Genomic DNA, 70,082 nt, shown 5'->3' with positions numbered 1-70,082 from the left:
GTTTTTAATATTCATAAAATGTACTAGTTAATTAATTATATACATATTTATATAAAAGCATACATGTTATTTTAAAATTATAAAAAGTGATAAAAACTATATTTTAAAATAACATGAAAAAACAAAACGAAATATTTTAAAGTATTTGCAATTTAATTTACATTGTGAATGATCAAAATTGAATGTCAATGATTAGACATAACGTTTTTTAACTACTTTCAAGCTTCTTAGTTGCCTGTTTTTTTACTTCCATATTTAAAAAGAAATTTTCATTGTAAAAAAAGTATTGGGTGTGCCTAATTAACATAATTATTTTAGCACTCCAAGGTGTTCAAAATTCTACATTTGATATACCAAATTTTTTTGCACTTCGATAAATTAATCCGTAATGAAAAACTCATTATCCCAACATAAAAACTTAACTTCAATCCCAAGAACTCTTACCGATGATATTGACAACAACTTAAAGAGAATAAAATATAACTTAATAGACAGGTTTGTAAAATAAGTTTGAAAAGATGGTTTCGATGTAATGGGAAATGGTCATCATCATTTGAAAAGATAAACGATTGGACCATCTTTTCGACGTGGTGGTTCCCCAATTCATTACGGAGGTCTTCACAGAGTTTATTGGGGTCTCCGAGGAGTCGCTCCATTGTCTAATACACAAGAAAAATAACAAAATTTATGTAATTCCTAAAAAAATGCATGTAAATAGGTGTTAAAAGAAAGATATGACTATACGTGATGGTTCACCAACTCATTATGAAAGTCCCCATAAATTTTTCTTAACAAAGGCCTATAAATACGAAAATAAGCGTTAAATTGGTGTGAGTATATGTGATGACTCTCCAACCTATTGTGGAGGTGTTCATAAAGATTTTTTAAAAAAATTGATGTGTTATATATATATATATATATATATATATATATATATATATATGCATTAAAAAATAAAAAAAATAGAAATTTGTTATTTCTTTAAATTAATTTTAAAAGTTACTAGCATAAAGAAATAAAAATTAGAGGGGTTTGGTTATAGTTCAGCATCTCACATTTTTTTTCTGGCCAAATTTTTTCTCCAATCTCACAGCATAATCCTTAGATGTCCGTGGAATCAAACGTGTTTAAGCTTGAAAACATTGATAAAAGTGGTAAGAGAAACTATTGATTAAACGGTAAAATCGCCTTCTCGATTTGAGGGTTTCTCAATCCTTTAAAGAAGAAGAATTTTGTAGAGGTTGGAAAAGGGAATTTTTTTTCTAAGAAAAAAGTCTAATGTGGCAGTTTTCTAATCTTTCACGCACTAAAAAAAAGTATAATCACTGGAAACTAAAAATTGAAGGAAAACTTTTTTTCTAAAAAAAAGTCTAATGTGACAATTTTCTAATCTTTCACGAATTAAAAATAAGTATCACTTGCTATGTCATATAGCATAAGAGGAGTGCATTTAAGCTTAGTTCATCAAGCGCAGTAAATTTAAGAACGAAATAAATAATACACATCAAATATAAAGATGCTTTAAATACGTTTCTCTTCTAAAAACTGATCATATTTATATAATAATATAACCAATTTATTTGTTTGTCAAGTTAATGTTACTATAAAAATATATATTAATAAGTACTATTGGATTCACTTTTGACTTTAGATGATAACAATTTAAAAAATAGAAGAAGTCTATAAATGATAACTTAGGATGTGAAACTTTAAAAAAAAATTCATTTTATATTTTTTTAAAAGATAAAAAACAGAGCCTTAGTCCCTTTTAGCCATTTGTGTGTGATTTCTAGGAGAATCAAGAAACCTCTCCCATCAAAAAATTTAAAAAAAAATAAAAATCATTTGACTGCACATATAAAATTAGACATATTTCTTCCCCAGAAAATTATTGGTCTGAGTTCACTCAAAAGGTACGCTATCTAATTCTCATTTCTATTTCAATTTTGAATAGGACTCATGATTCATTTGACGTAAGATATAAGGTATAATAATCTCAAAATAAACTGTAGGATTTTTTTGTTTCATGTTTGGTCGATAATATTAGATAGTCCTTGAACTATTTATCCATTTATCCCGATCATTTTTGGCGTAGCGATCGCTGCAAAAAAAAAAACTTTACTGATCTTACTGGGAATATATATATAATTTTGATTGTTGAATCTGATTGATCTCCTCTGCTGTTTGGTCGTTTCTTAGGCTACACATTTCCGATTTCCTCAGAATTTTAGCAATGGTATGTTGTACTGTTATCTTCTTTTATTATTGGTGCAATGTTTTCTCTGATATGCTTGCCAATCCATTCTTCCTTTTAATGAAATGACCCTCTAAGCTATATAAAAATTTTAAAGTATTTGTCTCCAGTATGCAATTGTCAAGTATGCTTCTATTACTTAGCTACGTTGTACTGGCAACCATATTTGATGGCTAAGTAAAAATAGTTTAACGACGAATCATGTGACCTCCCCTCTGCGTCCTAGACAAAGTATTGTTGAGGATTCATATTAATTGGCTAGTTTTACATTGGCTATTGCATCCCTTCTCTTTTACCCAAGCTCCCCCAGGCAGAGTAACACCCCCGTAAACAACGTAAAATCATAACATTTGAAACTCTTTCACCAACACGAATCTTATCATAGAAAAAGTGGATATTTCAGGCTATAGCCCACATTATGTCAATAATGTGTTCTTCAAGTACATGTGCCATGTGCTTATGTGAAATGGTATCTTATTTTGGCAACTATACATCATGTTGTTCTTGAGACAGGCTGCAAAAATTCTTGCTAATTTAATTGTAAAGTCTTTCGCTTGTCAAATTTACTTTATCGTGATAAATTGATATGATTTGATAAAAATAATATCACTAGCATATTTGAGATCCCAACGACTCAATATTTACATCATCCCTGTACTTAAATTTCCCCCTCATTTACTTTGCCTTTTTCTTTTTTCCACAAACTAAGTATATTATTCCATTTTTTCCCCTCTATGTATAAGTTTTTATAAGGCGGGACTTTTGCCTTCTTGTTTTGACATGTTTGCAAAAAAAGAAGTAAAAATTCTGAGTTTCATTTAGCATGATTCTCAAGGTCTCACGGGAATGAATGAGAGAAATAAGAGGATTCACACATTGTCGTGTTTAACAGGATTTTTTTTTCATTTTCGGGTCTTGAACTCGAGACCTCTTATTAAAGACGGAGGGATTTCAACTATCTCACCACAACCAATACTGTTTAAATACATCCTAATAATATTTGATACTGATATGAGATTATTAAGCAATTTAAATTCCTTTTTTCATCCCAACTTGTCAAACTACCTCAAATTGGGAACCTTTATAAAAAAAATATAATCGTGCAATGATCTGTAAGAATATAATTATGCCTGAGATTTCAAAGAATTGTTGTTATGAACTATTTTATTTCACTTTCTTTTGAGCACAATAAGTATTCCACTTGCGCAGTACCATCAAGAAAGAACTTATTGGGATTATCTTCTATCGAAAAATTATAGAACGTGAGATGATTACAATTCCTAGAAATTAATATAGGAATACAGCAAAAAGAAAACACTTATAACTTTACATGATGGACACCGACGAAAAATTTTGTTAGTCTCATATTTCACATTGGTCTTCTGACTTTTACAAAAATCACAGAGCAGTCACCCAGTGCCACCACAAGGCTCACATAAGATTCCTGCCTTAATCTTTCAATTGAAAACAGATGGATAATGATTTGAAAGCAGCACACCGTCTCAGTAATCAAAAAACGCAAATTTTATAACATTATACTAATAAAACTATTTAAAGTGTAATATTAAAACATAAATCAAGTAAAGTTCTACACAAATTGAATTCTAGTTCAACTAGTCTATTTTATCCTAATTTGACTAGGAAATGCAGGTTGGAGATTCGAAACTCCTTAACAAACATTTATGTTTTATCACAGGCAAAAGTTGTTGTTCATCTTGTATTTCAAATATACTTAGAACAAAATTTTGAACATATTTGAAAGACAACAAAGTTTAAGAACATTTTCACAACTAGAAAATCAAAACTAGTAGCGAAACTAGAATCAGAAACAAATTTGAAAAAAATATACAAAATATTTTTCTTAAAGAAGAATTGTTGTTAATATGTGTCTAAAAAAATCTTACTGATTCCAACAAACTTTGCAGAAACACAAAGTTACCAAGTTTAATAAACCAGTGAAGAACAAAAGAATAGAAGAACTGAAATTAATTCACAAATCTAAAATTTGTAAAACACGTACCAGAATCTGGAAAAATTTTAATAGGAAAAAGATCAAGTCCACTGAACTCACAGTGTCCCCTTAAGGAAATTATTCCCCTCTAGTATCTGAGGTTTGATCAGGAATATGAACTCCCAAGGGAAAATGATCTCAATCACCAGAGTATAGATACAAAAAACTCCGGTGTCAGTGAACCACTCAACGGCAATAAAGACTTAGAATACTAGATTTAGTAGTTGAAGAAAAAGTCCATGAATTCTATATTAAAATGAGAGAAAATCCCTCAATTATAGAAAACAAAGGGTAGTGTGAAAAGGTTCTTATTGTGCGTTACCGGAAAGGTCACAAACCTTTAGAAAAGTCACAATATTTCAGAAAGGTCGTCATCTTTCATAAAAGTCACAACTTTCCATAAAAGTCATAACTTTCCATAAAAATCACAACTTTTCATAAAAGTCACAACTTTTTATAAAAGTCGCAACATTTCATAAAAGTCACAACTCTTCATAAAAGTCGCAACTCTATCACACCTTTTTGAAATCCAACAATCCCCCGCATGAATGGGGAATGACTCGAAGACAGAGAAATGGACAAGTATGTGTACTTTACAAGCAAGAATTAATTGCATCTGGATAAGTAGGTTTTCTCTTGGACTTTTCGTAGTAAACATGTGTCGGATATACTCGATCAATTGGTAAATGCGATATCTTTGAACCATCGAACTTTGGTGTATACCTAGACAACCATATGTCACACAATTAACCCTTTACCGTTCATGGTTCTTACGGTTGTGTTCGTTTTAGCCATGAACACCTCCTGGTTTCATGAGTATATAGAAAGATGAGCTTTTGACAATCATCCCTCTTTGAAGCGGCTTACACTTCACACTCACATAGGTGATTCCTAAACATGTTATCGTGTAGATACACTATTTGATAAACTCTGTCAAACTTAGCAAATCATTAAAACCATTAAGCTTTATTAACTCATAAACAAGTCTTAATGTTGTATCCTTGTCCCTGAGCATTGTCTTCATCATGAGAATGGATTGAGTTTGTTGACAATGTTGAACCGTCATTCACAATTTTATTTTTCTCCTTGAATCTAGCTCTTGGAATCTCCAGTCTGCTAGATAGAGTTACTGCCATGATGACTTGTCCTAAGCCGTAAATTCATTCCCTTAGATGATCTTTTAACTTCCTCTCTAGTTAGGCCTTTTTGTAAGTGGATCCGACGCATTATCCTTTGACTTTACATAGTCAATTCTAATAATTCCACTAGAGAGTAGTTTTCTAACGGTATCATGTCTATGTTGTATATGACGAGACTTTCTGTTATACGTCATGCTCCATGCCCTACCGATTGCATCTTGACTGTAAAAGTGTATGCATTCTAATGCCAATGGTTTGGGCCAAAATAGAATATATCTATCAAGAAATTTTGGAGTCTTACAACTTATTCACTGACCTTATCTAGAGCACCTAACTCAAAGATCATTGTAGAGCTAGCGATACATGTCTCTTTTAAAATATTTCTATGAGACTGCTCCTCTACCAATAATAAATACATATCCACTCGTGAATTTTACTTAATTCGTCCGATGATTCAATTCGCATCACTATATTTTTCAATATTGTTGGATATTGTTATAATGCAAGACATAGTTTTAAGTATTATTTTAAATACTCCAAAACTCTATTTATTGTCATCTAATGAATTTATTTGTGATCACTTGTGAACCGATACAGTCTAAAATAACAAATGATATATCTGATCGCACACACTATATGATATACATCATGCTTCCCAAAACTTTAGCACAATCCAGTTGTGAGTCACTTTTGTTTTCACTCTTTTGAAATGCAAAGCTCATATTTATTGGAGACTTGACAATATTGACATCCAAATATTTGAACTAGTGAAGTACCTTTTCAATGCAATGAGACCGTGAAAATGCTAAACATTATGGAGTTCTACGAATTCTTATATCTAAGATCGCATTAGCAACTCCAATAATTTTCATTCCACTTGTTTTATAGCATACGTTTAGTAGAATTAGTAGCATACGTTTAGTAGAATTTATGTCAATACTGTCTCTATTGATGATCAACATATCACCAATATACAAACAAATAATGACCTTATGATTTTAATGTGAACACATTTATCACTTCCATCATTCTTCAATCCATTTGCTGACATGGTTTGATCAAATTATGTCATTATTTGGGTGCTTACATAATGTGACTTAACAAGTTCTCACACATTCTTTTACTTACCAAGAACCACAAAACCCTCGGATTGTTCCATGTAAATTTTTCCCTCCAATTCTATATTTAAGAAAGTTCTTTTCACATTCTTTTGATGGATTTGGAGGTTATATACCACACTAATAGTTTTTGCATCCGAATGGATGTAATTCTAATTACTAACGAGTATATATATATATATTGACAAGATCAAAACCTTGGTTTTTTTTGTCTAAAGCCTTTGACACAAATTCTTGCTTTATATTTTTCAATAGTTCCATCAATTGTTATTTCCTTTTAAAGATTCACTTTGAACCCAAAGATTTATTTTCTTGAAGAAGATCAATTAACTTCCAATATTGTTTATTGACACCATCTTTTCAAAGAATGAGTCTATAGAAGACACATGAAATATTACAAAATCATATTCGAAGGAAGTAAATGTCCTTTAACATTTACTAAGTCTCTGAATCTCTTTATTAAGTACATTATCATTTTCATTTTCTAGGCCTTTAGACCCTTCTCTATACTACTCAAGTCTAATTTTACAGTCCACAGTCATAGGTCCTATTTTAATTCTTTTAGGAATAAGAACCTGGACTTTGACTAGATACCCCACACTTTGAAATATTTCAAGTTGGATTTCCTTCCTTTCCATTTCTCATATGGAAAAGATTGTATTCTGATCAAACCAAATGCTTTCTTTTCTAAAAAGACAAAACTTTTTGTTATTCCCTTTTACAGTAAGGATAGTTCCTCCACACAAGTTTTGTGTAAACTCGAACTTATAAATAATGCATTCATCATTTCTTTCAATGTTCGGTTTTTCATTAGATTGAGGTGAATATGGCAGTAGTTTGATGGATATTCCACTTTCCAAACATATTTTTGCACAATGAGATTTATACTCTCCATTCTTATCACTTCTTATATTTTTTTCACGCTGATTTTCAACTTCGATATTACGTTGTCTGGACATTTCTATTGCTTCATCCTTACCATTCAGCAAATAGGCATAGTCATTTCCCACCATGAGATGGTGTTAACTTCATATCACAAATGTCAGTGTAATCAATTCTAAGGGATTAGAATTTCTTTCAACAGATCAACTTGACATTTTTATTTATTGCACTCAAAGTTAGGCAAAACTTCTAAGTTGATCAGTTTTCCTTACAAGGTTTTGTAATTGACATGCCCCAAGTGTTCATGTCACAAACATTGACTCAAGCAAGTAATAACAAATAAGAACATTGAGTTTGAAAAGCTCTTCGCAAGGTAGCTTTTTCCTCACTAATATTTTGTTCCTATTTCTTACAATTTGGTGTGACACAAACATTGTTTAGATTGTCAAATGTCCTTTTCAGAAGGACATTTCCATAATTTTCAATATGATTGTTATAGAACTATCCATTAACAAAGTTTCATCGGGTTCAATAAAGACAATATAGTCCAAATGTTATTTTTTGCAAAAACATAACAAAATGACTATTCACTAATATTCATATGTCTATGCAAATACTTTTATTATAATAGACATATCTTTTCATGAAAATTCACAATATTTTAAGTGATATTTTTTTCCATAAAAGAACACAATCATTTTGAACAAGTATATATATAATTTGGATGTTTCATACTAGTCACACTATATACTAATAATAGAGAAACTCAACAACCACAATACCAAATATACTCCAAGAATTTTGTGGGTATAACATAATACAAAAGTATCATTGAATTTCATATCTTTTGCTCCAAAGTTAAATTAGACACCAAGTCTAATCATAAGCAAATAACCCCCACATTTTCAAGTATTTGAAAATAGTTTTTCCACATATTTTAATGTTGGAAACATTATTCTACAAAAGAATTGTGGTGCTGCAATTCTCTTTGACAGTGTTTACACAATGTCAAAGTTCATTCCATAGAGACACAAAATGACAAATTCTAAGTTACTGGTAGTTTTTCTCTATCATAAATAGACATACCACTTAGTATTTTAAATACTAACAATAAGGGGAAAAAATTGTACAATTTATTTCTATATTACATTGAAGTTTATAGAAAATCAAAAGTACAACACTAACTTATTATGTGAAGTTTTCATATTCTTCAAACCAATTGCATAGTCCAATTTATCCAAAGTATAAAATCACAAAAGTTTTTATTCTACAAAAATCAGACACACTAACATTTCAATGGAGTACAAAACTATAAAGTCTTTTTTTCTCCAAACAATATAACACATAATCTTTATCATATAGAAATGTTTTTTTTTAACAAATAGTCTTCCAACTATAACATTTTGACATACTATTTTATCAAATATAAATATGCATCTCTCATTTTTGGAAACTAAAGAATTTTAAAAGCAACAATATTTGCAAAGTAAAATTCATTCCACAACATATGGTTTGCAGATCTTTTTCCAAAGATGTAACATAATAAAAAGAAAATTCTTTGATAACTTAGAAACTATTTTTTTCCTTAGATAATTTAATAAGAAGGTTACCTGATAATCTTTAAACGGAATACCATAAAAAATTTTTGTTACATTCTCACTTCGACCTTACTAAACAAAGCAACGAATTATGGAGAAGTAATTCATTTATCTTCTACTTCCATGATCAGATTCTCTCAATCAGTAGAATACAAAAAATACTAACAGTAAGTTTAAGAATATTTTCACAACTACAAAATTAAAACTAGTAGCGAAACTAGAATCAGAAATAGATTTGAAAAAAATATACGAAATATTTTTTTTAAAGAAGAATTGTTGTTAATATGTGTCTAAAGAATCTTACTGATTCCAACAAACTTTACAGAAACACGAAGTTACCAAGTTTAATGAACCAGTGAAGAACAAAAGAATAGAAGAATTGAAATTAATTCACAAATTTAAAATTTGTAAAACACGTACCAGAATCTGGAAAACTTTTAATAGGAAAAAGATCAAGTTCACTGAACTCACAGTGTCCCCTTAAGGAAATTATTTCCTTCTAGTATCCGAGGTTTGATTTGGAATATGACCTCCCAGGGTAAAATGATCTCAATCACCAGAGTATAGATATCAAAAACTCCGGTGTCAGTGAACCACTCAACAGCAATAAAGTACACTTAGAATACTATATTTAGTAGTTGAAGAAGATGTCCATGAAATTTAAAAATAAAATGAGAGGAAATCCTTCAATTTATATAAAACAAAGGATGGTGCGAAAAGGTTCTTATTGTGCCTTACCGGAAAGGTCACAGAACTTTGGAAAAGTCACAATCTTTCAGAAAGGTCGTTACCTTTCATAAAAGTCGCAACTTTTCATAAAAGTCACAACTTTTCATAAAAATCGCAACATTTCATAAAAGTCACAACTCTTCAAAAAAATCGCAACTCTTCATTTTCTATTTACACCTTTTTAAAACCCAACAATATATACCGTTTAGAGATGATGATGATGATCAACTAGTTGTTCCCTTTTAACGCACTGCAATTTGTAGTTTCTGTTTTTTTTAGCTAAGTTTGTGGGTTAATTGCAACTAGCCAACTACTTGGTTGAATTAGTTGAGTGTGTCAACTAAACTGTGAGGGTATACGAAAATCTCAACTTGGACAATTACGTGTATTTTATAACAGACAGGCCAAATCAAAGCATCTAAGCACCCCTTAATTTGGCAAAAGTCTATAACTGCTAGCTATTTGAAGTTTGGTTGACTGCTTAATCCATAATTCCATATACAATTGATTAACTTTGAGACTTCAATTCATTGACCAGGTCAACAAATCCTTTCATTTTGTTATAATAGAAAATCTACCCATATGGATTGGGTATTATTTTTCGGGTACATACATCCAAAAGTATAATATTTCTTTTGTTTAAAAGAAAATGCTTTTTTTTTGTTTAAAAAAGAATGATCTATTTTTTTTTAGTATAATTTTAAGTTTAACTTTGTACGGACATATTTAAGACATTTTGATAAATTTGATATAACTTTAATTTAAAATCACAAGATAAAAATATTTACTTTTTTAAGAAAACTTTGTTTCAAGTTAAATTAGATCATGTTTTTTAAAACGAAAAAATAGTAAAAAGACTATGAATGGAGAATTAGCGAGTGGCTTGTTGCAAAATGGGGTAATAAATACAGAAGATATGTATACGCGTATGCTTAAACCACGGGAAGCAAGACACGTTTCATCATTGTACGACTAATTTCCTATTGTGAATAACTTCTCTTCATATTTGATACACAAGATACTTCATACTTATCTAAAATTTATAAAATTTTCCAACCTCAAAATATGTGTGAGTAATATAAATTGCTTATTCTGGTGCGAATAAGAATGACTGATTCCATGAATTATTATTTGAGAATTATAAAAAAAATTATCATTTACCCTTAATAGCAATAAAAAGAAGATATGTAAAAAAATTCACTCCACACATTCAAGGGAATACTTTAATACGAAGTATTCTAAATTATATTCGAATTATATAAGATAATTTAATAAAAAACATTCACGTAAAATGTGATGCAAGTTTTTAAGTAAGATAATGGAATTAGGCAGCTTCCCATTTAATCCGGAGGGAAAAAATATCATGTCGTTCCAAAAATAGAAGACTCTCGAGTCTCGATATGTTCATAAGATAGTGGGTGAATAGCAAAAAATAATTACTTCATAAAATTGTAATTTATTTAATTTAAATTAATTATTGATTCATTTATTTATTAACTCAAGCTAAAAGCATGATTTGATCTACGAACAATCTGATAAAATTATTTTCTAAAAAGAATTTTTTATTTGATACACTTAAGTTTTGATGTATTTTACATCTTCTCATAAAGATATGTTAAGACATAAATTGGACATAATTTTTTTCATTTTTATCCTTATCAATTATTATCAAAAATTAATAAACATTAATTTTAGTACTAACTTAAAGAGTAAAATTGAAAAAAATATTTTAAAAATAGTCTTAAAAATTAAAAGTTTAAATTAATTCAAAAATGAAAAAGAGCTCAGAGACTAAATTATTATAAATTATTATAAAATGGAGAGATTAATAAAGGAAAATATTATTTTAATTTTATTTGATACTAAAATACTAATAAAAGAAGAAACAAAACAATCTAAAAATCTAGTAAAAATTAAATAACTTAAACTTAGACTACCTTTTACTTTGTTTCAGCTCAACCTATATCAAAGCAAGTAACTTTAAACAAATTTTTACTCCTATTTTATGATGATTTTTAATTCTATGCTCAATTATAATTTTTCATAAACACTTTATGATAAAAAAAAAACAAACCGTTTTTATAGGTTATATAAAAGGACTGATTCCACCAATTAAAATACTTGGAGATTGAAATAACGGCAACTTGCTTTCTCCTCTTTCCCCTTTCTGTTTCCCAATTTTACTTCGGCAACACGGATTCCAAATTTTAATTTTAACATTCCTTAATTATAAATACATCTACTTCTTTTCTTCATACTCAAGTTTTAACATCAACTAAGCAATTTTGTCCGCAATTACAAAGAAGAAGACGCATGAAGATGATTATGTCAATTTTCAGTTCCTTTGATGCTCTCTCCGCTGAGATCTTTGGCCTAAAGGTGACCCCTTCTTGGGCACCGGCCACTTCTGACAACAAACAACAACAAGGTCTGCTATCCCATCGCAAGACCGCCGCTTCTCCGACGTCTAATTCCTCAACCGCTGAACTCAACAAGGCTGGAGAGGCGGCACCGGCGCAGCAAAGGAGGAGGCCGAGGTTTGCTCCGGAATTGGATGGGCTCCACTGTTTCGAAACAATTCTTCCCTATTGATTTCTACATTAAGTCTAAAAGATTGAAATTCTTTGTACTTGTCTGATTGTAATTAACTGGCCATGGCCATGTAACCGTAAATCACGGAGATTGATGCAATATAGTGTAGTATTAAATCTGATGATTCATTTCTCAACTTCAATTCATATTTTTCTCTGTTTTTTAATCAGTTCTCCAATCAATTATTGATATTTCCCAAGAGTAGAAACAAAGAAAACAACAGAGGTTGAACCAAAAGGGGAATATGCTGTATATTTCGTCTACTGCACGTTTATGTAATTCCAGTTGAACGTACGATCGATGTGATAAGTAATGTTTTACTTTTCTCGTCTGTCAAGGCAATTAATTAATATCCCTTAGCTTTGTACTTGTATTCTTTTTGGCTCTTCAGTATCCAATAGCAATTAATTCTGAATTAAATCTAATCAAGGATAAGGTAAAACAATCCCAAATAAAAGAGGATTTCTTATCCAAGACAACAGTAGTGACAACAAAAGCCAGGTAGTAAGTTCTCTTACGATATGACTCGCATGAACAGTAGTCCTATGGTAACAACTTCTTGTTGAACAGTCTGGTGATTAAGAATCAAAGGCAACAGATGAAAAAATCTGTGCCGTGCTTGGATCGATCAATTAATACTTAGCTTGTGTTACATGCAAAAGTCATTGCTTTTATAGATCCCAACGCTGCGCTGGTGTCGATCAATAATTCTCAGCTTGTGTTACATGCAAAAGACTTGCTTTTATCGATCACTAACCCTACGCTAAAGGGGGGAAAGGAGGTTATGTACAACAAAACCATCGTACCAGTGAAATTATCCGTCATGGCCTTGGACTAGCTTTTTTCCCTATATTTCCAAACCTTTTCGCTACATTAAACAAAAATGTCTTGGGTATGATTCCTTGGTCAAGAGTACAAGCAACAACCAAAGCTCCACCAATGATGAGTAGCTTTGGTATGTTTATATTGCCCTCGCATTTTGCAGGTAAAACCTCTATCTCAGTCCCTGATGATTCCTCATTCCCATCCATTGACTTCAAGTATTCTGGATCAATTTTTGTATTTACTTGGGCCATCAAAGCACAGTGAGAGATCTTCGCGTTAGATGCTCTTGATCTCTGGTAGGAACGAAGTCCACGTTCAATCTTTCGTACAGCCCCCCACATACCTTGCCTCACCCCAAATTTTGCGATTTCCCATGGGATGCCCATATCTTCGTGATGGAAGAGAAGAACCTCACATGCAGTCAGCTGGCCATTTCCTTCCCTTGATTCAACTGTTTCATATCGTACAGATGGAATTCAGAGTCAGATGATCATAACTTTTAATTCAAGATTTTGTGAGCGACACATGCAGATAAGTTGATAAGGAATTGCAGGAAATACATGCCCAGTAGGTCAATGTGCATTGTTAAATAATAGAAACAAGATGATGCCAGTCAAGCTAAATACACATGTCTATCCTAATTCATAGATGTGTGCTAGCTTTTTCAGAAAGCAAAGCATGATAGTTAATTTCACAACCTGGGAAACAGAAGGAATTGGAAGAAGGAAGTAAGGTCATACCAGCTTGAATGAACCAACTTGAATAGTACAGGTCAACACGTCTTGGTTTGTCCTTCCTAGAAATATTAGGACATGGCACTCCCTGATTGACAAATCACAAGGAAAATTATAATTAGAAGGAACCTCCAAATATAGGAAAATCAGCTAGCATCATTGGAAGAGGATTAATAAACAAATGTGTAGCAATTCATTGATTTCTTTCCAATAATTTGTGGGTTTGGGTGGGGTGAAGGGGATGGTTAAATGTTTCGGGTAGTAATGTGGCATAGATGATGTTTCAGGCCTCTCAAGCTCTGCCCATCCTTCATTTCTCTGATGGAAGTCCACAGAAGGATTTTGTTGAAGTTAGAGAATCCCAAGCAAGTAAACTGATGTCAACTACACTCTTCACAGAACTATTTTTTTAATATTATGTTTCAAAAAATGTCATTGTCTTGTGGTTCCTTGTTACTGTATTTCTTGGACCAGCTTAAGTATCGGTGCCACAATGGGTATGATCTCACAACTAGATAACCTGGCGATTGTGCTGTCTAGAGAAATAGAAATTTCCACAAGAGGTGCCACCCACTAAGCAACTCCAAGGTCTTTGAATGACTCAAAGTTGCATCATGGACTCTGCACCTAATGATATCGCGCAACACTTCTGTTAACATATTCATCCATTTCACAGGTCCTAGACCGATTCATAACAACACATCATCAATCAGACAAATAGGCACAGTGTAAGCATAACATGAGAACCAACTTAAACATAGTAATTTGCCACCTTATCGGCTAAATACTTGAAGAAATGAAGAGTCAGAACAACAAAAACATCTAAATTAAAAGAAAAATGGATCGGCTATATGAAAACATGTTTCTCCGTTTAAGCTCATCTAAATACAATATTATACTTAATAAGAACAAAAGAGACGAAACTACTCAAAGTTCTGTACCTTTGTTACACAATAATATGACCTTCCTGCCTCCCATATTCGACGAGCAAATATATATTCTCTGTCGCTGCAGAAAAAGGGGAACTGCATAAAAAGTATCCAAATGAATTAACTACTTATTAGCTAAACAAAACACCGAGTTTGCAAAAGAGCACATTGCATGTTCTCACTTTTCGAACCCAGTGCACTACCATTGTTCCTGTTGTGGGGCACTCTTCTACCGTTTCAGCATGTACAAGCATGTCATCCCACTTCACTCGAAACTCATCATCCCCAAAAAAGTCCCTCAATAACTCAGGTGTTGCATCCTCATACACAGTTCGGCTGCAATATTGAGGGGGACCAGTCTAGAAGAACAACGAAAAATCAATAAACAAGCCAGACAAAGGGGAAAAGCTATAGCAATACATTAACTATAGCCTTTACTACCTCCAGGTGACGCTGCCACGCTTGATAGCTCATATTAGAGGTGGAATGATCCATCATTTGTTTCCACGTAGGGCCTCCATCTTTCCTCTCAACAAGATGCCACAAATGATCCAAATCTTCATCTGATATTGGTAAAGTATTCAACCTTGATGGACTAACAAAAAAAAAAGGAAAACAGAGTTAGTAGTGACCCCATCCAATCAAGATGAAACCAAAATTATTGAAAAAATCTTGCACTTGAACAAATAGAATGAGTATTGTATTATTGGTTTGTATACAATGTTTGTTTCGATTGTTACTTAAATTATGGTATTGTATCACATTGTTAAATCCATGTTACATAACAACGAAAAGTGTGTTATTTTTTTTTATGACAAGAAAAACCTACGGCCGCTACCCTTCGGGTGCACACTGATTTGGTATGATATCCCCTATCTACCTCATCCTTTTCTTCTCATTTTATCTTTGCTTATTAGCTAATAATCCTACTTTATTGTAGAATTATGGCTCATAACAAGAAACAATACAATCTATCCAGACATTGTAATCATCAGGACAATACAATACAATAAGCAACAATATGTAACAACTACCCAAACAAAGTATAACAAAGCATAAACTTTTATATATGAAATAAACAATAAAGCTTACCCACTGTCAAATTGTTCAATCTCTGAGCCAGCATCCACATAAGAAGCAAAACTAGGGGTAGGAGCCTCGTCGGAGTGAAAACCCTGGGGTTTGGAGGTAGAAGGAACCGAAGCAGAGGGGGATGAAGGTAGTGAAAAATCAAATTTACAATTCTTCCATGCAGCCCATTTAGGTTTCCAAATCCATCCGACGGTAATACCCAAAAGAAATGCAATCCAAACAGGACCAAGAAACACCATAATCTCTACAAATACTGCACCTATGGTGGGTCTTTCAAGAATCTCGAAAAATTCCTCAACTAACACCATATCAAATCAACCAACAATATAAACAAACCAATACAAGGGATAAATCGATTGATGAATATTATTTTTGTTGATTGATAGAATGGGATAATAAATCTATGGTGGAATTTATTGTTGTGTGAATATAGAATGCGATAAACGAGGAAGGATGATTTGGTTGTTTGGATAAGAAGAAGATAGGATAAAGGTCATCGTGGACTGTTGGTGCGTTAAGAATGGAAATCTCGAGGGGAAATCGGATGGGGACAAAACGACGGAGCATCCTATGTCGGTGTTTTCTGTTGTAGAAGAAAACGCCGCACTCTGAGCCCAATTCATATTCTACACCTGTCTCATATATCCTTACATTTCTACTCCCCATATTTTTCAATTCGTTTTTGGTACTTGCTCCTGTTACCTTTTCATTTTCAATAAAATAGGCTAGGTGTTTTGACTTGTAACCATGATTTTGATCTTTCATTTTGGGAAAAACAAATATATCTATGAAAAACTATTATAAATGACATATTTTAAGAATATTGATGCTTCTATCGTTTAAAAATTAGAGTGTATATATTTTTGACTCAAATAAAAGACTAAATAGAGATATGTGATGCAATTTTATCCGTCGATAAATATTGAATCAGTGAATAAAATTATGATACGTGTATATCCGTTAATATAAAGAGTATATATGTTCTAGTTTTTGAACGACAGGACACTAATATCTCAAAAATATGGCGTAGAATAATTACATAAAAGTATATTTTTTTCTCTTTTATTTTAAATAAACTTTTTATTAATGAAGTTCGTATAAAAGAATTTATTCAAAGATTTTTTTAAAATTTGATTTATAAATTCATAGTAATTTTATTAGAAGGAAGCTAGTGACTACTACGGTTGAATATTGAATTTTGTAAAATCACGTGCATTTAATAGTTTGTAAAATCACAACTTTGATGTTTGTGCACTTCTTCTTTTGTTTAATTAAAAATAATGGTGCATGACCGTTCAAATTGAAAAATAATTTCACGTTAATCTAAGTAAATTAATATTAGAATACAGATTAAAAATTTATTATTTATTGTAGGGTAATTTATTTCAACCATATCAACCATCATTTACTTTCCATATTTTTAATTATTTTGTTATTTTTATTACGATATCGATATCTCGATTTAAAATGTTAATATTTAAAAATTTTAATAAGTAAATTATAAATATATTTAAAAAAATTCAAACCAATGTTTCGGTAAAAAAAATTATAATATATATCAAGTGGACGAAGATTTTATGAATAAACACACCTACAACATTTTTACACAAATATTTGCTCTAGTCAATGTCTAGTTGTGTTTTACTTACTTATTGTATGATAGTTCAAATAAGAAACTCATACTCAATAGCTCAAGAACGAAGATATCATGATTTCATATTTCGATATGAAATCACATGTCAAAACGCTTAATTATAAAAGAACACAAGCATATACAATTTATTAATAACTATTAGGATATTTCGATATCATTTATGAACTATAATTTACTTATTTGATAAAATTATATATATAAGAGTTGATATCTAAGAGCTAAGTATATTATTTATTACTATTTCTCAAATTATAAAATTTCTTAAAATTTATAAATTTTAGAAATATTACTCGGACTTTCAGATACATTATTGGACATTTGAAAATATTCGAGAAGATGTATCCAAGGGGGAAAAGATGTACCAGAGAGAAGAGAATTGTATTCGAAAGGGAATAAAATATATCAATGTAAAGAGAGTGATATATCTAAAGAGATTTTTAAAAAAAATTAAATGATAGTTTTTTTAAAATTATGATAAACAATATGTGCATTTAACTAATTTTTCCTTCTCAATAAGTCGAAACCTACCCGTCCATATTGGATTTACTTCTAATTAATTTTAAAGGATGTTGAAGAATTTGTTACATTAAGCAAATGCTTAAGGCTATTTGCAAAGAGTTCAATTGTCAACGGTTATCTTGTATGGTTTTCACAAGGGTTTGCTTTTCAACAACCTCGGTGCCGGTACCATCCTAAGATTGAATGAAAAATTAAATGAAGACAATTTATTGGACAGACTTTTGAATACACCTACCATTTTTCGAATCATCTACTTTTTATATTTTCGCAGCGACGAGTTAAAAATTTATTAAAGATATTTTAAATTTTTTTAAAATAATAAGTGAGCTGAACGTTATTTGCTTAATCTAGGAATTTTATCATGAACAATCTCAATAATTGTCAAATTTCAAATAAAAATAATCAAGTTTTTTTTATGTATTAATTTTATATGATAAAAATATATAATTATTATTTTAAAATAAAATATTGATAGAATAAATACGTCTAATTTTACGAAACATAAAATACACCAATAGAAAAAAAATTCTTCAAAAAAGAAGAAGATAAAATACATGTATTGATTTTAGCTTTGAGTTTAAAGTTGTTAACATATAAAAACACAAATTTTTAAAGTAATATGTTGGCCTTTTTGTTTTCACCATTCGAAAGTGTGCATTATATCCTAGATAAAAATTAGAAATACATGATATTTGAGTGTTTTAATATAGGTGTGTGAGTTTGTATTTTGCTTTCAGAATAAAACAAAAAATGTTGTGTGCGCGCCTCTGTGGGAATTGAGCTCTCAAACCCGTACCTTGAGGTGGAAATGAACATGCTTAACCACTGTGCCACGAAAAAGTTCATGTCAAGGTTGTTCAACGTAAATTATTTGTTCCTTAAAATTAGACTTTGAGCTGTCTATATGATATAATTTTTCAGTAAAGGGTGTTCAATCGACCACCCTTAGATAGTTATAGCTATGCCCCTACATTCTTGGCTATTGTCTCATCTCTACCGTGATATTAATATCTCGACTTGAAAAGGTAGAATTTAGAGTTTTTAATAAGTAAATTAAAAATATTTTTAAAAAATAAAATTAACGTGTCAGTAAAAATTGTAATATATGTCAATTCGACGAAGATTTTATGAACAAACATGTCTAAAGCATTTTTAGACAAATATTTGGTCTAGTGAACATAGCTATGTTCACTTACTACATATTGCGTGATAGTTTAAGTAAGAAACTAACTCTCAATAGCTCAAGGACAAATATATCATGAAATCATATTTCAATATAAAATTGCATATTCACACGCCTATCTATAAAATGAACACGAGCATATATTATTTATTAATTATTAACTTATTAGAATATTTTGATATCTCCATTATGAACTATAATTTACTTATTTGGTAAAATTATATATATCAACATATCTATAAATACTTTGAAACAATTTATGTATAAGTTATTTGATACTTAAATTATGGGATGTTATTACTGTCTTCTAAACTATTACATTTTTTCAATATAAAAACTCACTGCAATGCCAAGTAATACACATAGTAACTTCTCTCTTTATTATGTGCGAGAATTAAAAAAGTATACATAATTTACACAATGTTAACAGTTAAATAATTTTTTATTATATTTTTAAATTATAAAAATTTCTTAAAATCTATAAATTTCGGAGTCTATCACTTAGACATCCAGATACATAGAAAAGGGATATATTTGAGAGGAAAGAAATGTATTAGAGAGGGATAAGACATCCAGATACACAGGAGATAAAATGGTGTATGCAGAATTTTTTCGAAACGATGTCACTAATTAGGGGACAAAATAATATTTTTCTTAAAATTATAAAATCTTAATTAAATTGAAAAAATCCCTACTCTTTAAATTTGAAATTTCAAAAGTTTAAATTAAATCACTTTACATCTTCATATTATTAAATAAAATTTTATACAAAATTATTCAACCGAATGTATTGTTAATAATACAATTAACATCTTTTAATAAATTAACACCAAGGCAATGAACTTAAATTAATCTCTTTACTTCATTGATATTTTACTTAAATCAATTCCTTTACTTCATTGATATTTTTTGGACTCACGAACTTGTTCATCCAAGTTAAGAAGCTTGAGTTTTTAAGATGAAATAAGTTTATGATTTTTTTAGGATGATATTTGTGCATTAAAATTAGACTCTCTTTTAAATTTAGACTCATATAATATAATTTGTATATAGTAATTGGGGATCAAAGACGATGCGGACAAAGGGATAAGATATATCAACAAAAGAGAGTAATGTATCCGAAAGATTTTTGAAAGTTTTTTAAATGACAAAAAAATTTAAAAAATCTAATAAAAAATGTATTTAAGTAATTTTTCCTTAAAATTAAGTCAAAACCTACCCATCCATAATGGATTTACTTCTAATTAATTTAAATGGTGTTTACCCGACAAAACACGTGAAAGGTAAGAGCTAAAAATAGTAAATTCGATTAAATACAATTAGTGTAATTAATTACAATAGATGAGTTGATTAATTATTCTAATCTAACCAATTTCTGCACTTGTAACCAGCAGCGGAGATAGTACGTTAATTACAGATTGAACCGAACTCAAAAGCTTTAATTCAAATCTTAAATTTGTAAAAAATTGGAAAAAAGAAGTGCTAATCTTGGTAGAATTAGGTGTCTGTTAATCACAATTACTGATAGTGTATATAGTATTTGTCTGTTCTTCCATTTTCCCTCCTACCACTTACAAGCAACGTGTCAGCATTGCCATATTTCAATTTCCACACCGATGGCAGCTTCTACCTTTCTCTCTGCATCAAGCATGAACTCTCTCTGTAAACCCTAAGCTCACCTCTTTTGATTTCACTGTCCACAATGCTCTGTTCCATTTCTACCCAGAAATCGGCTGGTTCAAACTGGCTAGACCGGCTCCGATCATCAAAAGGCTTCTCCTTTGCCGACAACCGCAATCTCGAACAATTTCTCACTCACCAGACTCCTAATGGATCTGATTCTCTTCCTTCCAGCACCGAAACTGAGATAAGAGACAGTAATAATAAGGATAATACCGGTTCGGAATCCAGCTCCGATCCAATTCGGCCCGTGAACGAATCGGTTCTCCCTCGGGACCAAGCTCCGGCAGCATCACATAACAGTGGAGACAACGAAGAACTGTGTAGTGTAGTTACGAATGTTCTCTCCGATCTATTTTGTATGGGGGAGTCAACTAGTTTCCCTAAGTTGAGTGTGAAAAGGGGCTCTCGCAAACAGACGAACCCTAGGTTTTGTGCTTCATCGGAAATCAACGGTGATGCGGTAGTCGAGGGTGGTCAGAGGAAAGAAGAAACTGAGTCGCTGGACAAATGTCGGGTGGAAATTAAGGATTCTCAGGTCAAGCTATTAGAGGAGGGCCATAATTTGAACTTAGCGGAAGAGGAGGACAAGTCCAACGCCAATTTGATGGGATTTTCACGGACTGAAGTAATGGTGATAGATACGAGCTGTGCACCGTGGAAATTTGAGAAATTGCTTTTCAGAAAGAAGAACGTTTGGAAAGTTCGTGATAAAAAAAGTAAGACGCTGAATTTGGGGAAGAAGAAGAGGAAAGTTGATGTGACAAGTGAGGATGCTCGTGGCGAGAAGAAACGGAAGTTTATAAGCGGGCATAACGGCTATGCTGAAAAAGGGAGAGAATGCAAGTCTTCAGTCAGTGAAGTAAGTTCAGTTAAACCAATTGTGTTACTAGCGATCATGTTTGGTTATATGCTTGTTTGGTAGTACTCAGTAATTAAAATACCTTGATGGAATGTGATCAAATACTGATGGAAATTTTTTAATCATGTAGAGTTCTTGTTATTTTATGTTCCAATAATGCAAGAAGCAAGTTAAATCTTCCATATCTTCGTGGTTCTCATATGGATGATGTAGTAAATGCACATGTAGAATGTATCTGCATATCAATTTAGCTCATATTGCTTTGATATAATGGAACTACGCATGCCCAATTTAATGATGGCTAGTGATATGGTCATACAACCTATGACCTACATATTTGATCTTGGTTTCACTTCACAAGTGCACTGTGAATTAGAACATTGGTCACAATGGATTTATGAATTCTTAATTATATCAAGCTAGCAAATATGTTACAACTTCTTTGCGTTAAGTTGCTTGCTTATCAAAAACAGTAGATACAAGTAAGTGTAAACTAATTATTGAAAAGAGTATTCTCACCATCAGTATATTGTATAATCTTGGCTAGGGTTTAGCATATGGAGCTACTTTAGGATAACCGAAGCATACCGTGTTACTTTCTAAAGAAGGCTTAATTTTTAGTGCATAATTACTTGCCGTCCTTGTTCAAATGGACTATCCTTTTCTGTTACGACTATATCATATGGATTTCAAGCTCCAATTGAAGTGAAAACTCTGATGATGTATATTACTTATTAGCCTTCTGTTGGAAAATGATGATAGTGGGTCGCTATGCTGCTATTTCAAAGTCATGTTTATCATTAGTTATACTTCATGTTTTTATCAAAACATTCACCACATTAATGTGTTGGATATTTATGATAGCTTTGCATCGTATACCTCTTGCAACATTGTGGGGGTGAAATTCATTTCTAGTCGTGCTGTTCTCCGAATGAAACTTTTCTTCTTTTGTGTTACAAAATGGCCTATTCTATGCATTTTATTTGGTTACATTGTTATATCTGACTATTTTGCTTTTTCTGAAGACCCTATTTGGTATGTACTGCCAAGTGTGGCTTCTTTAGCATCTGATGCATAGTTCTGACCTGTCTTGTTCAGTTTGATATAGAATTGCAAACTGCATTATGTCGGATCATGAAGTTTTGTCTGGTTGTACGAACTTTATCTATTTCTATTCCTTTCCTTAGAATGTTGCAAATGTATGGTATGCAACATTTTTATTATAGCTGGCTTCAAATCAGATTGATCCACCAATGACAAAAATTGTAGTAAAAAAGATGGAATTTGGGGTATATGACTCTCTGCTAGAGATTATGCAGGATCATTTCTTTAATTCCCATGGAAATGGCTTAGAGATTATAGAATTAGGTCTCGGGCCTAACTTACACAAGATAGATCAAAGTGAGGAGTATTGCCCAAGTCTGATAAGGAAACCCCCCATCTCATTAACTTCCGATGTGGGAGCCCAACATTGGGTGAAATGAATTCTGCTATTATACCATGTAAAATTAGGTCTTGGCCAATCTTTCTCCCTTTGAGCTAAGCTTTTGGGGTCTCAGTTAGGCCCAATACCTAATTTCACAAGGCCTATGAATGTGATCTAATTTTTTGTTCTTCACACCGTTTGTCTCTTTATGAAGACACTGAGATTAATAAGAACATGACGTGTCTCAAATAGGGATGTCCCTTTTTGATGAGATATATTTGCTAAATAGTTTAGAAACTAGTTATGTCCTTATTGGTGGATTCATTAGTGCTAATTTCTTTAGGTCAAGCTTATCATTATTTACTTGCATATTGAGACTTATATTTACTCATAAACAATAAATCACACAAGATTTTCTGTAAGCAATGTCACATTTTAAAACGAGTAGAACACTATAACATCATATTAAAAATTAACAATTAACTTGACAAAATATAAACAAAACACCATCCACGTATATTCCTCTTAACTTTTCTTGTTTTTCATTTGTGAAATGTATATTTGAAATAACTTCATTAGAAATAATACCAAGTACATTTTTTTTATACAGGGCACCAAATTATCTCTAAAAACTCATTGTTCAGAAAATAGATGAAAGGAAAAAAGAAAAAGAAAAGAAAGAAAATGGCATGACTCCATCCTTCTCTCAACCATCAAATAGTTTATTGTCAAAGAGTCAATAAATGTTATTCTAGTCTAATGTTCTATGTTTTGTCAACCTTTCAAGAGGTCAGTGGTACGAACTGAATGGCTGGCCATGTTCCTTTTATAGATGAGGCACAATAATATTAAAACAACAAATGAAGCTGCTAGCTTCGACCTCATGACATCTGGTAGAAAATTGAGGCACCCGACCAAATGAGATGTGTTGCTCTTGGTTTCAACTGTCAAACGGTTATGTTTATTCTTTTTCATTATACAGACATTTAGTAAAATTTTCTGACGAAGCGGTATTATTTTACTCAATTTATCTACTTCCCGTTTCTGCCTTTTAATTATATAGACATATTTAGTAAAATTATTTTGCGACAAATCGGGGTCATATAACACCGCTTGGCTTAAAATAAATCCACCCCTGCACATAAAAATGTAACACAAACAGATCGTCGTGCCTGCATAAAGTAATTATTTGGAGATATATATTCAAATTTGTTGCTGTAGAAGTTCGTGATCTTGAATTTACATGCATAAAGGAATGAGAAATTTGATGGACTATTCTGTGCATTTAAGTAGTGAAGGGGTTGGTGTATAGATATGAGGCATTGATGTAAGACCAGTTACCTAATGGTTATCAGTAGCCGTTTTGGTTTTACCAGAAGAATATTGTTCCATAGTCTTTTGAGTTGTCTTGACTTGTACTGTCTTGTGCAGAAGCTTCAGTTGGATGATAAATTGGAAGGAACTTGTAAAAGAACATCTGATTCGTTTGGCCAGGCTTCCAAAAAGAAACAACGGTACTTGTAAGAATTTCTTAAGTTGTAATTTTTGTCTTCCTTGTGGCTTTCTCGAGTATGCGACCTATGCTAAAAAGTCTGACTATATTTTGTGCATTTCACAGAAAATTGAAGAAGGCATCTTCATCAGTTGTTCTAATCAAGAGCATTCCAACAAGTAAGAAAAATGGAGTAGGTTTTGCTAAGAATTCTCTGAAGCCATCTCATCGATAGTGTCAGGCTCAATAAGCAACCAAACATTGTTGTCTGATTGCAAATTCATCTTACCTTGCCATCTTTGGAATATTTAAGCATGCCAGTTTCCAGAAACAAGTAGTCCATTATATAAGATGCTGAGCGGAGCAGGAAGAATTGTATAAATACCACTCACTGTGCAGAGAATTATAATTGTAACAATTTTTTGTTGATGTTTTTGCTTATCAGGATGCAAACATTTAAGCTATCATTGCTCAAAGTCCGAATACGTTCAATCAATTTTATCAAAGATATAATTTTTCTTGGAGTTGTGAAGTTACACACTGATACAGGCTACTCAAACATCTGCTGTTTTAAATTTGTTTGAGGACAGTCCAGTCAAGTACCAGCTGAAGCTCCCATTTTGGCAATGTAACCGTTTCTTGGTTTGCCATCTATTCCCTATTTAAATTTTTTAGATAAGTAATTGTTTTCTGTTGGCTGAGAGGGGAGTCGAAGACATCAACGAGCAAGGGTGATTCTGTATGTTGTTTTGCATTTTCGTCATTTCTATTCTGAAAGAAGCACTTCCTTTTTCTCTCCTTAAAAGTGATCTTTGGTGGTTTCAACTAGACATTGCTTAATCTTACTGATGAATATCATTTGTTTGAACCACCTTTCGGCGATCACAGGACTATGTAGAATTGGACTCTTATGGCCTCTTTTTTTGGCTTAATTTTTTGAAAGCATAAGTTGGGGCTGCTCTTGACTGGAAAATGTTGGAAAACCAGAGAGATTAGTCATGATTTGAAACAAACGTTATTTTCTTAATGAGACTAATTCAAATTACCAATGATAATAGGAGAACATTTCTTCATTTGGTTCTTGTTCTAATTTTACTACGAACAAATTACATTCAATTATAACTCTTATCGATAATATTAGCATGAGTTGGTTTACACACTACACTAGGACAATCTTTTCTAAAGTTTTTTTTGTCAATTGAAAAATTAATGTAGTTTGGCGCGCCTGGTATTATCCTAAACTCAAATGATAAAATAATTTAGTAAGCAGTACTAAATTTGGTTTTTAACCCGTTACTGGTTGGAGAGTGACACTTTGGAGCAACAGCTTAACTATCGTCATCTACCTTATCGCTAAGCAACTGGCTGCAGTGTTGCTTCCTTTGCTACTATGTCGACGCCCACCAAATCTTTTCGTCTTTCACCTTCTCCTTCTTGTTTATTTCCCCCCATACGAACTCTCTTTCCTTCTGCTTTGCTCCCTTGTCAGAAACTCACGTTTTACCCACAAAAACAAGATAAACTACCTTTACACTTTCTGGTTCCTCAAGATTCCACGCTTTTACTGCTCAAATGCAACGCCCTCGCCATCAACGACAGCTCTACAAATTCTTTCGTCGATTCCGGTGAGTTTTTTTCTCTCAGGTCAAATATCAAACACATGATGTGTTTCTATCATCCCCATTTCTTTGACTGCTCTTGAATGGTCTCTTTTCTCAGGGGTGATGCTATTTTCACTCTTTCGAGAAATTGGGTTCAATGAGACTGATACTGAAGCTCTTTTGGACGCCCACCCGGTAATTAGCCTGACGCCGTTCGAATCCATACGCACGCGAATTCATTCTTTGCAGTCCCTTGGGGTCAGCGGTCTTGCTCTTTCAAGATTGATTGTGAAAAGACCAGATGTTTTAACAGCTGTGGAAATTGATGGCCTTGTTAGTTTTCTTATAGAAGGTGATTTGGAATTGGCAGGAAAAATCAAATCTTCACAGATTGAACATCTTTTTAACTCGACAGAACCAAGGTTTCTTGAAGGATTTGAAACAAAGGTTAGATTGTTACTCGAATTTGGGATTACCCAAGACACAATTGTTCACGTTCTCAACAATGCCAACTTAACAAAGGCATTTTGTCTCAAGTCATTTGAAGATATAGAAAGAATGCTTACTTTCTTGAACCGTTTTGGTGGTGGTGATTTGATTCTTCGCCGACCAGCACTTCTCAATTATGACCTTGATGCCCAGTTGATTCCCAGGGTAGGGTTCCTCTTGGAGCTGAGTGGGGGTGATGAGACTGGAACTGCAACTGTGTTGCGTAAGTTGCCATTTGTTGTAGCATACAGTGTTGATCACTTAAAAGATCACGTAGAGTTCTTGAAATCATATGCTGGCTTAAGTGAGGAAGAGATCTTTCGAATTGTTTTAGTTTATCCCAACATGTTTAGTGCCAGCAGGAAAAGAAAATTGCATCCTCGAATTGATTTTCTAAAGCAATGTGGATTGAGTTCACATGATATATTCAGGTTCTTGATAAAAGCTCCTTTATTTCTAAGTTTGTCATTTGAGGGGAATCTCGCTTACAAGCTGGTTTTTTTGGTGAAGATTGGGTATAAGAAGAATACTAAGGAATTGGCTATGGCAATGGGAGCTGTTACCAGGACTAGCTGCAAAAATATGCAAGAAGTTATTGGCGTATTTCTGAACTACGGCTTGACTTTTGATGACATTTTGGAGATGAGCATGAAACATCCGCAGGTATTACAGTACAATCATGAGTCACTGGAGGAGAAGATGGACTACTTGGTTGAGGAGATGGGTCGTGAAGTTGGGGAGCTATTGGCTTTTCCTGCATTTCTCGGATACAAGCTTGACGGAAGGATTAAACACAGGTACGAAGAGAAAAGAAAGATCTTAGGGGAAGGCATGTCGCTCAATAAACTTCTGAGTGTGTCTGCTGCAAGATTTTCAACAAAAAGCAAGAGGAAGGGACGAGTTCCTGCAGTTAGTGGCCTCGATGAGAGTGATGACTGATTGAAATGATTTTTGAGAAATTATATGTTGTTATAATCATGTGAAAATCTCTATTAAATGTTAAACCCAAAGGTTTGATGGTTCCGTTAGATCAATTCATTTTTGCGGATTCCTGGTTTTGGTCTTCTGCCCGAGTTCGGTACGTGCCTATGGACATATCTATGGAGGAATGGAAGAAATATAAACAACACCTTCTTTCATTGGCTGAGCATTGGATGTTGAGGTATTGGTGTTCTTCATGGCCAAGTAAGGACATGATTTTAACTTTTAGGCTGTCTTTCTAGAAAAGTATGGTGAGCTTCCTTGCGTTATTCGTAAATAGGGCTTCTTATAAACTAGTGATCGTACATTAGTGCAAGTTCTCAATATACACAACAGATAGTTGACAGCACATTGAAACTGCTATTCCTGTTGATAATGTACTACAGAGCTGCCAATCCCTTTGATATTGACACTCTTTGAAATTGTAAATCAGTATCATATATTGCAAATTCTGATTTATCTTATGCCTATATTTCCTTTTAAATTATGGTGCATATGTGCTTTTTAAAGAAAAATTATACAGCTATACTAGGAAAAGACTACATCGTGGTGGTGTTTTGAATTTTTTGTTGATTTAAGTGTCACTGTTTTCCGTGAACTGATCCTTGAAAATCGAGTTGGCCTCCTGATTCTTCTTTTAGTTTTGAACTGATGCACAAGATTGAATAATTCCTTGACTGTATAAATCATATTCTTTTGCTGGAGAAACAATAATCTTGTGGATTTTTGGCAGAATAGCTGTGTTCCATATAAACCATAGATTCATATCTACTCCTCATCAAATGAGCTTTATCTTAAGCAACTATGTCAGATATCACATAATTCTGTGGAACGTGGTTCCTTTACTTTTTTTGTTTGGATCTATCTTAGTGTTGGCAATGGGTTTTCAATGTTCATATAAAGTTTGAGACTCATTTGTCAACAGTGAAGCCTTACCCTCTGGACCTCTCCAGAGTCGTATATTTTGATGTCCATGGCAGAGATTTCATTGAAGATGTTAAGTGAATACATTTCCACCAAAAATTGCTTGATTTTAGGTGAAGTCATTTACGAATTTGACTTATATGTCATTTCAATTTCTTTTAGGAGGGTTTTATGTTGAACACATTTTGACATCTGTGCTTAACATTGATCAAATTCTTCTTCATTACATTGTTGTAAATATTGATTCAGTCAACAAAGCCAGCTGTAAGAATTGCAGTCCTTTGAAAAAGAAAAGAAACATGGTGCATGATGTCCTAACTAGCCTTGTATTTCTTATCTTTTGAAGGTACTACATAGCTGCTTTCTGTTTCTTCAGCTAGATTAACTTTAATATCATATATAAACTTTGTTTCTGTCTTTACATGGACCTCTGTTGCCTGAAATGAGAACTTTAAACTATTAGAGCATCATAGGAGGATGACAACAGTTAGAGAAGATTCTGTAGTCTTGCTTTAACATTTGAAGGTGCTAGCCGTTTGTTTTAGGAATACTCTTGGTCATGAGTTGCATCAACTATTAACATGAGTACTATAGAGAATGGTTTAGTAAAAGAGCAATTGTGAAAATAACTGTGCACTTCTTTTTAGTCCGTGAGTCTATTCAGCTGTGAAAATTTCATTCACCTCTAATTTCTGTTTAGTTCATGTTGATTTCTAACTAATTAAAATGATTAAAAGAAACTCTGCAGAAGATATGTTGGTTGATTTCTTGAACTCTCAAACAACCAGTTCAGTATGAACATGAAGTTGAGGTATTTCCCTCTTTCTGGTAAGCCATTTGACACATCCTTCCTGTTTTCCTTGATAAAAATGAATCAGCACTTAGTCTTCTGTAGCAGCTTTCACAATTTTTTTCCCAATAGAATTTGTAGCAGCTGGGGCAACCTTTTTAGTTTTCATGATTAAGACGCTCATTCTTGTTGGCTACACCAGACTCTTAGATATCTTAGTTTTTTGGATAACCATGGTGTCATATTCTACTGTATACTTGCATCCTTCTGTCGTTCTGTTTGTACATGTATAAGACAACTCTATCCATTAAGATGGATTTGACCCTGCTCTCCCATGGTTCTCGTTCAAAAGGGGCACACCTTTGGTAAAATGGATTTTAGATCCTTTTCAGGTTGTATATAACTCAATAAGTTCCTGATCTTGCCATAATTTGGTCTCACCTGTACGGTAGGATGTGCAAAGACTTCTGCTTTCTTAAAATTAAACTGTTCTTTATTTTTAGTTCCATGACATCTTTTCCTTCTCCATTTCTATTGTTTGACAGGATTGGAGTTTTCTAGTTGCTTTGACAAATATCCACTTGTAATAATGCTAATTGGAATATAACCAGCATTCTCAAGGTGATTGAAAAATAGTCACAAACTTATAAAACCACAATACGCATGTTTCTTCTTCTGGGCTCCAAGATATATAACTGGAAATTGTTGCCCAAGCGTAGAGAGACTTTTATTGCCATCGACAGATGGAATTTGCCTTTTTAATGAAACACATATATTAATTGAGAATTAAGCTCTCATTCATAAGGTGAAAGTTCAGTAGTCAACTAACTGAGCTACTAAAATTCTCCTAAATAACTGAAGTTTGATAGTTCTTAGAAGACATCATAATGGTTGCAGCCAGGGGCGGCTTATGGGAAAATTTATGATGCACATGATCGCTAAACTAGGTATTTGTGGGTGGATCTATGTGTATGGGTTGGGGTGACACTACACCCAAACATATCAGTTGACCTATAGTTTGTTATATAGACTGTGAGGTATTTGTGTGGATAAATTGTTATGTCGTCATTGAATCACTTTTTCTTTGTGTCAAGTTCTCATAAAAAAAAATTTTGGATCTATTTTATCTATGTAAATCACAAAGATGAACATATGAACTGAAGCCAAATTTTATCAAACCAACCAAATATTGAACCTATTTGGATCTTGTAAATAGCAATACATCTATGTTCAAAGCTATGTGACACCATCAACCTTCAAATTCTGGATTCACTTGTGTTGCGTACATTTTTTCTAATTTCTTTCCCCCCACCCCCCGAGTTTTTAGTGGTGCACTGTCATGTTTGTGAATGGTTAAAATTAGCTATCAATCACATGGTCCAATTAGGTGAGTCATATTCGCAATCACATCTAAAGTTGATGGTTACTGAAGTGAAGTGGTAAGTACTCTTTTATCTTTAATCAGATGTCTCGAGTCCGAGTTCCACTGAACTCAGAGTAACCTTTGTAAGGGAGTGCTTTACCCCTAATTTGAAACTTTTCGGCACAAATCTGAATTTAGTCGGACTCCAATTTGGTACCAGACATCAGATGGAAAATCAAAAAAGATGTACTTACTCTATACTTTATCAACTGGACTCTTAAACTTATACTTGTATGAGTTTGTATTCTGAACCCTTTTACTCTATACTTTACCAACTGGACTCTTAAACTTATCAAAAAATAATATTTGAAATTCCTTGATCATTAATCAAATCTATGTGACATAAATATTGTTGAGTTGGAAAAATTTGTGAATACACTCGCTTTCAAGCATGTAAATACATTATATATAATTTAAAAATTTATCTTTTTAAATAAAAAACTTATTTCTTCATTGACTTACTCCGGCATCACCCTAATTTCTGTTCTTCTCCAGCCCTTTTCCCACCGTAACCCTAAAGTTTCTTCTCTTCTTCTTCAACAAAATCACCCACCAACATAAAGTGTGATGGTGAGTATTGAAAAAGTTGAAAATTTCATTGATAAGCTAGAGAAAGCTTGAAGACAACAAATTATTGGTCTTATGAATTTATGAAATTAATTTAAATTTGTGATTGAGGCTCATTGACTTTGTGCTAGTGAACTTGTAGTTGAAATTTCAAATCGAATAAAGAAGAATTTCATATATTTAGTATGAATTTGGTGCTCAAACGGTAAGTATATATGAGAATTGAAGAACATGACTATTTAAACATTTCAGAATTTATAAAAGTTAAATATTTGATTCTTTTTTAATCTTTTTGAATATTTAATATCTGATATATCATTGAAAATGACATGAATTATATGGATAAGAGGTTGTATTACACATCTGATGAGAAAAAAATATTTAAAATAAAGAGTCTTAACACATATTTCTACATTTACAAGCATTTTTTAAAAAATTACGAAACATGTGTTATTTTTCTTATATAATAGACGATTGAATTGGCTCTTCGGAGCATTCCAAGTTCTTTGCATATACGTTTGTAATGAATTGGGGAACCACTACGTTAAAAGGTGATTCATTTTATCTTTTCAAATGATGATATGACCATTTTTCCGTTATATCGAAACCATCTTTTCAAACCTTATTTTACAAATTTGTCTGTTAAGTTTTAGTATATTCTCCATAAGTTGTTGTCAATAACATTAGTAAGAGTTCTTATAATTGAAGTTAACCACTACATTTTATGAGTATTAAAAAATTAGTCTTCATTTTTTTTGTTATTTTATTTCATTTAAATTGTGAAGCTTGTTAATTAATCTTATTTAAATTGAGGACAAATTTTATAAATTTGATTACTACGTTCTTAATTAATTTGATATCTAATTTCACAAATAACAGCTCTTTTGTAACAACCACTTTCCTTATATTGATATTTTGTTTCCAAATTTCAAATTATTTTGAAATCTAATTTCTCTCTTCTCTTCTCTTCTCTTCTCTTCCTCCTCACTACCATTCTCTTTCACATTACTACTAATTAGGCGATGAAGAAGATGGCGACGGGAATAAATTGGCAAAGGAGTAGAGACATTGCTATGTTTCTTGAATCCATTTTCGTATTCAGGTACTTTTTTTCCCCATTTTTGTCTGAATTAGGGTTGGGGTTTTTGCGGGAATTTGGTACATCAGTCATGGGTGTTATCTCTATCTCCTGTTACTGCTTAGTATTAGGAATGAAACATACAATTTTGTTTTGTTGAAACCCTTCTTCTTGTATATTGATTAATTTTAGTGAATTCAATTGAGATGACTTTGGATCTTCATCGATTCATTTCCTTCTCGTTTCTGTGTTGTTTTACCTATATGTATCTATTTTCTTTCTGTATTAATTGATGATTGTTCGATTCTGATAATTACCCAAATGATTTTCACCTCTTCAATATGAATTTCCAAACTTTTTGAGTTTTGCACTAATGGAGTCTGAAAAAAATAAATTAATATGGATAATTTCAATAACTAGCAGCTTCATAGAGGCAGAGTTTTTGAAAATTGATATTAATATACATTTGGCTAGATTTTGTTGCCGTGGAGATGTTTGAGCAAAGTCCCAAAAGAATTTTTGTTTGATCACAGTGGGCTTGCTTGAAGTTAAAGGCGCAAATAGAGATGCACCAGGTTCAAATGCAAGACTCTTGGCCACAATAGTAGCAATTATTCCTATTCTATATTCCAATTAAAAAAAAGAAAAGGAATAAAATTTCAGAATTAGGGATATCTAGCTGAAGAAGAAGTACTTTGAATCAAAAGACAAGTTGAAATGTGTTGTATGTATTTTTTCTATATATGATGCCATGTGAGGGTGTAGGGTGTCTTTGTTTCTGCAAATATATTTAGTGGGGTTAAACTTGTAGTTTACTCTCTTCTCAGCACTTGCCAACGAAGATGATCCATCTTTTCTGTTGTATTGTTTGTAATGGCATTTTAATATTTACTCAGAAACTCTGCTTTTATATATGATTCTTTTTTTTTGTCTTCTTTATTCCATCATTTTTGTTTGTTTACTCTGGATCTATGTGCCTAAACACGAGTTGACGCATTTGTCATGTTCATGTGAAGATTAGTTGTATTTAGGGTCCTGAAATTACCACTACTACTATTTAATTAACTTAAAATTATTCTACTTCACAATTATAGATCCAAGTCAGAAGAGAATTTGAAACAGAATCTGTCCTGTGGCAAGTCAGATTTGGAAACCTATGAGAAAGATTTGGAAAACCACACCAGCTTCTGTTTGTTGGATATTAATTATGGAAGGGAAGAAATGCAAGATGTTTTGAAAGAAAAGCAGATTCTGTACAGAAGATTAAGGTTAGATGCTTATGACTTTTGGCTTTTTGATTGATCTTCAAGATGAAAATAGCTTGGTAAATTTCATAGACTCATTACACGGATAATTGTACAGAAGAACCTTTTCTTTTTGCTTTTGTGTATAGGAGTGTTCTGACGATATTAATGTACTAGCACCAAGTTAGTGCTACATTATTTTTAATTTTTTCCTTATCAATATAAGCCTGTATAGATGGAATTTTTAGGATGAAAATGAGTTTTTCAGTTGATTTGTCTTCTTCTTTCTTTGCTTTTGCGACCATGTCAGACCTTTTTAACGCACAAAGTTATCAATGGGTTAAGGTATTCATCCAAGCACTCCCCTGCCTCTTCCTGGTTAAGAGGTTATTCGTACCTCTTTCTTTGCAGCACTATTCCTTTGTAAGTAGATCACCAGTAACTCAATCACAATCCGCCTGAGGTAACTACTAAACAATGTTACAACAACTTGGTTTTCTTCGAGTAGCAGAGAGATGATGACGTAGGAAAAGGACCTAAAAGTGGACTGAGAGAGCTTGTTTTCTTCGTCCGTGGAAAGAAACAGTCTGATGTAGCATCTAAGGTTCAACCAGAATGTTCATGGAAAGAATGTCAAAAAAGTAATGAGCAACCTAGAACCAAGAGTTGGGAGTGTTTAATTGTCAATTGAGACCAAGTTGAGGTGTCTAGATGTGCCACTCTCAAAGTTGGAGTGCTTACTTGCCAGCTGAGACGAAGCTTTGAGTATTCTTTGTTTATGCATTCTGATTTTTTTATCAAGAACTCATCTCTCTGAATATCTGCAATTTTGCTGATCTCTCGTTTGCAAGTTCAATTAGATGCTCTGATAATTGTTTCAACGTCACATTATTGTCGCAAATTTTGTGTTCAACAGTTGTATATCTATTATGGATTGACAAATTTTACAAGAGTTTGACCTCTTTGTAGCATCAAATAGCCGATTCCGATCCCGGACAATGAAAGTGCATTGCAGTAGGTTGATGACCAGGTTCAATGTGGAATTTTAGTCTATGCCACTGTTCACATCTCAGTCAGTTCTCTTTCTCTCCTTATTTGTGGTTTTTTGAATTTCTGTTGAACTAATATTTCTGTATCACCATCCACGACTTTGGATCCTTTACAACCTTGTTTAATTATATGTGATCTCTAGGTTGATTTAATTTAGAAGCACCATCTGAATTACATTTAAACCAACCTGGTTAGGTAGTTTCCAACACTTTCTCCTCTAAATATCGGAAAGGGTCCTTGAAATGCACATGTCAGCATTCAGTTTTTTTTAATCAACATTCAGTTCACTAGCCACGAATATGGTTCTTTGCTCTCTCTTTTCCCTACTTCATTTAAGTGAGCGTATGAACTTGTAATTTTATCTTCTGGGATCTGCTGCCTGATTTAATGCAACATGACTTGGTGAATCTTGTCATTTGCCAAAGTTAATGACTGCAGATTTTCATTATTATTGTATTAGTATTTTAGAATTAATTAGCACAAGTGTCCATCCTGCACTCTATAAAACAAACTTTGAAGATCACTCTCCAAGATTGATATTTTTCCAAGAATGACATGTTTTCAAGAATGATAACTTTCTAGTGATATGTTGGTGTATATCATTGATTACTTGCACATCTATTCCTTCCTTAAAAAAAAACATATCTTTCCGTTGTTTTTTTGCCAGCTTAATCTCCGCAGGTGTTTCATATATTGAAATGGATCCAATATTTATTAGTTGATAATATTCAATGATAAATCTAATGATAAATCTATTGAATATAGAAGAAAATATCGCTATCCCTTTCCTTTTGTTACATTCTTTGTCAGCTAACATACATCTGTTACTCTTTCTCTCGATAATTGTAACTCTGAATAGTTTATTAAATATTTTGGAATACAAATTATGATTAACAAAATTTGTATACTTTCTAAGGGCGAGGCGGGGGACCACAAGGCACAACGCCTCGGGGTCCTTGGGAGGGGGGGGGCTTGGGATAAGGTGCCTCGAGGTCCCAAGGGAGGGAGGGTGCGGGGTGGAGGGATTAGGAAGTGGTAGGGGTATATGTAGGGGGTAAGGTAGGTTAGAAGTAGTGGGGTAGTAGGAGGTAGGGTAGGCTGGGTGGGTAGGGTAGGATAAGGAGGTAGGTTAGAAAGGTAGATGGTAGGTGGGGTAGGATAGGGGATTAGGAAATGGTAAGGGTATGTAGAGGAAAGGTAGGTTAGAAGCGTACTGAAAGGTAGGTTAGGTGGGTGGGGTAGGATAAAGGTTAGGTTGGTAGGAATAAGGGGGGTAGAAAGGTAGTAAGTGGGGTAGGAGGGGGAGGGGGGGTTCTCGGGGAGTGCGCCCTGAGGACTCCGAGTGGGGTAGAAAGGTAGTAAGGGGGGTAGGAGGGGGGGGGGGGTTTCTCGGGGCTGGCGCCCTAAGGACTCCCGGGGGGGTAGGGGTAAGGGGGGTTCTCGGGGCTGGCGCCCTGAGGACTCCCTGAGAAATCTTAAATCACTTCATTAGTTGCTTAAAACCACTGTTAAGAAATAATGTAGGAAGCCACAAGTTAAGTTGAGTGCTCCAAAAACTCATTTTGGGATACTGTAACGATTCAAAAAAAAAAGAAGAGAATTATATAAATAAGAATAAATAGGTATTTAAGGGCATGATTGTCCTTTCACGTTTTAAATGAATAAATAAATAAATAAGTAAATAAATAAAATAGATTTGTATTTATTTATTTTAAATGTTATTTGACTAATTCTTGAATTAGTCTCCTAATCCAAATAGTCCTCTCTCTCTCACGCTTCTTAACTCCCTCTCTCACGTCCTCCATCTTCCTCACATTATTTCTGACAAAACATCAACAGTTTTCATGCTTGAAGAACTAACAAAAAAAAATTTTTAAGCAAAAGAAAAAGTAATCAAAACGTCAAGGCTAAGAGAGGTTTGTCGAGAGAGGTGTACGTTGAAGTGAATTGGGAGTGGGTTGGAGGAGCTTTCCGGGCAGCAACATTAAAGTTTGAACATCGATTAAGGTATGGGTTTCTCTCATGGAATTCTTTCTCCAAGAGTACTTTCTTTCGGACGTTTCTTAAACTCTTGAAACTAAGGTTGTTCCCCTTCGTATGTCCTTGTCCTTAGCTCCCTAATGAATTTGTAGGATGGGTATGTTGTGCTGCTAGATTTTTGCATGAATGATGTGTTTAAATTAAATATGAATGTGTTTATGTGCGGGAAATCGCGATAATGATCATCAAAATATGACCGGAAACAGTTGATGTATGGGTGTGTATAGGGTAGTGTTTTAGGCATTGTTTTGGGGTATATAAGTTGTTTATTTATCATGTATTTTATGTGTGAAATGGGTGTGCAATGTGATGTTCATTTTGATGAAGCATAGTGAAGTGAATGAACCATGAAATCTCCCTAAGAACTAATGTGAAACTTGATGAAAAAGTGCAGAAAAATAGTGGAATAAATTTCCAAAAACATAGAAATAGGTTTAAAAAGAATCTGGAAATTTTTGGATGTCAAAGAATTAAAAAAAAAACGTTTTGAGGCCTGCAGGGATCGAACCCAGGACCTCCCTGCAGCTGCCTTAACAAAAAAAGATTTAAAAAGGGAATGTTGGGGGCGGGGATCGAACCCGCGACCCCCATTCGCGAAAAAGAAAAAAAAACAGAAAAGGGATGCTGGGGGCGGGGATCGAACCCACGACCCCCGTTCGCAACAAAAAAAAATAAAAATAAAAAGGGGGATGCGAGGCGTGGGGATCGAACCCACGACCTCAGGGCTGAAGGGGGGATAAAAATATTAAGGGAATAAAGGTGAGGCTGTGGGGGTTCGAACCCGCCACCTCACAGCCTCCATTCCCAGCGAAATTAAGAGGAAAATAAGGGGGGCTGTGGGGGTTCGAACCCACAACCTCCCTATTCAAGCGAATTTAATTAAAAATAATAATAATAGTAAATTAAAATTCTAATTAAAGTTGGAAATTAATTCTCTTATGTAAACATTGAGATTTAATTTAGAATTTTAATTAAAAATAGAATATTAATTCTTTTATGTAAATATTGAGATTTAAATTGGAATTCTAATTAAATTAGAAAATTATTCTTTCATGTAAATGATTGAAATTTAATTTAGAATTCTAATTAAAATAGAAAATTTATTATTTCACGAAAATGTTGAGACTTAACTTAGAGTTCTAAATTTATTAATATTAGAACTAAAATCAATGAAAAATATAAATGATATCCAAATAATTCAAAATTTGGGTTCTCGTGTCCAAACCTCCGTATTGATGCATAAGTCATACGTGAGTGAAATATTCAAGAATAATGTCATCTACTTAGATCAAAAATCAAAGATCTTGGCATATATACAAGATACATAAGTCTTGTAATACATAATCTTAGAAAAACAAGAATTCACTTAACGAACTATAAATGAAGCCTCATGGCTTGTATGTATAGATATATAAGTTTAACATACGTTCAAGAATAAGTGAACCTAAGATATACATAATGAAATGAAGAATGTGGTGACAATCATGATGTGAGGTTAATGCATATGATGAGAGCAATCTTAAATGAGCCTAAGTAAATGTTACCGATACATACTCACCAATGAGAGTGTAAGATAATGAAGAGACCAGTCTCTATGAATACTCTAATAAAAATATTGAGTTTAAAACACTTAATACTAATGATGAGATGAGAAATCATCTATTGAGCTATGATGTCCTCATACTAGAAACAAACTTCTATGATGTATGAGTTGAATGTAATGGAACTTTATACCGAGCACCGATAGGCTAGCTATGAGTGGTGATGCCTTCTTTCGGGAAGGGCGGAGGTTCACGTAATTCTCATGAGATGAGACTGTCCGGCTTGCCGGGTATGGGTCTCCATACATCTCCTAGTCTTTGAACCTATATTGCCACTATAGGGATCTGGCGGGGTTAAATTCCCATATACGCTAGCATGTTATTGAATTGCTTTGGCCGGTGATTCCACCTCTTTTCGGTGTGGGGAAGACACTGGATTTCATGATGCTCACATGATCTATGTCGGTTAAAGTTAAAGTTCCCAATGAATGAATGAGGCCAGCCTCAAATGAATCATATAAAGAAATGAATGATACCGAAGGTGTTAGGATAGGATAATCAAGAGGTGAGCTAGATTCAGGTAATAACATTAGGTCATTCCTGATCATTGCACAGCAAACCTGATGAAAGTCTTAAACTACATCCTAGGTATATCTGGTGTTCGCACTGGCCTATGAATGAATTGAAATGAAATACGAATGAATGAGTGAAGCAGACTCTGGGTTTGCTAAAGAAGGCTCCCTAGTTGAGGTCCCATATGTTGAGCCCTCATTTTGGAAAGTCTTAAAGTTAGGTCTATGATAATAAGGTCTCATGGTATACGAATGAATAATATGAAAGAAAGTATGTGTTATATGTTATGTGTTATATGAATATGTTATGTTTTGTGTGCCATACGATAATTATAATGATGCATGTCACTCTTATGGCATAACTTTCCCAATCTCAATTTGGCAAGTCCACTGACTTGACTTCCAAAAATCATGTTGTTAGGAAAGAGCTATTCTTTCTCATGCATGTCCCTGGTGTGTAATTGCATATACTCATACTTAGTACAAGTGTGTACTAATTCCATACGAATATCTACTTTTAGGTGCAGGCACAGGTGGACGCTAGAGCTACAGGTTCGTTGTCGCAGCTATCCGGACATCAGTATTCATCCGGAGTTTGGTAGGTCCTCATGCTTTCGAGGATGCTACTGTTTTACATTCTAGCGTAGTTTTAGAGTTGAGCTAGTGGAGCATGTTCCACTAGCGTTTCTTTCCTGTTTTGGTTCAAACTTTGTATTGGTGCTATTTTGGCCGATATACAATTAATACTTAATGAATTATTTTTTTCAGTTGCTTATCTCTTAAATGTTAGATGGTTGATGATGAACGATTATGAAATGTTAAGAATGTTCAGCAAGTATGATTAAAGAATAAAAAATTTCAAATTTTCCGCTAAAATTAATCTATGTAAAGTAAGAATGACGTAAGTAGGCTTGTCTGCGACCTCTGAGAGGTCAACGACGCCGATCTCGTCTGGGGTCTAGATTCCGGTCGTGACAAAGTTGGTATCAGAGCGCTAGGTTAAATTCCTCGAATAATGAGTTCACATCAACCACATTGAGTAGTTTCTAAGTCATGGTAGTGAAGTGCACCACTATCCTGGATTAGAGACTGCATGATGCGTAGGAAAGACTTCCCTTCTTCTGATCTTATTGTGCTTTTTCCTAATGTTTGAATTCGTGGTGTTACGAACGTGTCTAACATCAACCTTGTTGTTTTCAGAGAATGAATACTTGGGGAACTAAGGGTCTGAGGACGGGAGCAGCAGCAGCTAGGGGTAATCAGAATCCACCCCAGGCTCCAGCTGAAGGAGTGGCCATGCCAGTGAACCCAGCAGGGTTGACTGATGCGGAGGTGAGGGCATCTCTAGCCCAGATGGCACAGGCCATCACGATGCAGGCCCAAGCTATGACTGCCCAAGTCAACCGGCAGGATGTTCTAAGGGAAAACCCACCGGTTCACAGCATAGCTGACAGACTGCGAGACTTCACGAGGATGAATCCTCCAATTTTCACAGGGGCTAAGACTTCAGAAGATCCTCAGGAATTTATAGACGAGTTGCATAAGATACTGGTGGCCATGGGGGCCACTGATATTGAGAAGGCTGAGTTGGCTTCCTACCAGCTCAAAGATGTTGCACAGACTTGGTGCAAAATGTGGCGAGATAGCCGTGTCCTAGGAGGGGTGCCAGTCACCTGGGAGCTGTTCAAGACAGCATTTTTGGAAAGGTTCTTCCCTAGAGAGATGAAAGAGGCCAAGGTTGAGGAGTTCATCAACCTCAAGCAAGGATCCATGACTGTCAGGGAGTATTCCCTGAAGTTTGTGAAGTTATCAAGGTATGCTACTCCCTTGGTTTCTACCAGCAGGGAGGAGATGAGCAGATTCCTCACAGGAATCAATGGAGACCTGGAGGAGGATTGTCGGGCTGCGATGCTCCATGATAATATGAACCTTTCTAGATTAATGATGCATGTCCAGCAGGTAGAGGACAGCCGAAAGAGGAGAGGTGTACGTGATGTTAGGAGGCCTAGGCCTCAAGATCAGGCAGGTCCCAACCATGGAGGCCATAGAAACAATTTTGGCGTCCGCGAGCAGCCCAAATTCAAGAAGGGGCAACAGAGTGCTGGAAATTCTGACCCTCAGAGAAATACAACGCCTAGAGGAGGCAGACCCGAACCCAAGAGGGGCAATGGAGGTGAGATGCAGCGTCCAAGGAAGACTTGTACTAAGTGTGGCCGAACTCACCTTGGAGAATGTAGACAGGGCACTAATGCTTGTTTCGGTTGTGGTAAGAGTGGACACATGGTCATAGACTGTCCCCAGAACAGAGGTCAGGCTGGGGGTAATGCTCAGCCTAGGCCTACCCCACATAATGCAGAAGCAGCCGAGCCTCCGAAGAGGAACAGATTTTATGCCTTGAAAGGTAGGGAGGAGCAGGAGAAGTCCGCTGATGTGGTCACAGGTATGCTGCAAGTATTCTCAACTTCTGTTTATGCTTTACTTGATCCAGGGTCTACACTTTCCTTTGTGACTCCTCTACTTGCCCTTACTTTTGAAGTACTACCTGAAGTCCTGCATGATCCTATAGTGGTTAGTACGCCTTTAGGAGAAAATGTGAAAGCTGATAGGGTATACCAGAATTGCCCAATAGTTGTGAGTGGCAGGGCTATGTGTGCAAACTTGATTGAGTTACCCATGCATGATTTTGATATTATTCTTGGCATGGACTGGCTTCACAGCCATTATGCTTGCTTGGACTGTCGTAGTAGAGTGGTGAGGTTTCGTTTCCCTAATGAAGAAGAGTTAGTCTGGGATGGGTACAATCCGACTCGCCCTAACCCCTTGATTTCAAATCTTAAGGCCAATAAAATGATGGCCAAAGGGTTATTATGTCATCTAGTGAGTGTTAATGATTTAGATCATGATGTTCCTTCCATAGACTCGGTGCCTGTAGTAAATGAATTCCTAGATGTGTTTCCTGAAGATTTGCCTGGAGTCCCTCCCCTTCGAGAGATTGACTTTGGTATCGACTTAGAACCTGATACTAAACCAATCTCAATTCCTCCTTATAGAATGGCTCCAGCAGAACTCAAGGAGTTGAAGGTGCAGTTAAAAGATCTCACTGATAAGGGTTTCATTCAACCGAGCATATCCCCTTGGGGCGCTCCAGTGTTGTTTGTAAAGAAAAAGAATGGGACCCTTAGAATGTGTATCGATTATCGGCAGCTCAACAAAGTCACTATAAAGAATAAGTATCCACTTCCCAGAATTGATGATTTGTTCGATCAACTCCAAGGGTCTAGTTTCTTCTCTAAGATTGATCTTCGTTCAGGTATCATCAGCTTAGGGTTAGGGATGGGGATGTCCCAAAAACAGCTTTTCATACCCGTTATGGTCATTATGAGTTCTTGGTTATGTCATTCGGTCTCACGAATGCACCTGCTGCATTTATGGACCTCATGAACAGAGTCTTCCGTGAATACCTTGACTCTTTCGTCATAGTATTCATTGATGACATCCTCATCTACTCTAAGACCAAGGAAGAGCATGAACAACATTTGAGACTAACTTTGCAGGTACTTAGACAACATCAGTTGTATGCCAAATTCAGCAAGTGTGAATTCTGGCTGAGATCAGTGACCTTCCTGGGCCATGTTGTGTCCGATCAAGGTGTAGAAGTGGACCCCAGAAAGACTGAAGCAGTTAAGAAGTGGCCAAAGCCTCTTACACCCACCGATATCCGTAGCTTTCTGGGATTGGCTGGTTACTACCGTAGGTTTGTGGAGGGATTTTCTTCCATTGCTGCCCCACTTACAACCTTGACAAAGAAGAAATCCAAGTTTGAATGGACGGATACTTGTGAGAAGAGTTTCCAGAAGCTCAAGGACAGACTCACTTCAGCCCCGGTGCTTACTCTGCCTAAGAGTGGCGAGAATTACACTGTCTATTGTGATGCATCTAGGGTCGGTTTGGGATGTGTTCTTATGCAGGCTGGTAAGGTGATAGCTTATGCTTCTAGACAGCTCAAGGTTCATGAAAAGAATTATCCCACTCATGACTTGGAGTTGGCAGCTGTGGTGTTTGCGTTGAAGTTATGGAGGCATTATCTGTATGGAGTACATGTGGATGTGTTCACGGATCATAAGAGTCTCCAGTACGTGTTCACGCAGAGGGAGCTGAATCTACGGCAACGCAGATGGTTGGAGCTGCTGAAGGATTATGACATGAATGTGCACTATCATCCAGGTAAGGCTAATGTTGTGGCTGATGCCTTGAGCAGGATGAGCATGGGGAGTACAACCCACGTTGAGGATGAGAAGAAGGAGCTAGTGAAAGAGGTACACAGATTGGCCAGACTGGGTGTGCGGTTGGTTGACTCTACTAGTGGAAGTGTTTCAGTTCACCCTAGTTCTGAATCATCCCTGATAGTGGAAGTCAAAAAGGGTCAGCATCTTGATCCTGTGTTGATGGAGATGAAGGACTCAGTGTTGTTAAAAATGAATGAGTCTTTTGCTTTGGGAGATGATGGCATACTTAGATACCAGAACCGGTTGTGCGTACCAGATGTAGATGATTTACGGACCAAGATTGTTACAGAGGCCCATGGTTCCAGATATTCCATACATCCAGGTTCCACAAAAATGTATCATGAACTTAAGCAGATTTATTGGTGGGATGGCATGAAGAAAGATATTGCAGACTATGTGGCTAAGTGTCCTAATTGTTAGCAGGTTAAGGCAGAGCATCTTAAGCCTGGTGGTCTGACTCAGATTATTGAGGTCCCGACTTGGAAATGGGAGGCCATTAATATGGACTTCGTAGTTGGTCTTCCGAGGACTAGGAGGCAGCATGACTCTATATGGGTTGTTGTGGACAGATTGACTAAGTCTGCCCACTTTATCCCTGTGAAGTCTACTTACAGGGCCGAGGATTACGCGAGACTCTACATTGATGAGATTGTGAGATGGCATGGGATTCCTTTGTATATTTCAGATAGAGGAGCTCAGTTTACTTCGCATTTTTGGAGACCTTTCCAGAAAAGCTTAGGCACGCAGGTGAAACTTACAGCGCTGGCACGTCACTCGGCTCCTCGGCTCACTTCGGCACTGCCTTTCATCCTCAGACAGATGGGCAGGCAGAGCGCACTATTCAGACATTGGAGGACATGTTGAGAGCGTGTGTGATTGACTTTAGAGGTAATTGGGATGACCATCTACCTTTGATAGAGTTCTCGTATAATAATAGCTATCACTCCAGCATTGGGATGGCACCGTTTGAGGCATTGTATGGTAGGAGGTGTAGATCTCCAGTTGGGTGGTTCGAGGTTGGAGAGTCATCTATTTTGGGTCCAGAGATCATTCATGAGGCCTTGGAGAAAGTTAGAATGATTAGGGACAGGTTGGCTACTGCTTACAGCCGACAAAAGTCATACGCAGACAATCGAAAGCGACCCTTAGAATTTAACGTTGGTGACCAAGTTTACTTGAAGATATCACCTATGAAAGGGGTGATGCGATTTGGTAGAAAAGGGAAGCTTAGTCCGAGGTATGTGGGGCCATATGAGATCCTACAGCGCGTGGGTGAAGTGGCCTATGAGTTAGCATTGCCTACGGAGCTAGCATCTGTTCATACAGTCTTTCATGTCTCTATATTGAAGAAGTGCCTAGGTGATCCAGCATCAATCCTACCTGTAGAAGGTTTGGGGGTTGGTGAAGACTTGTCCTATGAGGAAATACCTGTTGAGATCTTAGACAGACAGGTCAAGCAGCTGAGGAACAAAGAGATTACCACAGTGAAGGTATTGTGGAGAAACCATCTTGTTGAGGGTGCTACGTGGGAGGCTGAGGCCGACATGAGATCCCGATATCCACATCTTTTCAACTCTTGAGGTTAGGCTTCCTACTCAGTAAGACTATAGTTCCTTATCTCTTCGTATTTGTTGTTATTGGTTGATTGTACATAGCAATTAAGTTATGATCTGATTGACATTATGAGGTGTAATGGTAGTGTCATTCGGGGACGAATGTTCCTAAGGGGGGGATAATGTAACGATTCAAAAAAAAAGAAGAGAATTATATAAATAAGAATAAATAGGTATTTAAGGGCATGATTGTCCTTTCACGTTTTAAATGAATAAATAAATAAATAAGTAAATAAATAAAATAGATTTGTATTTATTTATTTTAAATGTTATTTGACTAATTCTTGAATTAGTCTCCTAATCCAAATAGTCCTCTCTCTCTCACGCTTCTTAACTCCCTCTCTCATGCATGTCCCTGGTGTGTAATTGCATATACTCATACTTAGTACAAGTGTGTACTAATTCCATACGAATATCTACTTTTAGGTGCAGGCACAGGTGGACGCTAGAGCTACAGGTTCGTTGTCGCAGCTATCCGGACATCAGTATTCATCCGGAGTTTGGTAGGTCCTCATGCTTTCGAGGATGCTACTGTTTTACATTCTAGCGTAGTTTTAGAGTTGAGCTAGTGGAGCATGTTCCACTAGCGTTTCTTTCCTGTTTTGGTTCAAACTTTGTATTGGTGCTATTTTGGCCGATATACAATTAATACTTAATGAATTATTTTTTTCAGTTGCTTATCTCTTAAATGTTAGATGGTTGATGATGAACGATTACGAAATGTTAAGAATGTTCAGCAAGTATGATTAAAGAATAAAAAATTTCAAATTTTCCGCTAAAATTAATCTATGTAAAGTAAGAATGACATAAGTAGGCTTGTCTGCGACCTCTGAGAGGTCAACGACGCCGGTCTCGTCTGGGGTCTAGATTCCGGTCGTGACAGATACCTGTTTCAACTCATATCGCATCCTTCTCATCTCGAGGTCCTAATTCTGTTGCCCCTGCAATACTTAAGGTATGATTTTACTACGCCATTGCTTACACTTTAGTAAATACAAAAGCAATAGCATATGAATTATCCATTCTAAAATTAATGTTTGATAATGTTGCAGCCGGATATAGCAGCTCCAGGAGTCGATATATAGGCTGCTATTCCTCCTGATGAAACTCCGTACAAGTTTGATTCAGGAACATCCATGGCAGCTCCTCACATTTCTGGCATTGTCGCATTGCTCAAGTCCCTGCACCCACATTGGTCTCCAGCTGCTATCAAGTCTGCACTTGTCACAACAGGTCTTTACTCTGCAAACATCTAATTTGTCATTTATCTTTTGGTTCTTCTAAATCAACTTGTCATGTTGTACATGCAGCATGGCAAACGGACCCTCATTTCCGGGGAACCAATTATAGCTAAGGGAATACAGATAAGATTGCTGATCCATTTGATTTCGGTGGTGGACTCAGTGAATGCAAATGATCCTGGCCTAGTCTATGATATGGGAGAGTCTAACTATGTTTTTAATTATTTGTACACTAGTGCCATCAGTAGAATCACTAACAGATTTGTTACTTGTGCAAACAATTCTTGATTTCATTCTTCCTTGTTTAACAATACCAAGTCTCGGAAAATAAGTGTCACCAACGTTGGACTAGTGAACTCCCAATATAAGGCTATCATTGAGCATTACCATTCATTTAATGCCTGAAACTTTGATATTCAATTCCAGCAGTGGCTTCTATGCAAGAAATATCAGAAATGAGCATTTATACTGTACACTACTTCTCTACTGATTAGTTATTTTATTTTACTAATAAAAACTACTCTTTACATTATAATTTGCCCCTTTCTGCTGACTTTTCGTGTAGTTTTTAATATCTTTTTATCTAATTTAAATGTGAATATTTGTTAAAATGACTCTTAATATTGAAAGACTAAGTTTTTTCCCTTTCCTATCTTAAAACCTTATTATCTCCACATTTTCTTGTCATTTTACTAGACCAAACAAAGGGAGGCTGAAATTTAAAGGTGTCTATATTGTCAACATCATTTCTCTAATTTGCAACTAAAATAGGAGAATATCTATTTTTTTCCCCTTCAATTCCTTTGCAAGCAATGAAACATATCTTTTACAGCACTCCCTATATCAGTGAGAGGCATCAGATTTGAGGGACCAAGCAGTGCTTACTGCTCCATGATTGCTCCAATTCTTCGAATGCCATCTGGCATTTCGCCATTGCAGAGTCCAGGTTCAGCTACCCCTGGGGAATCTTCCTATCAGGCGAATCCATTCCTTGCGCTAAATTGTGAAAGTAGGAGCTCTCAAAAATTTCACTCACAGAGTGATCAAAACAACAGTGATTCGTCCGCTTACAATGAGGGTAAGAGAGGGCACATGTCTGAACCTACAACTGATTGCGAACGTTTTCCCTCTGCAACTGATCAAACTATAAATAGCATTTGCTGCAATGGTGATCTAAACCACGTTCATTTGAGTTATGGAAGCAACGGAAACATCTCACTTTCACCAGGCAAAACACCGGCAGAGTATTGGAAAGAAGAAAGCCTTCACACTACTGATGGGAACTCTCAGCGATCTCAAAGAGAAGCAGCTCTTACAAAATTTCGCATGAAGCGGAAAGACAGATGCTTCGAAAAGAAGGTATGTCAAATTCATCATTTCCTATCAAAAGCTCGTCTTGTATTTGACATATCATTATCTTCACCGTGAAATTAACTGGTGGCAGACTCATGTTAAAAATTATCTCACTTAGAACAAAAGATCCTGTTAGCATAACATTTCTCCCCTAAATTACCAATGAAAAGGCAAATAAGTTATCAACAAGACAGACTGGTAGACAGTAAAGCCAGATAAATAGAACTAATTTTTATTAAGAGTTGTTAAAGACCACTGGGCAATTTATGAATGATCATTTTAGAGCAAATGTATTTTACTTCAATGTATTGTTCTGTCATTTCTTATCAATCATTTTCGTTGTGATTTGCTCACAGGTACGATATGAAAGCAGGAAAAAACTTGCTGAACAGCGTCCCAGAGTTAAAGGACAGTTTGTTCGTCACGTTCCTAGTGAGTCTTCGCCAGGTAACTCATAGGCAGATTGGCCATATAGGATCACAAATTCATCCAACCAAAGATAAGTGGTGTCAAATGACTGGAGATACTATCCTTCCAAAGTTCAAGGAACAAACGAGAGGATGACCAAGTGTTTATGATGCTAGGGTCACTCACTTATGCACTCCACGTTGATACTGATAGTGTGCATTTATTGTTAATAGGAATCACAACCTAGTGAGGAGTTCTCTACATTTTTGTGAAGGAGGGCAGCCCTGCCTTTTGTTTGCGATGTTAAATACGTCTCTCAGTTAACATATAGGTTAGAAACGTCCAAATACCCATTTTTATATTCATGACTAGGATCAGTTCACATCTCTTGTCATAGTTGGTGAGCTGATCAAATCCTTTTTCCAGTTTGTAAATTATTGGAGTCCTTTTGTTCTACTTATCTCGATCATCAGATGTAGCATACCACGACTAGCTCTAGGCCTATGTACAGAGAATTAACAGAGTTTCTGGCATCTGCTCTAGTTTATTTTTGTTTCTGTTTATAGAAGAAATATGTTGTTGTGGCATTGTTACATATATATAGTCAAGTAATTGTTTCTTTCTTAAGAGTCATGATCAATGTGATGCATACTGCCAGTCTTCTCCACACAGCATAAATGGGTAACTGTTTCCATTTTCTCAATCATTTCTTCGAAACTTGGCATGCTCGAGTTCTTTGATTGAAAGAGGACCTCCAAAAAAACAAAAAAACCAGCAAGTACAAGCCTGAATTGAAAGGGAAAAAACAGTGAATAGCATTTAAGAGCAAGGAAAGTAAAAAAAGAAAAGGAGGGGGGGAACTTGAGTGGCCTTAAATTATGGTAAAAAGAAATGGGCCATGGATGTTGGTACCTGATAAACCAAAAACTACAAAAGCTTGACAACAACTAGATTCCCGGTTTTATATCCTGCCATATGCGTGCAGCCTAAGAGTTAAGATCCTCTGCTTTATTGCCTGCAAAGTTGATATGAATGTTGTCTATTATTTATGTTATTATAGGAGTACTCAATAGTTGTTCCTCATCCGTCGTCTACTTTTACATGTTCACTATACTCAAAGTAAGTTCATATCCATTTTTACTTGTCTCGTTCAAGAAATAATTTATTCTTATAATTAATAAACTATCGTAATTTTCTAAAGCATTGAATTTGTTACATATATCATTCTGTTTATATTAGAGGTGTGTCAAGTAAATATTGAACAAGTAAAAATGAATGCCTATTACTCCCTTCGTCTCATATTACTTGTCCAATTTTCCCTTTCACACGTAAATGGAACAGTTTACAGGATGGGAAAAAGAGTTGCGTGAAATTTTGCACAACAGAAATGAGAAATGAAATGAATTAAGAGATTGACAATTGACACACAACCTGAGCATGATGAATAGACTAGGCATAAAGCAAAACACAAAGTTGAGGGCAATATATTAATATCAGTGGACCTGTACCCTGTCTTTATCAAAGTAAAATGAGATAGGTCCATTAGCAAAGAAAAAGTTTCACTTGTTACAAAAGAGTAATGATGATGGGCTACACTCAAACACAACTTTCTCCTCATTCATTCTTGAAATTAATTTTGTCATTTAGAGCTAAATCCTTCGTTGTTATAAAAGTGATTCATATATATCCATATATAAAAGTGATTCATATTTACAAGCCTTTTTTTTCGTATAATATTTCTCTTGCTTTATCTTGATATTTCTCATTATCGCTAGTACCTTTTAAAGTAGTCATCATCAATTTATTTGTTATTTCAATTTCTTTTCAAGATCGAACAACAATTAAAATCATAACCTATTGTGCCCGTCAGAGTGACTTTTTGGGATAATTGGCATGATTCATGCGTTTTTGATGGAGCTATTTGCACCCTTAAAACCAGACACGAATTGCAGCTAATAGAATTAATGGAATTGACACCAATACTTATTATTCCACTATTCAATTATTTCATATAAATTGTCTGAGGTTACTAAAAATAAGTATCTCAATTACTTGTCATTTTTACAAAGTTAAAATGAAACTACTTATCTTATCCAATTTTACCCTTCGTACGTATTCGATGTCTTGAGATAAAATTAGCTTAATTTTGTTTTTAAATGAAGTGTAATATATATGGGAGAGAAATAAATGTGAATCAGTGAAAAAAATACATTCCTATTTACAAAACGTGCTAAAAGAAATGTGACTGAGGACGGAACTGGTGAAAGAGTATAACTCAAACAGGATTACATTTCACATATTTAAATGCGCTTCATAGTCAGCATATTCTTCAATTTATAATTTATTGCTTATGTAACTTCTTGGTGCTCTGCCTTTTTTTAAAAAAAGAAGCTTTTGTTCTTGGCCCCAAACAATAATTAAGCTAACTTTTCATGATGCCTCTATCTTTTTGGATCGTGACATCAAGAAGAAGAAATCATGATCAGAACCTAAATTGCACGATTTCCGTCTGTCCAGATTGATATAAATAGTGAAGAACTGAAGATGAATGACAAATATTATCACCTCGATCGTTTTGGCTAATTCACAAAATGAGCATCAGCTACTTTCTTGAATATAAATTGGCTTTCACTGCTCTGCTCCTTTTTTTGAACTTGTCGGACTTATTAGTATCTCAAGCAAATGCTGAAAGCAAAGTGAGTTGAGTAGATGTATGAATGATTTCTTGTATGGTATACAAGTTCATTATTTGTGTCACTGATTGATCTAATAGTATCAGAAATGATTGCTAAATATATAGGTTCATATCGTTTACATGGGAAGAAGGCAACACGATGATGTTGAACTCGCAACATCAGCTCACCATCAATTACTTACTTCAGTAATGGGAAGGTAACCAAAAGGAAAGATCAACAGATTTAATCTTCTCTTCTCTGCTCTCGACTATTTAATTCACAACTTCATGTTTTCTCCTGATGCAGTCAAAAAGCTGCAAGAGATTCAATCATCTATAGTTATAAACATGGTTTCTCTGGCTTTGCAGCCAGGTTAACGAAATCTCAAGCCAAAAAGATTGCAGGTAAATTGTAGTACTACTTTGCATTGCAATCTCTCTCGCAAGTAGGACTTGTAAAAAAGTTTGAACATGACATACTTGTTGGTTAAATTTGGCACAAAAATGTTTGAGTGATGTGAATTTGTCGCAGAGTTACCTGATGTGGTCCATGTGGTTCCTAATCATTTTTTCAAATTGCACACAAGAAGAAGTTGGGATTATCTTGGCCTTTCCGAATCTTCTCCTCCAACTAACCTCCTTCATGAAGCCAACATGGGCGATGGTATCATCATAGGAGTTCTTGATACAGGTTTTCCTCACTCCATTCATAAAGACAAGAATAGATAAGCTTACCGCATAAAACTGAACATACCAGTGTAATCCCACTTTTCGGGTCTGGAGAAGGTAGAATGTATGTAGAATCTACTTCTACCTCCTCAGGTAGAGGTTACCAATATAGTCTTGGTAAAAGTACCAAATAGTGTACAAAATTATTTGTTATGTTTCAAAACTCTAAAGTACCTATTGATTGACTCAAAATACAGGAATATGGCCAGAAAGTGAAGCATTCAATGACAAAGGCCTAGGGCCAATCCCTTCAAGATGGAAGGGCCATTGTCAGTCTGGTGATAAATTTGATCCAGCTACGGCATGTAACAGGAAACTAATTGGATCAAAGTACTATCTAAAGGGTTTTGAAGCAGCGGCTGGACGGCCAGCAATCAAAGATCCTGATTTTCTCAGGTTTGACATAGCGTCACCAAGGGATAGAGATGGACATGACACCCACACATCAAGCACTGCTGGTGGCTCGTTCACACCAAATGCAAGTTACCATAGACTTGGTTATGGTACAGTTAAGGGTGGTGCACCCAAGGCTCGGATTGCTATGTACAAGGTGTGCTGGAATTGGCTTATAGGAGGATGTACCTTTGCTGATACAATGATGGCTATTGATGAAGCAATTCATGATGGAGTTGATATTTTATCCATATCCCTTGGCTTAGAAATACCTCTGTACGCTGATATTGATATGCGCAATGGCATTGCTTTTGCATCCTTCCATGCTGTCAGTAAGGGGATTACAGTTATTTGTTCAGGAGGAAACGAAGGGCCATATCCCCAAACTGTAGTGAATATATCACCATGGATCCTTACTGTGGCAGCTTCAAGTATTGATAGGTCATTTCCCACACTCATTACATTAGGCAATAATCAGACTTTTTCTGTAAGTTCTCTTACTTTTGTAAAGATATCATACTTGAAAAGAAAAAGAAAACAAACGTTATTATCTGTAGGGTCAATCCATGTATACTGGAAAGGAGACTGGATTTATTGGCATTGCACATCAAGAAATCTCTGAGCTTGAAGATACACGGTATGTTTCTAATAATTGGCTACTATAAGTCATCAACAGATACCCAAATTAACCACCCCTATTCTTCTTGTTAAACGTTGTCCATCTCCGACAGTCATTTCTGTGTCTTCAAAGGGGTCATTTACATGATCAGGAGGCATAGGGCTTTTTTCTTCTTTCATTGTGTTGATCTTGTTGCAAGCTAAATTAGCATGAATTCATGGATTTTGAAGCTTTTGCAACAACTTGAATACAAATGATACATGGGCGGCTGGAAAAGTAGTGCTTTGCTTCATTGTTAAAGGAGATGAGTTGTATTTGCCATTTACTCAACAAGTTGTCCAGGAGGTTGGAGGCTTGGGATTGATTGTTGCGAAGAACCCAACCATAGATTTGAACTATTTAACGTTTGACTTTCCATGTATTGAAGTTAATTTTGATGTTGGCTCTCAATTGCTCAATTACATCAGATACTCCAGGTAATGAAAATATTTGATTCTTTTCCTTTTTCCTGTAGAGAATCTTAAATCACTTCACTTGGTGCTTATAACTATTGCTAAGAAATAATGCAGGAAACCACAAGTAAAGCTGAATCCTACACGAACTCATGTTGGGCAACCTGTTTCAACACATCTTGCTTCCTTCTCATCCCGAGGTCCTAATTCTGTTGCCCCTGCCATACTTAAGGTAAGACTTTGTTATGAATCTCGCACACTATGTAGCACTTACTAATTGTAATATTGCATCACATTTCTAAATTATAGTGTCTCATGTCACAGCCAGATATAGCAGCTCCAGGAGTCAATATATTGGCTGCTGTTCTTCCTGCAGACACTCCATACAGGTTTGAATCAGGAACATCCATGGCAGCTCCTCACGTGTCTGGCATTGTTGCCTTGCTCAAGTCCCTTCACCCACATTGGTCTCCAGCTGCTATCAAGTTTGCACTCGTTACAACAGGTATTCGCAAAAATCCCATTTCTCCAATAAAATTCCAAATGAATTTGTCTCAAAAACATTAATGTTTGAATTAATGGATGTCCACGCAGCATGGGTAACAGATCCTCATTCTGGGGAACCAGTTATATCTGAGGGAAATCCAAACAAGCTTGCTGATCCATTTGATTTCGGTGGTGGACTCGTGAACACAAATGGTGCAAAAGATCCTGGCCTAGTCTATGATATGGGAACCTTTGACTACATTCTTTATTTGTGCTCAATGGGCTATAACAATAGTGCCATCAGTATGCTCATTGATCAAGCTGCATCTTGTCCAATCAAGAGACCTTCAATTCTTGATGTTAATCTTCCTTCTCTAACCATACCAAGTCTCAGGAAAAAAGTTAGAAGAACCGTCACCAATGTTGGACCAGTGAACTCCAAAAACGAAGCCATCATTGAACCTCCACTGGGCATTACCATAAAAGTAAAGCCTGAAACTTTGATATTCAACTCTAGCACCAAGAAAATCTCTTTCACTATCACCATTTCAACCAGCCACAAATACACCACATACTATTATTTCGGGAGCTTAACTTGGACTGACGGGATGCACCGAGTAAGAAGTCCTACATCTGTGAGAAACGAGTTTCCAGAACTTAATGGCTAGAATAAACGATGGATGCAAGAGTTTGTTAATTTATCTCAATGCATTTGTGTAATCTAAGTATGTATCAGTGGATTCTTGACTGAAGTACTCTGCAAGATAAATCTTTTTAGCTTCCCTGTAGTAAAAGAAGAATCTCCCTTACAATGACTTGAAGAGTTCAAACATATAACAACTTTTATAAATTATCACAGTAGACTAAAACACTAGACCAACTAAAGGGTAATACTAATTAGGCAAAGATAACACATCAAAATTAAAACAAAATTAGGAGTGTTAACTTTCTTAATCACTCAATTCAAGCTTATAATTAAAAAATGGGTCATACTTTTCGCCGTTTAAGCAGATTTTCCCATCATTGACACAGTCAGGAACGTGCTTCCAGTTTATGGGTGGAGAGCAAACTATGGTGATTTGTCAGGATTTCAAAGTAAAATTCGTGTAATCGCTAATATTTGATATTAGTCAAGAGTCTAGACTATCCTTAGTAGCAAGTTATGTTGTTTTTGTCAGGGCCATCATTTATTCAGCATTTGTGGCTGAAATTCTGGTATCTATCTGGCGATCCATCAGGATTTGTGGCTAAATTTTGGTATCTGTCTGGCGATCCATCAAGATTTGTGGCTAAATCCTGCGGATAAGCATAATATGTGGTGTAGAAATTCACCAAATTGTTTTTACTACAAAATTGATCCAAATGACTTCGAATTTTAACAGCAATCCAACAATTTTCAATAGGCTGAATGAAACATTACCGACTCAATATGAACCACAAATGAAGGAGAAAACTTGAAAACTGACTCTTAGGAAATCTATCCCGCATAAATCCTAATATTATTAATTCAACTCATTTTGATCCACCGAATTAAGCTCAACTCAACATTTCTCGCCCCTAGTTGAAGCTCTATACAGTAAGTCTTGTCTTGGCAGGAAGAGTTCGAAAAGCTAGACAATATGTGACAGAACTTTTGTAAGCAAATAAAAAAGTTTCAAAGATTAAACAAGTGAACTGTAATGATGATAGAACATAGAACATTGTCGCAATATGATCAATCATATTATTGCTGGATGGGGCACCCCTAGCTTGAGACAGCGTAAACTTCAAGTTAACCAATAATATAAGCTCTCACATTGCCCCGCCACTTTTGGCACCACATACTAATAATGGAGGAAGTACTAGTTAACCTGCAATTCATTTTGGTTATAATTTTCACAATACTCCTCAGGCAACTATGGTATAGCGTATAGCGGGAGCTTAGTGTGTCTGGCTGCTTTTATAGTACAAAATATAGAAGGTTTGCACTACTAAAACCAGTATGAAATTGCAGCTATACAATTAACTAATGAGATGATTCCACTGTTTAATAAGTGAGTACCATATATAATTCAAACATGATTATATTTCACACATTATTTAATCAGCATATTCTCCAATCCCATCTTACACATAATTTATTTTACGTATTATATTAGGACTTGCTAAAGAACCCATCTGTGCTTGGTGCTTTCTAACATTTGTTCTTGGCCACGGTATAATTAATTAAGCTAACTTTTCATGATGCCTCTATCTTTTGGATCATGACACCAAGAAGAAGACATCATGATCAGATCCTAAATCGCACGATTACCATCTATCAAATGTAAATTAGCTTTTACTGATCTACACCTTTTCTTGAACTTGTCAGACTTCTTAGGAATTCAAGCAAATGCTGAAAGCAAAGTGAGTAGTTATTACAACAACCTATTCTGCAATTTCTCAATTATGTTTCACTGTAAAATTAATAATACAAGAAATGATTGCTAAAATATAGGTTCATGTCGTTTTCAGGGAAGAAGGCAACATGATGATATTGAACTCACAACATCAGCTCACCATGAAATACTTTATTTCAGTACAGGGAAGGTAACTGAGGAAAGATCAACAAATTGGTTTTCTCTTCTCTTTGAAGTAATATGTGCAGACTATTTAGTTCAGAAGCTGCAATAGATTCAAATATCTATAGTTATAAGCATGGTTTCTCCGGCTTTGCAGCCAGGTTAACAAAATCTCAAGCCAAAAAGATTGCAGGTAAACTGTAGTAGTATTTTGCAATCTCTCTCTTTAGCTGGTAAAGTAGGACTTCAAAAAAAGTTTGAAGATGACATACTTGTTGGTTAAATTTGGCATGCTATAGTTCAATTGGAATCGCGTGATATTTCCATGGTATCCCCTCATTGAATTTGTTGCAGAGTTACCTGATGTGGTCCATGTGATCCCAAATCAACTGTACAAGTTACACACGACAAGAAGCTGGGATTACCTTGGCCTGTCCACATTTTCTCCTCCAACAAACCTCCTTCATGAAGCCAACATGGGAGATGGCGTCATCATCGGTGTCCTTGATACAGGTTTTCCTATCATTCTCTTTATGTGGGTCAAATGGAAAAACAATCTTTTGATTAATGCATTCATAGAGGCAGGAATTCTATTAGAAGGAATATTGCTGCAGTCTTAAGTACGTAGCGATGCACAAGGTGATCACTTGTTATATTTTCAGAAGTCTAAAATACCTACTCACTCAAACTACAGGAATATGGCCAGAATGTGAAGCGTTCAATGACAAAGTCCTTGGGCCAATCCCTTCAAAATGGAAGGGTGACTGTCAGTCTGGTACAGATTTTGATACAGCTAAGGCATGCAATAAGAAACTAATTGGAGCAAAATACTTTCTAAAAGGTTTTGAAGCAGAGTTGGAAGGTCATTTCTTAAGAATGAGTTTGCGTCACCAAGGGATGGAAATGGACATGGCACACACACATCAAGCATTGCGGGTGGATCCTTTGCACCAAATGCAAGTTACCATGGACTTGCTTATGGGACAGTTAGGTGTGGTGCACCCAAAGCTCGAATTGCTATGTATAGGGTGTGTTGGGATAAGTGGAGTACGTAAATCTGCTGATATAATAAAAGGCATTGATGAAGCAATCAACGATGGAGTTGATATTTTATCCATATTCATTGGCTTAACCACACCTCAGTATGCAGATGTTGATATGCGCAATGGCATTGCTTTTGCATCCTATCATGCTGTTGACAGGGGAATTACAGTTGTTTGTTCAGGTGGAAATAAAGGTCCAATTGCCCAAACGGTAGATGATATACATCACCATGGATAATAACTGGAGCAGCTTCTATTATTGATAGGTCCTTTCCCACACTCATTACATTAGGCAACAACCAGACTCTCATTGTAAGTTCTCTTAATCAAATAAATGTATATGAATTACGTACAACTTAACAATGAATACCCAAAAAGATTTGTTACTAATATGTTTTTCTTGAAACTAGTTTCTTTCAATAACTTGATTGATGCAAGCTAAAAAGCACAAATTAATGGATTTTGAAGCTACTGCGACAAGTTAAATGCAAATGATAAATGGGCGGCTGGAAATGTGGTGCTTTGCTTCCTTGTTCAAGGGGATGACTTACTACTATCAACAACTCAAGAAGTATTACAGGAGGTTGGCGGCTTGGGATTGATTGTTGCTAAGAACCCAACCACAGACTTGAATATTTACGCATCTGATTTCCCAAGTATTGCAGTCAGTTTTGATGTTGGAGCTCAATTACTCGATTACATTAGATACTCCAGCTAAACAAAGATGTCTGATTCTTTTCATTTCGCTATAGAGAAATCTTAAATCACTTCATTAGTTGCTTAAAACCACTGTTAAGAAATAATGTAGGAAGCCACAAGTTAAGTTGAGTGCTCCAAAAACTCATGATGGGATACCTGTTTCAACTCATATCGCATCCTTCTCATCTCGAGGTCCTAATTCTGTTGCCCCTGCAATACTTAAGGTATGATTTTACTACGCCATTGCTTACACTTAGTAAATACAAAAGCAATAGCATATGAATTATCCATTCTAAAATTAATGTTTGATAATGTTGCAGCCGGATATAGCAGCTCCAGGAGTCGATAAATAGGCTGCTATTCCTCCTGATGAAACTCCGTACAAGTTTGATTCAGGAACATCCATGGCAGCTCCTCACATTTCTGGCATTGTCGCGTTGCTCAAGTCCCTGCACCCACATTGGTCTCCAGCTGCTATCAAGTCTGCACTTGTCACAACAGGTCTTTACTCTGCAAACATCTAATTTGTCATTTATCTTTTGGTTCTTCTAAATCAACTTATCATGTTGTACATGCAGCATGGCAAACGGACCCTCATTTCCGGGGAACCAATTATAGCTAAGGGAATACAGATAAGATTGCTGATCCATTTGATTTCGGTGGTGGACTCAGTGAATGCAAATGATCCTGGCCTAGTCTATGATATGGGAGAGTCTGACTATGTTTTTAATTATTTGTACACTAGTGCCATCAGTAGAATCACTAACAGATTTGTTACTTGTGCAAACAATTCTTGATTTCAATCTTCCTTCTTTAACAATACCAAGTCTCGAAAAATAAGCGTCACCAACGTTGGACTAGTGAACTCCCAATATAAGGCTATCATTGAGCCTCCACTGGGCATTACCATTCATGTAATGCCTGAAACTTTGATATTCAATTCGAGCGATGCAAGAAAAATCAGAAATGAGCATTTATACTGTACACTACTTCTCTACTGATTAGTTATACTAATAAAAACTACTCTTTACATTATAATTTGTTTTGTGTAGTTTATAGTATCTTTTTATCTAATTTAAATTTGAATATTTGTTAAAATGAGTCTTACTATCCAAAGACTAAGTTTTTTCCCTTTCCTATCTTAAAACCTTATTATCTCCACATTTTCTTGTCATTTTACTAGACCAAACAAAGGGAGGCTGAATTTAAAAGGTGACTATATTGTCAACATCATTTCTCTAATTTGCAACTAAATAGGAGGAAAATTTGGCTCAAAATAAGAATATCTAATTTTTTTCCCTTCAATTCCTTTGCAAGCAATGAAAATAGATATTTTTGTTCGTTCCCTTCCCTATTATTCAATATTAGTTTGGTAGCAAATAAGTTGAATTTCTGCCTAGTTCCATCATTTCATTAAATTTTCTAATGAAAACACATTCTCATTCTAATGCCGGAAATAGTATTAATGCCCTAACTAAATACAATGATTTGAGTAATCCTTAATTCTCCAGAGAATTGATTTTGTAGGTTACGTACATATTGCATTCTTTTTACAAAAGATCTTCATTTTTACAGGTGTATGAGATCTGACCAAAACTCGAAAGATGTTATTTCCTATTAACTCTCTGATTGGATATTCTGGTGACATTTAGTTATTACAAGAAAAAATAATCCCACTATAAAAATTCCTACCGTTTTATATTTTATGTCATGAGCAAATAGTTTATTTTAATTAGTTTGAGGAAATCCATTAAAGCTAGGTTTAATATAAAAGATATAACACTGAAATCAAAGATTATTTAACCAGACACGTGACAAGCATAGAGAGAACTATAGTTAACTTTTAAACGCTTAAAGACTTGTTAAGAACATCAAACAATAAGCTCCTGGCCCAGCCTAATTCGAATTCAAACAAAATGAGAAGAATAAAATTTGTAATATGTTATTATAATATCAAAATGTTCTTTCAACTCAATGGGGCCTTATATTATATTAAGGTCATGATGTTTGTACCAAAAGAGTTAAGCAAATTTACCTAACCACGTGTTATTTTGCGTAACCACGTTTGTATGTATAGATATTTATATATGCCTCATAAAACAAGTCAAGTAGCTTAAGGCAAACTAAGGGAAAATGGCTCTTTTGGAACGAATTGGAGAAATTTTATGTTATATCTATTTTTGATGTTTGGTTGGTTAAACAATCTTTAGGAAAATAATTTCTTAAAAATGAGAAAAATAATTTTTCTAACAAAAATAAGAAAAATAAATTTTATGAGTAACATTTGAATTTCATTATCTCACCTCCTCACCCAATTCCACTTCCATAGCGCTTTGTTATATAACTGTGATAATATTTTCCAATTTACCTAACAAACATTCAAAGTAACAAAACAATCAATTTCAGAGACACCACTGCTCCCACAATCAACTTCTTTTTTGGGTTGATTGAGGTTACCACATTTAAATACACTATTTAACTCATTTGTGTATAAACACTTTCTATAATGTTACATATTGGGCCTACGTAAAGTAAATGTTTTTTAAAATTTCGATTATTTATATTTATTGACTTTTGAGAATAATATTTCAAAATATGCAATTTTTAAAAAAACTAAATAACAAATATGGCAATTTGTGATATTATAGAAATTATAATCCTATAAAGATAAAAAGAACATTGTAGTCTTAAACTCCCTCCTGTTACGTAAAATTTGAAATGAAATTTATAATTTGACATTCCAAAATATTAAAAACATTACTTTTTAAAATTTTAAAATCTAAAAAGTGACCCATTTATTAGTACCAACTTGTTTTTTTTTTTTTTTCTTTTGTGAAAGATGACATTATAAATGAGGTTTTGAAAATGACAGAGACCTTACCCTGGGTATAGGCACCATAAATCAATGTAAAATAAGTAGTGTCCCAATTCTCTTATTGGATAAGGTTTGCTGGCTTCGAAGAGATGCACTTTTTTTATTAATGTCATACAAAAAATCTAAAAAAAGAGAAAAAAAAGTAATTGCAATATCCACCACAAAATTAAAAATCTTCAAAGATATTTTTACGATTCTTGTGTCCCAAAAGAAGACGAATTTCAGTCTACCTGGATCATCGAAATCTATTTACATCCACAATTATATTATTTCACAAATATATTTTTTTGTTTCTAGTTACTTATTTTTTTTAAAGATATTATCCTAATTATTTGTCCATTTTTGACAAATCGAGAAAGTATAATTTTTTTACCTGTTATACATTCAATTAATTACTTCAAAAAATGTAAAATCTTTTGAAATTGTTAAGTTCAATTCATTTACTTCATAATCAATAGAGATAAAATGATAAACTCATCATATCAATCATTGTTTTGTTAATAAGTATGTCAATTTAAAAATAGACAAGTAATTAAGGACAAAAGACTTTATAATAATTTTGTGTGCTTTCACCTAGTATTATTCACTTTCTGGGTCGTATAATTATTAATTAGAGGTAGGCATACTAATAGTATGTAAATTAGTTTGGCAGAATTAAGTTATTCGTATATTAAAAAATGAATTTAGCTATGTAGAGTTGAAAATGTAACTAAATAATATACGTAAGCAGTTGAATTCTATATAAGAAAAACAACTAAGAAAATCATCAAATATGATATTAGCTAGTTATACTAGTTTAAACTAATTTATGTCAACTCTCTTTGCCTAGCTAACAAACAAACGATCGCTACGATAGCTTTTGAATTGAAGCTTTAATTCTATTCTAGTTTTAGATATAAGTAGTAGTTTAATCTTTAAAATTTAATTTTTTTGTACCAATAGTGAAGAAACTATTTATAGTATTACTATTACTATGTAATTATAGATAAATTTCTTGATAAATATTATTTCTACCTTCATTTGATAAAAACGACACTTTCTTCGTTTACTTTAATTTGTTTATTTACTAAATAATAGTAATAAGTAATATAAATATTTTGCCATAATATTTAGAGAAAAAGGTCTGAAAAATATTTTAATTTTGGCTCCATATCAAACTTTATAAAAGACCTTTTGTCCCTACAATTATTTAATAGTGTATTTTAAAGGTATATATATATCTAACGTGGACACATTACTATTTATAATGATGCAATATTTATGATATCCACGTGAACACATTTATACCTGTAAAATACACTATTAAATAGTACAGAGGGGTAAAGATCCTTTCCAATGTTCGCTATTATTATAATAATATCGATCAAAGTTCTTATATATTTCAGGCATTTTTTTCTAATATTTGTATTAATTGATATAGTCTTAAATCTTATATTATAATTTAGAAATAAGTAATTAATATTGAGGGTAAAATATGAAAAAAAATATTTATCACAAGAACAATATTAATCCTTTCATTTCACTTTATGTGACTTAATCTGATTGGACATAAAATTTAAAAAAAAATAAAAAAATTTAAATCTTACAATCTAATAAATTATAAAAATTAGTGTGATTATGAATCGATCTCATTAGGAATAAATGCATATTAAAAATTAAATTGTTATTTAATATAAAAAATAACTAAAAATATAAATAAGTCAGGCAATCAAGTGAAATTCATAATCACCAAAGATATTTTTGCAGAAAGAAACAAAGAACACGAAAAAGTGCCGCAAACAAATGCTGACACCGTGACACGCAAACAGGCAAAATGGCAGTCTCGTAATTAACTGATGAATTAATATCCGCCACTAATAATAACCACGAATCCGAGAACCTTCCTTAAATTATGCGATTCCCAATTAATTACTCCTCCTCTGCTTGTTAAGTTTTTTTTTAATTTTATACTCCGATATATCTAATTCAAATTTATATCATAAAAATTTTAAAATCAAAATATCTATTTAAGAATAACAATCAAGACTTTTATGTAGTAAATAAAATTAATTTATTCTTAAGCACCCTTTTCTCCACTCGTTACAGCTGGAAAAAAGAGTTGTTTAATTTTTATGGTATGAAAAGATAGCATTTGACAACTTCAAAACCACAAACGAAAAGATGTATCCACGTGTCGATGTCCTATCCATTAAACATTGAATACTAAACACTAATAATTTATTTCATTTTTCTAACTAAAAAAAATATCTACTGAATATGGGACCTACTTTAAACAAATATCTAGAAAAAAATCTAATTCTTTATGCAAATAGTAAGAGTAAAATGAGGGCCACCAAATGACCAACCAATTCAATTTCCAAAAGAAAAAATAGTGGCTAGCCAATGGGCCCTTACTTTTTGATGCAAGTTTCAACGTGGCCAATTTGAGCCATACACATGACCCTCTTTTAGATATTTTATGTCAATTTCTCTACTCTCTTTTTTTTTAAACCATTAGATAATACAGGCGGTTAACTTAAACATATCCAAATTGATTTGCTATCGTTGGATCAAATTCTTCCATTAATTTTGTATTCAGATATTTAGTAGTGTAAAGAGTTGAAATACGTGACCAGATTTTTTTATTTTTTATTGTAAGACGACTTGTTATAGCTTCACCAAAAGATAGTGCTTTTTTACTGTTCTTTTTGTTTCTCCTCCACTTGGATAAAGTACGAGGATTTTTTTTTTTGGTGAAACATAAGTAGGAATCGAAGAAATGGGTGAGGTTGTTGTGAGTAGTGAAGGTGATTTGGAGGTTATAGGAGGGGGAGATATGGTTATTGAAACAGAAGCTGGTGGAAATATGAAGGAAACAGGGGCTGGAGCTGCTGTTGCAGCAGCATCTTCTTCAATCTTGAAATGGGAAAGATTTTTGCCTAAAATGGTTTTTAGAGTTTTGTTGGTGGAATCAGATGATTCTACTAGACAGATTGTTGCTGCTCTTCTTAGGAAATGCAGTTACAGAGGTTAGTGTTTTGCTTTTTCTGAAATTGAAATAGTTTCTTTGAGTTTCCCTTTTTGAGTTAGTTGTGGCTTAATACTGATTTTCTGTCTAATTGGGGTGTATAAAGATTGAAACTTTGAATTGGGTTTGAGTTATTTAAGCTCGTAAATGTGTTGATTCGAATAATATTGGAATTGTGTCATAGTTTTCTTGATAAATTGCAACGAGGATCTGTTTTTGTCAGTTCAAGTGTTGATTTTTTTTTCCCGACTACTGGGATATTGGGGCTTTGCTTGTATGTTTATCCCCATTTAGGAAGTTTGAGTTTGGAAGTTTCAGGTAGATTTACTAATCCTGCTAGATTTTCGGAATACATATATTCGGATTCTTTTCATTTGAGGGTTAAGATAACTAATAATGTTCAGGATTTTGGATTTGAAGTTGGTTTGCTTAAGAATTTTCTTTTGTGTCACATCATGAAATTATAGAATCTCCAATTTTCCTTTAAAGACTAAATATGTAGTATTAGAATGAAATGAACCTGAATAGAGTTGATGGAGTAGTTGATTGGTAGCATAACCTGCAAAATTACATCTGTTTCATGTTAATAATAACCTTCTTGTAGTACATAGTCTGCTTATTTGAAACTGGTAATTACCGTGGAGCACTATGTTGTTAATGTATTAGTTGATGAATGAGTCTTTTTAAGCATAAGAATGGAATAGGAGAAGATAGAATTGGATATTGTAGCAATTTTTATTGATGGAGATCCATGTCCATGACCAAACAATTTGGCATGGTAGATGAGTCAGTTTGAGTTTCATGGTAAATTGAGGATTTGTTGCTTAACTTTATGGATACAATTTTATATGTAAGTGAAAAAATAGACTATATATATATATATATACACACACACATATAAATTGGCCTTTGAATCCTTTGGTTATGATGATCAGCAATTTACTCTCCATCCCTGCTTCAGCATGCATGAGACATACTGAAGGGAGGAAAACAAATTGTGTAATCAAGATCTGTTTCCTTTTTTGTTAGGATTTTGACGTTTTAAACATTTTGTTTGTGCAGTCGCTGCAGTTTCTGATGGTCTAAAGGCATGGGAGTTGTTGAAAGGCAGACCTCACAATGTCGACCTCATCTTGACAGAAGTTGACCTGCCATCAATTTCTGGATATGCTCTTCTTTCCTTGATAATGGAGCACGACATTTGCAAGAACATTCCTGTAATAAGTATGTAGCTTTCTTCATCCTGCTATTGCTGCAGAAAATGTTGGTCAGCATGTCAATTTACTCATAATAAAACTTCTTTTTAATCTACAGTGATGTCCTCAAACGACTCTGTTAGTACGGTTTATAGATGCATGCTGAGAGGTGCAGCAGACTTTCTTGTCAAGCCAGTTAGGAAGAATGAATTAAGGAATTTGTGGCAGCACGTCTGGAGGAGACGAGCTGTAAGCATAATCCTAACTTGTCGCATTTCTTTTCTTAAACATCCTATCTGAACTTTGCGCCTATCAACTACATATTAACTATTTTGTCCTATCAGGCAAGTGGTAGTTCCCAGGGGCCTGTTGATGAAAGTGTTGCACAACAAAAAGTTGAGGCCACAGCTGAAAACAATGCTTGCAGCAACCATTCAAGTGGTTATAAGGCTTGCGTTCAGAGAAACCGGGAATGCATTGAGAAAGGAAGTGATGCTCAGGTAATATATATTACCTTTCATGAAATTCTTTTTGGACAAAACGTGGTTTATTTGTGTGAAAATGTTAATTTAGTTTCCAATAGATAAAATTCTTTATGTGATATCTGATTTGTAGTTTCTAGCAAGTAAGATCTATAACCGCTTTTTCTGTTATGTAGAGCTCCTGCACAAAACCAGAGTTGGAGAATGAAGAAGAGAATGCAGAAAATTTACCGGAATCTGTTCAACCAAATAGGGAAGCTTCTCTTCCAAATGCTGCAGATTTGGTGAAGGAACTACTTCATGAAGCAAATAATAGATTGAGAATTTCCGAGAATGATGGAAGAGGTAAAATTCTTCTGACCATCTTATGATTCTGAAAGCAGGTCCGGTCTGTTGATTTCTTGAAGTAGTGTCACTTGAAATGAAAAGTCTGTTGAATCAGTTAGCAGTACGTGTACTGGTTCTGAATTTCTAACATTTATGTCATACAAATTGGTGCAGCTCCTACAACAGATGCAAATGCAATGACCAGGGGAGAAGACATAAATTCTGATGATAACTGGGGTCATGGTCGTACAATTGGTCAAACTTCTGATGAACATCCTGGTCCTCCAACTAAACAAGCAATTGATTTGATCGGAGCATTTGATAATTACCTCAAATGTAATTCCAAAAGTTCTGGTTCTGACACTAGGATTAACAAGGGTGATTCTTCTCCATTACTGGATCTTTCATTGACAAGGTCCCATCCAAGTGGTTCTGTAAATCAGTTTACAAATGAGAAGCGCAGATTGAACCATTCTGATGCTTCAGCCTTCACGCGGTAAGTTTTCAGTTTCTAATCTTTTTTTACATAGTCTAATGCAGCATTAATTTTAGAATAAAGTGATGAATAGGAAGTGCCTCCATCTTTGTATTTTGAATTGTTGAAGGCCTCACTACCAATGCATGGAACTTTGACAGAATGAAACGACAATAGATTATTTTTCATTTGTCTACTTGTAAGATGTGAGCCGCTTAACTTGTGAAACTCTATTATCAGATTATAGAGTGGGAGTGTCATTCTGAATTCTATAAGATGATTTGTGTTATTCTGATGCAACATTTTCAAACCAATGAAGTTTTGCATCTAACTATAAGGAAAATGCTGCTGCAGGTATGTGAATAGGGCAATGCAGTCTGGACAGTCAACGTCGTCTAGGACTTATAATCTACAGGAATATGAAACTGATTCTGATAAGCAGTTGTGTGGCCATGCAATTGATTACAACTCAGACACCCGTGGTCCGATGACTAGACCTCAAAGCGTTGTCCCTCCTAGCTACGGTGAACCAGGACCAGCTGAAATTGGATTTCCTTCTCCTCAGCAGAAAGTGACACCACTCCCTATATCAGTGAGAGGCATCAGATTTGAGGGACCAAGCAGTGCTTACTGCTCCATGATTGCTCCAATTCTTCGCATGCCATCTGGCATTTCGCCATTGCAGAGTCCAGGTTCAGCTACCCCTGGGGAATCTTCCTATCAGGCGAATCCATTCCTTGCGCTAAATTGTGAAAGTAGGAGCTCTCAAAAATTTCACTCACAGAGTGATCAAAACAACAGTGATTCGTCCGCTTACAATGAGGGTAAGAGAGGGCACATGTCTGAACCTACAACTGATTGCGAACGTTTTCCCTCTGCAACTGATCAAACTATAAATAGCATTTGCTGCAATGGTGATCTAAACCACGTTCATTTGAGTTATGGAAGCAACGGAAACATCTCACTTCCACCAGGCAAAACACCGGCAGAGTATTGGAAAGAAGAAAGCCTTCACACTACTGATGGGAACTCTCAGCGATCTCAAAGAGAAGCAGCTCTTACAAAATTTCGCATGAAGCGGAAAGACAGATGCTTCGAAAAGAAGGTATGTCAGATTCATCAAAAGCTCGTCTTGTATTTGACGTATCATTATCTTCACCGTGAAATTAACTGGTGGCAGACTCATCTTAAAAATTATCTCACTAAGAACAAAAGATCCTGTTAGCATAACATTTCTCCCCTAAATTACCAATGAAAAGGCAAATAAGTTATCAACAAGACAGACTGGTAGACAGTAAAGCCAGATAAATAGAACTAATTTTTATTAAGAGTTGTTAAAGACCACTGGGCAATTTATGAACGATCATTTTAGAGCAAATGTATTTTACTTCAATGGATTGTTCTGTCATTTCTTATCAATCATTTTCTTTGTGATTTGCTCACAGGTACGATATGAAAGCAGGAAAAAACTTGCTGAACAGCGTCCCAGAGTTAAAGGACAGTTTGTTCGTCATGTTCCTAGTGAGTCTTCGCCAGGTAACTCATAGGCAGATTGGCCATATAGGATCACAAATTCATCCAACCAAAGATAAGTGGTGTCAAATGACTGGAGATACTATCCTTCCAAAGTTCAAGGAACAAACGAGAGGATGACCAAGTGTTTATGATGCTAGGGTCACTCACTTATGCACTCCACGTTGATACTGATAGTGTGCATTTATTGTTAATAGGAATCACAACCTAGTGAGGAGTTCTCTACATTTTTGTGAAGGAGGGCAGCCCTGCCTTTTGTTTGCGATGTTAAATACGTGTGGTACATCTCTCAGTTAACATATAGGTTAGAAACGTCCAAATACCTATTTTTATATTCATGACTAGGATCAGTTGGCATCTCTTGTTATAGTTGGTGAGCTGATCAAATCCTTTTTCCAGTTTGTAAATTATTGGAGTCCTTTTGTTCTACTTATCTCGATCATCAGATGTAGCATACCACGACTAGCTCTAGGCCTATGTACAGAGAATTAACAGAGAGTTGCTGGCATCTGCTCTGGTTTATTTTTTTTTGTTTCTGTTTATAGAAGAAATATGTTGTTGCGGCATTGTTACATATATATAGTCAAGTAATTGTTTCTTTCTCATGAGTCATGACCAATGTGATGCATACTGCCAGTCTTCTTCACACACTCTAAGGCTCTTGGGATCTTTCTTTCCATTTCTGCTTTAGCCTTTAAGCATGCTTTAGCATAGGAGTGATTGTAACAGTAACAAATATCATGGGTATAGAATGACACACAGCATAAATGGGTAGCTGTTTCCATTTTCTCAATCATTTCTTCAAAACTTGGCATGCCAAGTTCTTTGCTAGAAAGAGGACCTCCAAAAAAACAAAAAAAACAGCAAGTACAAGCCTGAATTGAAAGGGGAAAAACAGTGAATAGCATTTAAGAGCAAGGAAAGTAAAAAAAAAAAAGAAAAAGAGGGGGGAACTTGAGTGGCCTTAAATTATGGTAAAAAGAAATGGGCCATGGATGTTGGTACCTGATAAACCAAAAACTACAAAAGCTTGACAACAACTAGATTCCCGGTTTTATATCCTGCCATATGCGTGCAGCCTAAGAGTTAAGACCCTCTGCCTTTATTGCCTGCAAAAGTTGATGTGGATGTTTGTCTATTATTTATGTTACTAGATTTTGAAAAGTGTGTTGTCCCCTCTAATTACTATAAAATGTATGTATACTTAAATTTTTGGGATAATGCCCAAGTACCCCTCAATCTATGCCTGAAATTTCAGAGACACACTTATACTATACTAAGGTTCTATTACCCCCTTAACTTATTTTATTAATAATTTTTTACCCCTTTTTAGTTTACGTGGCACTATCTTGTGGGTCCAACGATGGTTGATTTTTTTTCCCGAACTAGTGCCACGTAGGCTAAAAAGGGGTAGAAAATTACATATAAAATAATTTCAGGGGGGTAATAGGACCTTAGTATAGTATAAGTGTGTCTCTGAGATTTCGGACATAGGTTGAGGGGATACTTGGGTATTTTCCCTAAAATTTTTTTGTAATTACTATAAAATGTATGCATATTTAAAAAATTGAATTTCAGAATATAAAATATATTTATATTGCACACTACTTAGTATAAATATTCGTAAATTATTTAAATACAGTTACAATATGTATAAATAGTTATTCATAAAATTAAGTAATCAAAAGAGAAAGAGTGTAACACCAAATTAGCTAATGAATTTGAAAATAAAATGAAATAGAGTAGACTAAAAACAATAAAATAGCTAATAAATTGTAAAACTTTTAAATAACAAAAATTAAAAGAAAATGCAAATTACATGTTCTTAAAATTGATATGTATCCTATATGGTATTTTCATTTCTAAGATCCAAAATCCAAAAAACTATACGACTACAATATTTAAATGAATAAGTGAAATGTTATGTGCTACTTTAATGAAATATGTTAAAACTAGTAACATATAGAAATCTTTTACCGTAAAACTATTGTTGTGCGTTGCACATATTAAGCCCTAGCAAGAAAATCATATATTATTATAAGCATGAAGCTCTATAGTGTAAAGTTGAATTACTATTTTGCTCTTTTATTAAATTAAAATTTAATTTATTGTTTAATTAAATATAAATATTTTAATTACACAATGATATGTATGTATCATATTCTTCTATTTAATTTTCTTAAGTATTTAAATTATGGAGAAACTTTTAATTTATCCAATCAATGACTTTCAATAAGTAAACAAAGGATGAGATTTTCTAAAGTCTTTTTATTACTCCTATTTATTCATGCATCACTTAATTATTAGGTTTTTTCAGCTTTAAATTTTGAAGAAACTACTTAACTTACATTAATTACAATGAATATGGTAAATGAAAAGATGACTTTTTTGAACTTCATTTCATATGTTACTTCAGCCTTTCCAATTAACTTGAATTATTTTCATCTTCCACATATTATTAAAATGTATAGATATTTAAGACATGGAGACAGAAAATAACAACACAAATCAAGAGCATTCAAAAGTACAAGAATTCATATTCCAACCCTTTTTTTGAAAATTTTCTTGGTCTTCTCTATTGCATGAAACTATATGATGGCACAATATGGTTCTAATACATTTGGAAGTGCTA

General features: G+C 34.5%; 8 protein-coding genes and 1 pseudogene across 18 annotated transcripts; 8 read left to right on the top strand and 1 right to left on the bottom strand.

The window, feature by feature from the left end:
- Positions 1-11,985: 11,985 nt before the first annotated feature.
- LOC101249155 (uncharacterized) lies at positions 11,986-16,625 on the bottom strand. The gene is made up of 6 exons (XM_004234972.4): positions 15,904-16,625; positions 15,253-15,406; positions 14,994-15,170; positions 14,824-14,907; positions 13,889-13,970; positions 11,986-13,599 (listed from the first exon to the last, which is right to left on the bottom strand). The coding sequence occupies exons 1-6, from the start codon at positions 16,209-16,211 to the stop codon at positions 13,145-13,147; spliced, it is 1,260 nt and encodes a 419-aa protein (XP_004235020.1). The 5' UTR covers positions 16,212-16,625; the 3' UTR covers positions 11,986-13,144.
- Positions 11,992-12,690, top strand: LOC101248852 (uncharacterized). The gene is given in 1 exon segment (NM_001365478.1): positions 11,992-12,690. A coding segment is annotated over 1 exon segment (279 nt). The 5' UTR covers positions 11,992-12,044; the 3' UTR covers positions 12,324-12,690.
- Positions 16,626-20,624: 3,999 nt separating the features above from the next.
- On the top strand, positions 20,625-25,243 carry LOC101249438 (uncharacterized). Of its 3 annotated transcripts, none has more exons than XM_010319756.4 (3): positions 20,625-21,801; positions 24,659-24,741; positions 24,846-25,243. In XM_010319756.4, the coding sequence occupies exons 1-3, from the start codon at positions 20,962-20,964 to the stop codon at positions 24,952-24,954; spliced, it is 1,032 nt and encodes a 343-aa protein (XP_010318058.1). In that variant the 5' UTR covers positions 20,625-20,961; the 3' UTR covers positions 24,955-25,243. The 3 variants fall into 3 exon arrangements, with proteins under 3 accessions (XP_010318058.1, XP_004235021.1, XP_019068455.2); XM_004234973.5 differs by having other exon boundaries at positions 20,631-21,801; positions 24,659-24,747; XM_019212910.3 differs by lacking the exon at positions 24,846-25,243 and having other exon boundaries at positions 20,631-21,801; positions 23,838-24,747.
- A 476-nt stretch (positions 25,244-25,719) lies between these two features.
- On the top strand, positions 25,720-28,254 carry LOC101249713 (transcription termination factor MTERF8, chloroplastic). Its single transcript, XM_004234974.5, has 2 exons — positions 25,720-26,344; positions 26,439-28,254. The coding sequence occupies exons 1-2, from the start codon at positions 26,110-26,112 to the stop codon at positions 27,746-27,748; spliced, it is 1,545 nt and encodes a 514-aa protein (XP_004235022.2). The 5' UTR covers positions 25,720-26,109; the 3' UTR covers positions 27,749-28,254.
- A 459-nt stretch (positions 28,255-28,713) lies between these two features.
- Positions 28,714-45,590, top strand: LOC138347237 (uncharacterized). Of its 5 annotated transcripts, XM_069294996.1 has the most exons (7): positions 28,714-30,125; positions 32,514-32,596; positions 33,667-33,840; positions 34,786-34,888; positions 39,541-39,617; positions 40,220-44,886; positions 45,345-45,590. In XM_069294996.1, the coding sequence occupies exon 6, from the start codon at positions 40,223-40,225 to the stop codon at positions 42,458-42,460; it is 2,238 nt and encodes a 745-aa protein (XP_069151097.1). In that variant the 5' UTR covers positions 28,714-30,125; positions 32,514-32,596; positions 33,667-33,840; positions 34,786-34,888; positions 39,541-39,617; positions 40,220-40,222; the 3' UTR covers positions 42,461-44,886; positions 45,345-45,590. The 5 variants fall into 5 exon arrangements, with proteins under 5 accessions (XP_069151097.1, XP_069151098.1, XP_069151096.1 ...); XM_069294995.1 differs by lacking the exon at positions 28,714-30,125 and having other exon boundaries at positions 32,399-32,596; XM_069294999.1 differs by lacking the exon at positions 28,714-30,125 and having other exon boundaries at positions 32,403-32,596; positions 40,220-41,459.
- A 1,332-nt stretch (positions 45,591-46,922) lies between these two features.
- LOC101258043 (two-component response regulator-like PRR37) lies at positions 46,923-48,541 on the top strand. The gene is made up of 2 exons (XM_010319757.4): positions 46,923-47,518; positions 47,869-48,541. The coding sequence occupies exons 1-2, from the start codon at positions 47,051-47,053 to the stop codon at positions 47,968-47,970; spliced, it is 570 nt and encodes a 189-aa protein (XP_010318059.1). The 5' UTR covers positions 46,923-47,050; the 3' UTR covers positions 47,971-48,541.
- Positions 48,542-50,251: 1,710 nt separating this feature from the next.
- LOC101249996 (subtilisin-like protease SBT3.4) lies at positions 50,252-54,088 on the top strand. Of its 5 annotated transcripts, none has more exons than XM_010319759.3 (10): positions 50,252-50,616; positions 50,721-50,812; positions 50,902-50,999; positions 51,127-51,285; positions 51,521-52,203; positions 52,298-52,353; positions 52,566-52,811; positions 52,905-53,019; positions 53,112-53,292; positions 53,382-54,088. In XM_010319759.3, exons 1-10 carry the CDS (start codon positions 50,512-50,514, stop codon positions 53,939-53,941), a joined length of 2,295 nt encoding a protein of 764 aa, XP_010318061.2. In that variant the 5' UTR covers positions 50,252-50,511; the 3' UTR covers positions 53,942-54,088. The 5 variants fall into 5 exon arrangements, with proteins under 5 accessions (XP_010318061.2, XP_010318060.2, XP_069151095.1 ...); XM_010319758.3 differs by having other exon boundaries at positions 52,274-52,353; XM_069294994.1 differs by having other exon boundaries at positions 50,700-50,812.
- A 1,681-nt stretch (positions 54,089-55,769) lies between these two features.
- On the top strand, positions 55,770-58,573 carry LOC101258343 (subtilisin-like protease SBT3.8; annotated as a pseudogene).
- A 4,203-nt stretch (positions 58,574-62,776) lies between these two features.
- On the top strand, positions 62,777-68,058 carry LOC101250283 (two-component response regulator-like APRR5). Its single transcript, XM_004234976.4, has 8 exons — positions 62,777-63,438; positions 64,500-64,661; positions 64,752-64,882; positions 64,978-65,133; positions 65,292-65,460; positions 65,617-65,938; positions 66,272-67,022; positions 67,363-68,058. The coding sequence occupies exons 1-8, from the start codon at positions 63,189-63,191 to the stop codon at positions 67,462-67,464; spliced, it is 2,043 nt and encodes a 680-aa protein (XP_004235024.2). The 5' UTR covers positions 62,777-63,188; the 3' UTR covers positions 67,465-68,058.
- The last annotated feature ends 2,024 nt before the right edge of the window (positions 68,059-70,082 follow it).

The sequence above is a fragment of the Solanum lycopersicum genome, chromosome 3, assembly GCF_036512215.1.
Source record: "Solanum lycopersicum chromosome 3, SLM_r2.1".
NCBI classification, from domain to species: Eukaryota; Viridiplantae; Streptophyta; class Magnoliopsida; order Solanales; family Solanaceae; genus Solanum; species Solanum lycopersicum.
This window is presented reverse-complemented; position numbering and strand designations above follow the sequence as displayed.

What these genes read in the sequence shown, in the direction of transcription:
- LOC101249155 (XM_004234972.4), bottom strand. Translation starts at nt 16,211, where the DNA reads ATGGTGTTAGTTGAGGAATTTTTCGAGATTCTTGAAAGACCCACCATA. An exon ending in CGTGGCAGCGTCACCTGGAG is followed by an intron (nt 15,171 to 15,252) that starts GTAGTAAAGGCT and finishes TTGTTCTTCTAG; the next exon opens with ACTGGTCCCCCTCAATATTG. An exon ending in CATATTATTGTGTAACAAAG is followed by an intron (nt 13,971 to 14,823) that starts GTACAGAACTTT and finishes TTTGTCAATCAG; the next exon opens with GGAGTGCCATGTCCTAATAT.
- LOC101249438 (XM_004234973.5), top strand. Translation starts at nt 20,962, where the DNA reads ATGCTCTGTTCCATTTCTACCCAGAAATCGGCTGGTTCAAACTGGCTA. An exon ending in GCAAGTCTTCAGTCAGTGAA is followed by an intron (nt 21,802 to 24,658) that starts GTAAGTTCAGTT and finishes TGTCTTGTGCAG; the next exon opens with AAGCTTCAGTTGGATGATAA. An exon ending in AAAAAGAAACAACGGTACTT is followed by an intron (nt 24,748 to 24,845) that starts GTAAGAATTTCT and finishes TGCATTTCACAG; the next exon opens with AAAATTGAAGAAGGCATCTT.
- LOC101249713 (XM_004234974.5), top strand. Translation starts at nt 26,110, where the DNA reads ATGTCGACGCCCACCAAATCTTTTCGTCTTTCACCTTCTCCTTCTTGT. An exon ending in AAATTCTTTCGTCGATTCCG is followed by an intron (nt 26,345 to 26,438) that starts GTGAGTTTTTTT and finishes CTCTTTTCTCAG; the next exon opens with GGGTGATGCTATTTTCACTC.
- LOC138347237 (XM_069294996.1), top strand. Translation starts at nt 40,223, where the DNA reads ATGAATACTTGGGGAACTAAGGGTCTGAGGACGGGAGCAGCAGCAGCT.
- LOC101258043 (XM_010319757.4), top strand. Translation starts at nt 47,051, where the DNA reads ATGATTGCTCCAATTCTTCGAATGCCATCTGGCATTTCGCCATTGCAG. An exon ending in ACAGATGCTTCGAAAAGAAG is followed by an intron (nt 47,519 to 47,868) that starts GTATGTCAAATT and finishes ATTTGCTCACAG; the next exon opens with GTACGATATGAAAGCAGGAA.
- LOC101249996 (XM_010319758.3), top strand. Translation starts at nt 50,512, where the DNA reads ATGAGCATCAGCTACTTTCTTGAATATAAATTGGCTTTCACTGCTCTG. An exon ending in AAGCAAATGCTGAAAGCAAA is followed by an intron (nt 50,617 to 50,720) that starts GTGAGTTGAGTA and finishes CTAAATATATAG; the next exon opens with GTTCATATCGTTTACATGGG. An exon ending in GTTTGCACTCGTTACAACAG is followed by an intron (nt 53,293 to 53,381) that starts GTATTCGCAAAA and finishes ATGTCCACGCAG; the next exon opens with CATGGGTAACAGATCCTCAT.
- LOC101250283 (XM_004234976.4), top strand. Translation starts at nt 63,189, where the DNA reads ATGGGTGAGGTTGTTGTGAGTAGTGAAGGTGATTTGGAGGTTATAGGA. An exon ending in TAGGAAATGCAGTTACAGAG is followed by an intron (nt 63,439 to 64,499) that starts GTTAGTGTTTTG and finishes TTGTTTGTGCAG; the next exon opens with TCGCTGCAGTTTCTGATGGT. An exon ending in AGAAAGGAAGTGATGCTCAG is followed by an intron (nt 65,134 to 65,291) that starts GTAATATATATT and finishes TCTGTTATGTAG; the next exon opens with AGCTCCTGCACAAAACCAGA.